A 72,089-nucleotide genomic window follows, 5' to 3' on the forward strand; every position below is an offset into this window, starting at 1 on the left:
CTGACCAAGTATGAATAGGTATGGAACAAGTAGGGGATGTACAATGGCCCCTGAATTCCCCAGCAACCAAAACCCAGAATTGTTTGCTGTTCTTAAATAAAGATGCCTTGATTAACAAGTCAAAAGTGAGGGTGATCTGGCTGCAACATCTGTCACCTCATTGATTGCCAGCTGGTCCAGAGCTAAAGATTCTGCTGCCCCAGAAAGAATCTGGCCGCCCCCCCCCCCCCAGGGGTTGAATCGCGCTCACGGAGCGTACACAGCACAATGACATCACCTAAAGTACTCTCACAGAAGTTATTTATACTATATCTATCCTTATTCTTCTTGATCTCTTCATCTGCCTTTCATTTTTTCATGAAGTATTCCTCAGTTCCATTCTGTAGTGTTTTTTTTAGCAGGAACTCCTTTGCATATTAGGCCACACACCCCTGACGTAGTCAATCCTCCTAGAGTTTACAGTCGACCCTGTACTAAGAACCCTGTAGACTCCAGGAGGATTGGCTACATCAGGGGTGTGTGGCCTAATATGCAAAGGAGTTCCTGCTACAAAAAAAGCCCTACGTGCTATCTATCATCCACATCCATATCCAAGATGCTAATGTGAAAGCTTCTCCTTTTCCCTACTGGAATACTGGCTTACTGTGGAGGACTACTGTAGAGATGATGAAAACAGTCTTCATGATGAAGTGATCTTTTGTGGGTATTTCATTTCACATAGGTACATGGAGTACCTTCACTTTGCTTGAGGTATCAGCATGACATGTATGAAGACATGTATGCAGGTATATTAAACAAAACAGGTTAATATCTTAAACTCTAATTCAATAGTTCTAACCACAAAACACTGTATTCTTGAAGGACACTAGGTTTATTTCTAGGTTGTTCTATCATTCTGTAGTGTAGTCAACGGTTTTTTTATGTTCTCTGGGAAGACATAAAGGTCTCCTTTTTCAGCTCTGTGATTGCCGTCATGTTGTTAGAAGAAAGAAATTGTATTAAAAAGGTACAGTATGTGGAATAAAAGCAAAAACTTACCAAGTGGTGCTGAAAATAGAAGATATTATCAGCTTCACTTTGTCCTTGAAACTTGTCCTCTGATATAAACAAAACAATAGTTTATTTCCAGAATTCCCCGCCCCCCCCCCCAAAAAAATGTACAGGTTGGGAAGGCGGGGGGGGGGGGTGGCACATTGAACTCTGACTTCCTTGAGGCAAATTCTGATGGTTTCTGCCAAAGGATAATACATTGTCAATAAACAATTTTATTGGTAACATATGGTAGCAAATCTATATCTATATCTTACAACTTAAAAAAGGAAAGATTTATCTAACCCATATCTTACTTTTTCCCCCACCCCTCCCCCCATTACTCGACCCCCGCCAGTGTTATTTACTTAAGGAAAAACAAATATTAAAGGTACCCTTAACTATTAAAAAAACAAAAGTTATATTCTTGTTTTAAAAAACTTAATCATTATCAAAGATTGTCCAATGTCCTTTTATTTTCCACTCTTTTTCTACGTATCTTCTGAACTTCTTCCACTCCATCTTAAAAACTTCTAAATCACAATATCTTAATATTCTTGTTAATTTGTCCATTTCACTCCATGACATAACTTTTATAATCCAATCCCATTTCTCTGGTATTTTTTCTTGCTTCCACAACTGCGCATACAATGTCCTAGCAGCTGAGAGCAAGTACCAGATTAAAGTTCTATCTTCTTTTGGAAATTTTTCCATTTGTAATCCCAACAGAAAAGTCTCTGCAGCTTTGTTAAACTCATATCCCAAGATATTAGACATCTCTTGCTGAATCATCTGCCAAAACATTTTAGCTCTTTCACAAGTCCACCACATATGGTAGAAAGAACCTTCATGCTTTTTACATTTCCAACACCTGTCTGGCATCTTGTTATTCATCTTTGCTAATTTTTTAGGAGTCATATACCATCTATACATCATCTTAAAACAATTTTCTTTAATACTTTGACATGTTGCGAGTTTCATAGAGTTCTTCCACAAATATTCCCAAGATTCCATCTTTATTTCTTTAAGCCCGCTTGAAAGCTACAAGGGACAGGGCCTTCTCCGTAATGGCCCCATCCTGGTGGAACCAGCTGCCGGAAGAGGTAAGGGCCCTGCGGGACCTTACCCAATTCCGCAGGGCCTGTAAGACAGCCCTCTTCCGGCTGGCCCACAACTAACCGGCACTGAGTACTGAACACGGAACATCGAATTTGAATTGAGTGTAGCTTGAGACCACTGAATGATTTTAATGTTTTATGTATATAACAAATGTTTAGATTTTTAATTATAAATTATGTAATGTTAATTTTAATGCTTAATTTTATACTTTATACTTTATGTTAGTTTTACATGCTGTAAGCCGCCCTGAGCCACCTAGTGGGAAGGGTGGGATATAAATCCTAGATAGATAAATAAATAAATAAATAAATAAATAAATAAATAAATAAATATTTACATTAATTACCCATTTTATCACTTGATATTTCACTACTTCATCTTCTGTAGACCATTGCAAAAGTAATTTGTATACTTTTGAAATTAGTTTCTCATTGGCTCCAAGCAGAACTTTTCCCGTTTCTGTTTGTTCTTTCCTTATTCCTTCAGTTTTGATATTCTCCACCAAGCTTTTTATTTGTTGCATTTGAAACCAATCATATTTATGACTCAATTCTTCAGCAGTTTTCAGTTCTATTTTCCCACGTTGTATTTTTAATAATTGATTATATGACAGCCACTTTTCTTCGCCTTTCTTAGCCGTTATCTTTATCACTTCAGCTGGCACTATCCATAAAGGTCTTCTCTCATCTCCATATTTCTTATATTTTATTCATGTATTTAATAGGTTGCTTCTTATATAATGGTGAGAGAAAAGACCATCCATCCTCTTTTTTCCATAATATAAATATGCATGCCAGCCAAATTTATTTCCGTGACCTTCCAACACTAAAAGTTTTTTGTTTAACAATGTTATCCATTCTTTCATCCATACTAAACAAACTGCTTCATGATACAATTTTAAATCTGGTAGTTGAAATCCACCTCTCTCTTTTGCATCTGACAGGATTTTCATTTTAATCCTTGGCTTCTTCCCAGCCCACACAAATTCTGAAATTTTCCTACGCCATTTATCAAATTGTTTGGCATCCTTCACAATAGGAATAGTTTGAAACAAATACATTATTCTTGGTAGAATATTCATTTTTATTGCAGCTATTCTGCCCAGCAATGATAAATTAAGCTTGTTCCATTTTAGCATATCTTCATCCATTTTATGCCATAACTTCTCATAATTATTTTTAATTATGTTTTTCATTGTTATCTCCATCCCTAGGTACTTTACCTTGGAGGTAACTTCACAGCCTGTTAGTCTTTTTAATTCTTGTTGTCTGTTCATCTGCATATTCCTACACAGAATGTTAGATTTTTCTCTATTTATAGAAAGTCCCGCCACCTTCCCATATTCTTGTATTTTCATTAACAACAAAGGTGTAACTTGTATGGGGTTTTCATTTATAAACATTATATCATCAGCAAATGCTCTATATTTGTAAGTACATCCTTTTATTTGTAAGCCTTCTATATCTTTTTCTTTTTGAATCTGCATCAATAAAATTTCAAGAGTCATTATAAACAACAATGGTGAGAGCGGACAACCTTGTCTAGTACCTTTACTAATTTTCATTTCTTCTGTGAGATCTGCATTAACACACAGCCTTGCCCTTTGTTCAGAGTATATTGCTTTTATCATTCTTATAAAACTTTCTCCCAGCTCCATTTTATCCATTACCGCAAACATAAAGTTCCAGCTTAAATTGTCAAATGCTTTCTCTGCATCTGCAAAGAATAATGCTACTTCTTTTTCTGGATGTCTTTCATAATATTCTACAATATTTACAACAGTCCTAATATTGTCTCTTATTTGTCTTTTGGGAAGAAGCCCTGCTTGATCTTCCTTTATAAAGTTTATCAAATGTTGTTTAAGCCACTCTGCCAAGATTCTTGTAAATATTTTATAGTCATTATTTAATAACAAAATTGGTCTGTAATTTTTTACATTCGTGGCATCTCTATCTTCTTTAGGTATCAAGGAAATAACAGCTTCTTTCCATGTATTTGGTACATTCCCGTTTATTCTTATTATATTCATCAACTTCTGCAATTTGGGTATTAATTCGTCCTTAAAAGTTTTAAAATATTTAGCTGTATATCCATCTGGCCCGGGAGCTTTCCCATTTTTCATTGTGTTGATTGCTACTTCAATTTCTATCTTTTCAATTGGATCATTCAAAACTTTTTGCATATTTTCAGTTAGGGGCTATTTTTAACTTTTGTAAATATTCATCCATCTTCTCTTTCTTTACTTTAACACCTTTAAACAGTTCGGCATAGTACTTAAAAAATTCTCTTTTTATTCCCTCTTGAGTAACCACTTCTCTTTCATCTATCACAATTCTATTAATAATTTTATTTTCTCTCTTTTTCTTCAATTGCCAAGCCAAATACTTTCCCGCTTTATTTGCCCCTTCAAACGATTTCTGCTGAAGTCTTTTCAAATTCCATTCCACTTCTTTGAAATTTCCCTTAGAATTTTCTTTTTCCCTGGTCTTTTTCTCAGCTCGCCTTCTTTTTTCTTTATTTCATTTTGAATGTCCAACAACTGTTTTTCTTTTTTTCTTTTGTCTTTATTATTCAAAGTAATCAACACCCCTCTCATTACTGCTTTATAAGCATCCCAGACCGTCTGAAAAGCAATATCTTCTTTATCATTCACTTGGAAAAAGGCTTTAGTTTCCTTTTCTAGAAATGTCACTGTTTCTTTATTCTGTAGCAAATCTTCATTCAGTCTCCATCTTCTCAATTTCTTGGACAATTTTGTAATCCACATTATTGGGTTATGGTCGGCCCCAATTTTAGGTAAAATCTCTATCTTCCTTGTTATAAGACTTAAGTCTTTAGTTCCCCACAGCATGTCAATTCTGGAAAAAGTTTTATGTCTTGCTGAAAAAAAAGTGTAATCCCGTACTTCTGGATTAAATTTCGTCCATATAGCTTCTAAATTTTCTTGTTTAGCCAATTTCTTGTTTAGCCAAGACTTTGGCAATTTCCCTTCTTTCCCATCATTTTTTTCCCTCCAGATCTATCCAATGAGTTCTTAATTGTTCCATTAAAGTCTCCCATTAACAATACTTGATCCTAAGTCAGCTCTTCCAACTGTTGTGTAATGTCTTTAAAAAAGGCATCCTTTGCACCATTAGGCGCATACAGTCCCAATAACAACATTTTTTCTCCCATTTAATATTATCTCCGCTGCAACAAATCTTCCATCCTTATATTTAAATACTAATTTTGGATCCAATTCTTGTTTAATATATAAAACCACTCCCCTTTTCTTCTGTTCAGCTAGTGAAAAAAACTCTACTCCCAATTTTTTGTTCCATAAAAATTTATAATCCTTTTGTTTAATGTGTACTTCTTGAAAACAAATTATATTACAATTTTGTTTCTTAATCCAATGAAATGTTGCCCTTCTTTTTTGTGGTGAATTTAGTCCATTAACATTCCAAGACAATAATTTGTAGTCCATCATGGTGCAAATTCTTTATTTTCTTCAAAAAATCTATGCAACTCCTGAGCATTTGTAATTGTGACTCTTTTCCCCTAGAGTTCAAAGCTCAAACCTTCAGGTATTATCCATCTAAACCTTGTGCCATTGTCTTTCAGTTTTTCTGTCAACTTTTTGTATGTTCTCCTATCATTTATCACTTATTTATTTATTTATTTATTTATTTATTTATTTATTTATTTATTTATTTATATTAAGATTTATACCCCGCCCTTCTCACCTAGGTGTCTCAGGGCGGCTTACAACACAATAATTAAAACAATTTCAATTTAAACAATTAAACAATTAAAATACCATTAAACCATAATTTAGTAAAAACAAGATAGAGTAAAAACCGGCGGCCTATAGATACATTTTTTCATCCAGGATGTTTTGCATTGTCAGTTGATATCATAGGCCTGCCGGAAGAGGACTGTCTTACAGGCCCCGCGGAATTGCCCTAGATCCCGCAGGGCCCGCACCTCTTCCGGCAGTTGGTTCCACCAATAAGGTGCCGTTACTGAGTAGGCCCGATCCCTGGTGGATTTTAGGCGGGCCTCCTTTGGCCCGGGGACTACCAACAGGTTTTGTGAACCTGAACGTAGTACTCTCTGGGGAACGTGTGGGAAGAGACGGTCCCTAAGGTAGGCAGGTCCTAGGCCATATAGGGCTTTAAAGGTCATAACCAACACCTTATACCGGACTCGGAATATTACTGGCAGCCAGTGCAGACCCTGGAGCCCCGGTCGAATGTGCTCCCATCTTGGGAGCCCTAATAACAGCCGGGCAGCAGCGTTCTGCACCAACTGCAGTTTCCGGGTTCGGCACAGGGGTAGCCCCATGTAGAGGGCATTACAGTAGTCCAGCCTCGAGGTGACCGTAGCATGAATCACTGTTGCCAGGTCGTCACGTTCCAGGAAGGGGGCCAACTGCCTCGCCCGCCTAAGATGAAAAAAAGCGGACTTGGCAGTGGCTGCTATCTGAGCCTCCATCGTCAATGAAGGCTCCAACAGCACCCCCAGGCTCTTAACCCTGCCCGACGCTGTTAATGGAGCGCCGTCAAAAACTGGCAGGGGGAGTTCCCCTCCCGGGCCGCAGCGACCTAAGCAAAGGACCTCTGTCTTCGCCGGGTTCAGTTTCAGCCCACTCAGCCTAAGCCACCTAGCCACTGCCTGTAACGCCCGGTCCAGATTTTCTGGGGCGCAGGCGGGCCGGCCGTCCATAAGCAGATAGAGCTGGGTGTCATCAGCATACTGATGGCAACCCAGCCCATACCCTCGGGCCATCTGGGCAAGGGGGCGCATATAGATGTTAAATAACATCGGGGAAAGCACCGCCCCTTGAGGCACCCCGCACTCAAGCGTGTGTCTCCGGGACAGTTCCTCCCCAATCGCCACCCTTTGTCCCCGACCGTCAAGGAAAGAGGAAAGCCATTGCAAGGCCAACCCCTGAATCCCTGCGTCGGCAAGGCGGCACGCCAGGAGCCGATGGTCGACCATATCGAACGCTGCCGATAGGTCCAACAACATCAGCACCGCCGAGCCGCCTTGATCCAGATGTCGCCGAAGGTCATCCACCAGGGCGACCAGCACCGCCTCCGTCCCGTGGCCCGGGCGAAAACCAGACTGGTAGGGGTCGAGGACAGAAGCATCATCCAGGAAGCTCTGTAGCTGCAACGCCGCTGCCCTCTCTATAAGTTTGCCCAAAAAGGGCAAATTCGATACCGGCCGGTAGTGTGCCAATTCGGTCGGATCTAACGTTGTTTTCTTCAGGAGGGGACGGACCACCGCCTCTTTGAGCGCCGATGGAAAATGTCCCTCCAATAGGGATCTATTTATGATATCCCGTATAGGATATCTTAGCTCCCTCTGCCTTGGCAACTCTTTCATGATTCTCACTTTACTGCCTCCCACTATCAATGCCTTTTCAAAATTTTTATTCATGATCTTTCCCACCATTTCCTTTGTCATATATCTTATAACAACATCTCTTGGTAGATTATTTTTCTTGGCAAAAAGTGAATTCACTCTGTACATATAGTCATACATATTTTTAGTCTCATCAGGATCTTCTTCTAGGAATTCTGCAATTATTTTTATTATATATCCTTTCAGATCACCATCCTCCACTTCAGGTACTCCTCTCATATCTGAGTTTCCATCAATTTGCAGTCATGAATTGTCACTTTTTTTTGAATTTTCAACAAGGTGGAATCATATACTTTTATTTTTCCTTCTTAGGGGGGGAGGGGTGGGCTCCCTCTTGGGTATCTTGCCCCCCCAGGGAAAGTGTATGCGCAATACATAGCCTCTCCTTTCCCGGTGTAGTGAATGCCGCATGGTCACTGTCCGGCTATGCCTGGCAGATGGTCACTGCAATGGCCTCTCCTGCATTACTGTATCCGTGGCAACACCTTCCCGCTGGTCCCCCCCCCCCCCGTTTTTCACAGAGTTTGCCACGTCATGGTGCGACCGAATGTCCGGTGGTATAACCGGATGGGCAGGCTGGGCTCACCAACCTCGCCAGCCAAGAGAAGGAAAACTCTAACATCAAATCCAGGCAGATAGAGCTCGTTAATGTAACACCTACAACCTGGAGGACTCGCTGCCGGCGTCCCGGCTTACTGGGCCATGGAAGATGACCCCAAGGTGAAAGGGTGGAGCCAGTACTGCGCACACTGTGCTTCACCTAAAAATTCCTCTGCGCAGGCCTGAAGGGCATATCCACATCCTGCACCCTTCTTAAATCTTTGTTCGCAAAGTCAAGCAGAGAGAGAGAGTGAGAGATTTTTCCTTCTACTTCCTGCACTTTCTTAACTGTTTCCCCAGTTCCCTTTCTGAGATCTTCCATATCTTTTTAAAACTCTGCAATAATTTCTTCTTTTGATTCATCTATCATCTTCCTGACCCTCTCATCATTCTGGCTCCATTGCATCCAATTGTTCCTGTATTTTCTCCATTGAAAGAGCCCTTGTTCGGGGCTGCTTGGCTTCAGACATTTAAAAAAAAAACACCAAAAATTTTAATCTCACAAATTTCATATTCAGCTATCAGATTCAAGAGATTTGGGCTTACTTTTTATAATAAACTTTATTTCATCTTCCTCGGAGCTTCCTAGGCCAAGATGTGTATTTTTAAAACTTTTAAACCCTTCAAAAATAATGAATTTTTTAACCTCACCAATTTTTAATTTGACTATCAGGTTCAATAGATTAGGACTTGCCCTTTATGGCAAGCCCAATTTCGCCATCCTCTGAGCCCCCAAAGTTCATATATTTATTTTTAAAGTCTTTAAATTTTCCAAAATGGCAGCCGCAGCTTTTTATTATTTCTTATAATTTCTTTTTCCTTTTAAAAAATTCCAAGGAGCCCACAAATAATATGACCAATAGTACTTATCTTCTTACCCTCTTTTCAGTTGATTCCAACAATTTTTAATGTCCCAAATTCTTTTAAAAACAATGTTTTTAATTTAGCCTCCCAGCAATGGCCGCTGATGTTTCTCAATGGTATATATTCCTAGAGTAGGTTTTCTTTCTTTCTACTGCTTCCTGTTTTTGTTGCCACCAACTCACAAGGAGATCTCACAATACTTGACGTACTTCCTGTCTTGCTCAGATGTGCTGCAGGTCTGTTCCAGTATGACGATGTTGCTATTACTTCCAAACCGCAAGTAGACAAAACAATAAATTCCTTCTCACTTTTTAGCAGTTTTAACACTGTCCTTTATATTTATAAAATCCAAATTTCACCTCTTCCTTCTCTCTTCTTCCAAGCTTTCTATACTTTCTTTTCCTATCTTTTAATTTTGTCCCTTTAAGCTATAAATAGCTCCGGAATGAAAAAATAATCTTCTGTACCTTTTCTTCTGATTATCAAAGTTTCCACTGGTCTTTCAAAGCTTTAGATGTTTAGCAATGTCCAAGAAAGTTAGGATCCTGATGAGCTTATGCCAAATAAATGACTCTGGGCACTTCTGCAGACGACGACTATGCAACTTCCCCTGAGACCCTTCAAAGCCTCAAAGAAGTCCCCCTCCGGGGCTCCCTTTAAGCCAAGGTAAATCTCCTTAAAGTTTTCCGTGCGTGTCTTGGACTATTCTCTAATTGAGAAAAGTAGGCAGTAGGCATTGATTTGCCTTCCACTACCCCGAACAGAAGTTCCAGCCTGCTCCCGTTATGAGAGACAGCTCAGCTCGGCATTTTCCTCCCCCGGAAGTCCCAAAGGATAATACATTGTAGGGCATGATTTGGTTTATAGATAACACACACAAACACACACACATACATACCACTCTGCCAATATATATATATATATTTCTGAGTTGGAATTTTTTTGGGGGAATGCTTCATTATCTAAAAGATCAAGAATGAGTACTGATGAGTTCATTAAAACCATATGTATATTTAGTAGTGAAGTGTGGCCATACTGGCACAAAACAGATTTTCCTGCAAATGTGGGGAAACCCCTAGGTTTGTACTAAAATCTGAAATCTTAAAAAATGCATTAGGGTATAACACCCTCCAAGAAGGATTGTTCTGTGTGCAAATGCAGAGAATACACCTACTTCTTGTGCAGCTGTTAATGGCTGCAGCAGAGCACAGGAGCCATGCCAGCCGGTGCACGTGCACGTACTGAACCTGGAAGCTCCGTGGCCAAGCTCATCCTCACCCTCTAGAGCTGGCACTGGCTGTGTTAAGCAGCATTCACGAGCTGTGAACCTGGCTTTTAAAGGGAAGTGTAACCCCATCCAAGACAGGAGAGATGTTAAGAGCAACACTCCTCCAGAACCATCTTCTGGAACCTGCTTAAAAGCAGGACCAATGAAAGACAGTGTGCCATTACTCCCTCACTCCCAACTCATACAGCATCCCCAGAAGGATACCATAGTCAGTGGTATTAAAAGCTGCTGGGAATCTGTTCCTCTGTCATTGGCTCTTTCTACACTTGAAAAAGATCCTCTCATGGTGCGCATTTAAAAGTGTTCATCTACATTGCATACCGCTGTCACTTCTGTCTTGCTTTGCATTTTCTTAAGTTGTTTACACTCATTTCTTGAATTGGCACCAAAAGTGGTTTCACCCTGGAGTTGCTCTTCACTTTACAAGGGAACAGGAGTTTTCTGCAGGCGGATTCAATGCTCATAAAATCAGGATCAACCCTGAGTGTAGAAACAGCCATTGCCTCAGCAAAATAAGTTAGGTGAGCAGCTATAGCTGTTTCCATCCCAAACTCAGGTATTGCACTGAAATTATCTAGGTGATCATTTCCTTCATGATTTGAAGTTGCCCCCACTTTTTTGAGCACCTTGGGCAGCAAGAATAGAATGTTGGCATGAACTGTTGACACCAAGTAGTACTTCTTAAGGTCCAGAGATGTTTTCTTCAAGAAAGTCTCACACCTGTTTATTTCAAAGGATCTGGGACTACACCATCTAGCTCACAATTAGAGACAGTCAGTGGCAAAAGGAGAACATCACACTTCAGCAAGGTTCCAGGGGCCCACAAACCAGACACTGCAGCCTCTTCACTCAGACCTTCCCACCTAGCTGGCTTGTGCAGGAAGGCCACTTTAGTGTGCCATACAAAGCACCACAGCCCCTCTCAACACTGCTGGGGTGGCAGAGTGGTATCAAACGCCCCAACATACTCAGGAAATGCCAGCTGAGGCAATCTCCAAATGTTGAATGCAAATGGAGCAGCCAGGAAGACCTGACTTGACTCTCCCTCTCACACATGCCTCACTGACAAAGTTCCAGCCAAGTGCTTTGCAGCCCACCTTGTTGAGGGATTGCAGTAGAGTCGTTGTGGCTGTAGCCCAAATATAGCCCATGTAGTGTATCAGGAAATGTCATGCGACCCGACGGGGGGGGCAACTGGGCAGTCCCAGGAGCCCCAGCGCCGGGAGCCAGTCCCCGCCTATCTCCAGCTGTGGCGGGAAGTTCAACGGGGCTGGATTGGCCCGACCAACCCAGTAGGCTGTACCCGGGATTGTACATAAGCGGGACCCGGCCCGCGTGTTCGCTCTCTTGCAACGTGCTCCTAATAAACCATGTTGCCCTACTCTCGTCTCCGCTTCGAGTACGTTACACTGGCGACGAAGGTGGGATACTAGCCTCAGCGGCTACGACGGAGATCGGGGCAACAAGCGACTGCCGCCGCCATCATGGCCAACCAGGGCGGAATCACCGGCTACCTCGAGCCCTTCGACCCAACCAATCCAGAGGGATGGGAGTCCTACGCGGAGCGGGTCGAGTTCTACCTCCGGGCCAACAAGATCACTGACGCCGGAGCAAAGAGGGACGTTCTCATGAGCGTCTGCGGGCCTGCCACGTTCGAGATCGCCAAGGGTCTCTCGGCACCCGCCCGTCTGGCAGAGAAATCCTACGACGAGATCATCCGACTCCTCACGGGACACTTCTCACCACAGCCTTCGCGGGTGGCTCGCAGGTTCCTGTTCCACAAACGGGACCAGATCGCGGGCGAGTCCGCCGCGGACTACCTGGCGGCCCTCCGCAAACTCGCCGGGAACTGCAACCTCCCCCAACTGGAGGAAGCCCTGGCGGACAGATTCACGTGGGGCCTCCGCGACGAGAGGCTCCAGCAGAAGCTCTTCGCCAAAGAAGAGCTTACTCTCCAGGCCGCCTTCAGCGAAGCGGTGGCATGGGAACGAACCGCACGAACGTTTCCCCGGGCCAAGATGGAAGCTGCCCACCACGGAGAGCTGGACCACGACGGCCCCGAGGAGGAGGAAGCCCATCAGCTACGCCGCCCAGCCGGGACACCCAACAGAGCGACCCAACGCCCCCGAGCGACCGACCGACCACCAGCGTCGGAGAGAGCCCCGGCCACCAAGTGCGCCAGCTGCGGCGGCCCCCACGAGCGGAGAGACTGCCAGTACCGGACCTGGGACTGCAGGAGCTGCGGAAAGACCGGCCACATTGCCAGGGCTTGCCGAGCCAAGCCCAACCGCAGGAAGCCGACCACGTACCACGAGTCCGCGGAGTCCCACGCGGTAGACTCTACGTCCCTACAGGTACTGAACTTGCCCCACGATTCCCCCGATAAAATCAAAGTGGCGGTCCTTATAGAGGGGAACCCCTGCCAAATGGAGGTGGACTCAGGGTCCTCCATTTCCCTCATTGCGGAAGAAACCCTAAGAGAACTGTGTCCCCGCCAGCGGCTGCAACTTCGGCCGGCAGACTTCATACTCCGGGACTTCCAGAAGAACCCGGTGCAAATTGCGGGGTGGGCGCGGGTACAAGTCGAGCGGGGGTCCTTCCACGGCCCGCTGGACATCCTGGTGGTTAAGCGCCAGCTGGCCACCCTGCTAGGTCTGGCCTGGTTTAAACCCTTGGGAATCCGCATGGAGGGGGTGGGCCAGACCATAACGCCCCGGGGGTTCGGGGAGATTTGCAAGGAATTCCCCGAGGTATTCGATGGGTCCCTAGGGAGCTACCGGGGGCCGCCCATCTCCCTGCCCCTAGACCCCACGGTCAGACCGATTCGGCTCAAGGCCAGGAGGGTACCGTTCGCCTTGAAACCTAAGATTGAGGCAGAGTTAGACCGCCTCACGGCACAAGGCGTCCTCGAGCCGGTGGACTACGCCACCTGGGAAACCCCCATCGTTACCCCCATCAAGCCAAACGGGGAGGTGCGGATCTGTGCCGATTATAAATGCACCATAAACAAGGCACTACAGGACAACCCCTACCCAGTGCCGGTGGTGAGCCATGTCCTGGCCGCCCTAGCGGGGGCTAGGATATTTGGGAAGCTAGACCTGGCCCAGGCCTACCAGCAGCTCCCAGTAGACAATAAGACGGCGGAGGCCCCAACGATCGTGACCCACAGGGGGGCTTTCCGGGTAAAGAGGCTTCAGTTTGGGGTTAGCGTCGCTCCGGGGATTTTCCAGAGCCTAATGGACGCTCTCCTTAAAGGGATCCCAGGAGTCCAGCCGTTTTTCGACGACGTTTTAGTCGCCGCTCCGGACCCCGAAGAATTCGGCAACCACCTTCGAGAGGTGCTCCGCCGGTTCCAGGCAGCGGGGCTCAAGGTCAAGAGAGAGAAATGCTTGCTGGGGGTTCCACGGGTGGAGTTTCTGGGGTTCGCCGTTGACGCAGCAGGAATCCACCCCACGGAAGAAAAGACCCGAGCCATCGTGCAAGCCCCGGCTCCCACTTGTAAAGCGGAGCTCCAAAGCTTCTTGGGGGTGCTCAACTTTTACCACTCCTTCCTCCCCCACAAGGCAGCCCTGGCGGAGCCCCTCCACCGGCTGCTGGACAAAAAAGCCCCTTGGGTTTGGGGCAAACGACAGGCCGCGGCGTTTCAGGCGGTCAAGGACGTCCTGGTGTCCAATGCGGTGCTCCACCATTTTGACGAGGCCCTCCCCGTCATCCTGGCCTGCGATGCATCGCCGTATGGGGTGGGAGCAGTCCTGGGGCACCAGCTTCCGGACGGGAGGGAGGTACCGGTCGCATATTACTCCCGCACGCTCACTTCAGCCGAGCGCAACTACGCGCAGATAGATAAAGAGGCCCTGGCAATCGTGGCAGGGGTCCGGAAGTTCCATGAGTATCTATATGGGAGAGGGTTCACCATTGCCACGGACCACAAGCCCCTCTTAGGTCTACTGGCCCCAGACCGACAAACCCCCCAAATACTCTCACAGCGCGTGTTGAGGTGGAACCAATTCCTCAACTCATACACGTACACACTGGTTCATAGGGCCGGCAAGGCTATGGGACACGCGGATGCGCTTAGCCGTTTGCCGCTTCCGGAGACGGGTCCGGACCCCGCACCCGCACACCAGGTCATGATGATAGAGAGCCTCCCAGAGCCGCCCCTCCACGCAAAGGAGGTGGCCAAGGCCACCCAGAAACACAAGACACTGGCACGGGTGCTCGACTGGGTGGTGAGGGGGTGGCCAGAGGGAAACATGGGGGAAGAATTCAAGCCTTACAAGGCGAGGAGGGAGGAATTAGCCGCACACAAGGGCTGCATACTTTGGGGCAGTAGGGTAGTGATTCCACCCCCGCTCCAAAGGCGTGTTCTAGAATCCCTACACGAGACTCATCCCGGCATAGTGCGAATGAAGGCTCTGGCCAGGAGCTACGTCTGGTGGCCGGGAATGGACGGGGAGATCGAGGGCTGGGTCCGCGGGTGCCAGACCTGCCAGGAATCACGGCCCGAGCCGCCCAGCGCCCCCGTCACTAGGTGGGAGTCCACCCGGAAGCCATGGTCGAGACTCCATATCGACTTTGCGGGCCCATTCCAGGGGCAAACCTTCATCATAATGGTGGACTCCTACACTAAATGGCTGGAGGTCATCCCCGTAGGGTCCACCTCGTCCACAGCCGCGATCAGAGCTCTGCGCAGGGTCCTATGCACACATGGCATCCCGGACACCATAGTCTCTGATAACGGGGCCGCCTTCACCTCAGCAGACTTCCAGGCGTTCCTGCAAAGATATCTGATCAGGCACATAAGGTCGGCTCCCTTCCATCCGGCCACCAACGGCCAGGCGGAGCGGATGGTCCGCACAACAAAGGAGGCCCTCGGCCGAATTGTACAGGGGGACTGGGACCACAGGCTGGCCGCGTTCCTCTTCGATAATCGGATCACCCCTAACCCGGTCACAGGAGTCAGCCCGGCTGAGCTCCTCATGGGACGCAAACTCATAACCCGGCTGGACCGGCTGCATCCCGACCGAGCTTCAGACACCCGCGGGAGCCCCGAAGTCCGTGACGCCGCCCGGGGCTTCTTCGCGGGCGACCCAGTTTTCGCCCGAAACTATGCAAGGGGCCCCGATTGGGTGGCGGGGCGGGTACTGAGGGTAACCGGGTCCCGCCACTACGACATATCAACGGAGGGGGGCCAGGTACTACGGCGGCACATTGACCAGTTGAGGCGCCGCACCCTTCCAGAGGCCCCCACAGACGCGGACGAGGCTATATCCAGCGAGGAGCCTAACGGAGACCGCCTAGAGGACGCGATCCCAACATCCGTGATGCGGGCGCCGGAGGTACCGGAACCGACCGAGCCTGAGGGATCCGCTAAACCGGACGGGCCGCCCCCGTCCACTCCAGGACCTACCGAGGCACCATCCTCGGCGGCCGCGCCGCCGCCACCGGGACCCCCCAGACGGTCCACTCGGGAGCGCCGGCCCCCCGCATACTTACAGGACTTTGTACATTAACCAGGGGGGGAGGGGTGTAGTGTATCAGGAAATGTCATGCGACCCGACGGGGGGGGCAACTGGGCAGTCCCAGGAGCCCCAGCGCCGGGAGCCAGTCCCCGCCTATCTCCAGCTGTGGCGGGAAGTTCAACGGGGCTGGATTGGCCCGACCAACCCAGTAGGCTGTACCCGGGATTGTACATAAGCGGGACCCGGCCCGCGTGTTCGCTCTCTTGCAACGTGCTCCTAATAAACCATGTTGCCCTACTCTCGTCTCCGCTTCGAGTACGTTACAGCCCAGCACAGAGCTTCCAGGTCCAGAAGCAGGGAGGAGCAGAAGGTAGTCCAGAGATGAGCTGTAATTCCAGGGGATCTTCAGGTCCCACCTGGAGGCTGGCATCCCTTTTTGCAAGTGGCCCTGCTCATACCATTCAGAAATATATGGCCCAGGCAATTAGTGAATCTGCAAAAAGCATCTGACTTCACAGGCCAAGAGAATCCTTCAAGCAGCTGCTTGGTCCTGTCTCTTATGCCCTTCCTTCTCTTTCCTGTCATTCCTGCTCTCCCCATTAATGAGGGTCGATGCCAGAAAGTGATCTGAAGGTTCCACTAGATCTGCTTTTTCTTTTCTAATTTTATTATGACCAGTCTTGACTTGCCCATTAATACCACTATTATAGCCTGGCAAACAGGGGATACTGGAATTAAGTCATCTGTTTCTATTATTATTGGAAAGAGACAGTAGTGCAAAATGCAAGAGGCTGTAATCATGGAACCTGCCTTGAAGCTTCTTGGCTTTGGCACTGTGACTAGTGTTGTTGTTGTTGTTATATTGGTGATGGTGATTAGTATTGTTTGTTGTTCTTTCTCAAGGCATATCTACACAGAAGCATGTGCAATCCAGGGTTTTCAGTATAGTCCCATCTATATTATAGTAATGTACCAGATTCAGTATTTTAGGCTTTTAGTTTTAAAAGCACGTTTCTAGCCTTCATGGCTAAGAAAGGCTGACAGTGTATGGTGAAATCTCTTTCAGTATTCTTAGTATTATACAATTTAATGCCATAACCTGCAGGATGGCTCTTAAACCTGGGGGGAGGGGAGATCAGAAGGATTTCCAGAATCAGGACCAGGGGACAAGCACAACTCCTTTCTTTTTCCATGACATACACAGTGCAATTCTAAAGACAGTTACATCATTCTGAGTTCATTATAGTCAATGAGTTTAGAATTGCCCTGCATATTAATAAGTAAATAAGTAAATAGACCTATCTGGGCAATTAGAAAAAAACAGTTAGGCTACAAAATCCAGCTTTTCAGGGTGCAGAACTTAAGCCATGGACTCTGTAAAGTGTCACTCTCACATAGGGTTACCAGTCTCCAGATGGGGCCTGGAGATCTGCTTTTACAACTGATCTGCAGCTGGCAGAGATCAGCTCACCTGGAGAAAATGGTTGCTTTGAAAGGTGGGCTCTATGGCATTGAATTTTGATGAGGTCCCTCTCCTTCCCAAACCCCACCCTCTTCCAGATCCACCCTTAAAGTCTCCAAGTATTTTCCAACATAGACCTGGCAACACTACTCACAAGTGGTGGATGAGGTAGTTAACCTGTGTTAGGCCCATTGTAGACTGCAGATGAGGGTGCACTTGAATGAATCTCCTTCTGTATGAAAACAAAAACTCCATTGCAGGAAGAAAATAACATACTGAGAATTGTAATGAGAGTTCTCAACATGTCATAAAAAAAGAATGTTGAGATTTAAAGGGGCGGTTGAGATCAGTAGTTGTGGTAGTGTTCCCAGGTTTCAGTTAGCATACACCTGGAGGTTTGGGAGGCAGACTCAGAAGGCGGGCTGCTTTTAAAGAAAGCATGCTGTATAACAAAACACTTGTAAATGTGTAACTTAGCTCTCTGGACCCTAACCATGTATTAGAACTAGGATGACATCACAGGAAAAGGTGGGGTTTTGGTGTAGTGTGCTCGAAGTGATGTCATCAGAAAGGGTGGAGCTTGTGAAGTGTCATCACTTGACCTTTGACCTGGAAGTGACATTGCAGGACATGACATCACAAAAGTTTCCTGGCTCCACCCCAAGATCCTCAGATATTTCTTGAGTTGGACCTGGCAATCCTAACAGAAGTGGTGCCATACAAATCAGAGCTCAGATTGATACAACCATGGTTAGCAATGAGAAGCGTCTGTAGAACTGAGAGGCATGAAAAACTGTAAAGGATATTTCTGGTTTCTTTAGATGTTTTGCTGGATTTGCCACCATACAGAGATAGCAAATATGGGCTAAGGGGGAAAAATACCAAGTGTTAGATTGTGACATAAATTAAATTCTGTGCATAGAATTAGAAACCAGTTAACTTTCTTGGACAGCATCCCATATTTGAAAGACATTCTTCTTCGAGTTTGCTAAATGCTAAATTAAGGTCCTTCTGAAATTTCAAGCATTTTTGCAATTAGTACTACTCATTAAAATTCTTTCCTAGGCTTTATTGATATAAAGGCAAATGAGTAACAGCAGAGCAGTGTTTTATAAATACCATCAAGAGAACAGAATGAACAGAACAGAACCATGACTGGTATAGGAATTTTTAACAAATGCAATATCAATAGAAAACTTTTATCAAAAGATTGAATTGATTCTATTTAAATACGTGCACCTGCACAGACTGTGTTTTAAGTCTTTCCAGGGCTTTTTTTAGTAGAAAAAGCCCAGCAGGAACTCATTTGCATATTAGGCTGCACACCTCTGACATCACCATTGCTTTACATAGGGCTTTTTGTAGAAAAAAGCCAAGCAGGAATTGTTTGCATATTAGGCCACACCCCCTAGTGCCAAGCCAGCCAGAACTGCATTCCTGTGTGTTCCTGCTCAAAAAAAATGCCCTGACTCTTTCCCTGATGGGAGGGTTTCTCTCTGACCTATCCTGAACTGATGATTGAGTTCCCTTGCTTCCCACTATTTCCCTTACAGTCCCAATCATAATCCCAACCACTTCCTTGATGTTTATGGTTCTAATTCAGGATATCCAAATAGTGTTCTATCTTGTCTCTTCTTGGCAGGTGGTTATTGGGTTGATATCTCTTCCTAAAGGCAGGCAGCTCAGCATGTGCAAAGATCAACAAACGAAAATAAACACACCATGCCGTGGAATTCAATAAATCACAATAATTACTAAAATATAGTTCTGTATTACTTTATTGACCCATATTTACATAATAGTTGGTGCTGAAGAGTTTAGAGGTGGCTTTATTTTGAATACCCTGTTGTAACAGGAGTCTGAGACAACTCGAAGATAAAGACCATCAGATCTTGCGAAACAGCCTTTTTGAAACAGATGTTTACTAGGATTTCTGTAGATGGTGGATGAATGGATTGTGGACAAAATGAAAACTAACATCTAGCTGAAAATATTATTTATTTGGAATTTATGAAGACACTGTATTTGATCATGTTGGACTTTAACATTATGTGGATACTTATGTAAGGGAAGAATTACTGCATGCTTACAGTAATTTGTGAAAATATTTAAGTAATTGTGCATCAAAACATTACCATTTTTGATACTTCAATTGTTGGCATTTCTTTCTAGAATAATACAGGAATATATTTTGGCAATTATTGTGATTTATTGAATTTCTTGGCATGGTGGGTTTGTTTTTATTGGTTGATCTGTATCCACCGTGGTCCCTGTTTTCGTATTGCCTCAACATGCACATATTGCAAAGTCCAAATGCTGGTAGAGTTCGCAGCTTCAGATTGGGAAATTCCTGAAGATTTGGGAGTGGAACCCATGAAGGGTAGAATTTGGAGAGAGTGATGTGATGTCACAAAGTCCACCCACAGAAGTTCCATTTCCTTCAGGGGAACAGATATCTACAATCTGAAGATCACTTATAATTCCAGAAGAATTTTAGGCTCCACGTGGAGGCTAGCAGCCCTAGATGCTGGGTTTCAGTTTTTGTGGTAGCTCATACCACTAAACATGTGAACTCATTTGTTAACTACCAAATTTAAAAGCTGAATTTGTTATGAGTGTTACTGGGGTTTCAGATGAGCTGACTAGTAGTTTTGCTATATTCTTTCCCATTTTTACAAAATATTCCCATGCTTGTGTGCATGTGTATATATGTGATTTAAAATTATTGCTACTCACCTCAAAACTTTAGAATAAGAAATGCCCGAAAGTTAAGTAAGTTAATATATTTTCAATACCACTTCTGTAGCCACAGCTGTAAATACATAAATGAAATAACACTGAACTCATTTTCATTGATATTAAATTTCTAACTTGTAACAGCAGATGAAACTCTGCCATTTGCCATTTCAACATGATAAAAGTAGATTGAACTATTATGAAATATGTCTGTTTGTTCTCTAATAAATTTCACTCTAAAATCTAAGTGGAGCAGAGGAAAAGGGCATTTTATTCATGCAAGTACCTTGAAAAGAAGAACATTTGTAATACTTTCATCAGTTTAAGGCAAGGGGCTGTACTGTTTCAGTTTAATTAATGGAAGGGAACTGTCTCTCTGGTAGCAAAATGAATATATGGGTTGATTGCCAACTCTGGCTGAGAAAATGGAAGCTGAGTCTAGGCCTGGCAGAATTTGGGTATGTGAGGGACCTCAGCTGTGTATAATGCCATAGGTGGATCCAATGCAGCCATTTTCTCCAGGGGAACTGATCCCTTGACTAGGAGGGCGGGATACAAATGGAATAAAATAAATAAATAAAATAAATATAGTCTAGAGATCAATTGTAATTCTGAGAAATCTTCGGCCTCCTGAGAGAAGTTGGCAACCCTAGTTGGATCTCATGAACAGTGACCAGAATAAGTTAACAGAAATAGTGAAATCCTGTCCCTTCTCCCTCTCCCAAAAGCTGCTTTTGAGAATGAAGATCTTTGGAAACAGAATGGGACACAGAGCAGGCAAAATCGACTGTGGTTCTGCAAAGCTAGCAAGAGCTGAAAGAATTTTCTGCCACTTTCTGATCCTGCCTGCAGTTCTTCGCCTCATGGTTTTCTATTCAACTTGGACAGATCATAGATGTACTGCACTCCTTTCCCCATATGACATCCACACTGCTGGGTTTTGGACTGAATAAAGGGTTCCCCTTTTTGAAGCAACAAAATGTGTCCATGCATAACATTAATGTCTCTGAAAGAAAGAACTGATAGGAAAGATTTCAAACAGAAGGGCCGTAGCCAAGATTTGGAAGGTTGAGGGGCCTATAAATTTTTCAGGGAGCACTCAGCAGCCCCACCCCATAGCCTTCCCTCCCACTCACTTCAAATAAAACTGCCCTACATGATTTGGGTGATGGGGAAGGGAGGGCAGCAGCTACTAGAGCACTGACTGAACTTGGCAGGCGCTGCAGAGGGAAACTAATGAGTGTTTTTCCTTGGCTTTAAGGGGGGGGTCCCCCCCCATTAAAGCCAAAAAAAAAAAGGCAATTCCCCTCTCCTGCACTGGCTGAACTCGGCCGGGGCTGTAGAGGGAAACTGACAAGTGTTTTTCCTTGGCTTTAAAGGGTGGGGGGAATCCCCCCCCCCCTTAAAGCCAAGGAAAAACAGTGGTTCCTGCACTGGCTGAACTGGGCCCAGGCTACAGAGAGAAACTGATAAGTATTTTTCCTTGGCTTTAAGGGGAGGGGGGAGTCCCCCCCTTAAAGCCACGATAAAAAGGCGATTCCTCTCTCCTGCACTGGCTGAACTCGGTCCACTCTGCAGAGGGAAACTGACAAGTGCTTTTCCTTGGCTTTAAAGGGTGGCGGGGGGGACTCCCTTTCCCCTTAAAGCCAAGGAAAAACGGCAATTCCTGCACTGGCTGAACTGGGCCCGGGCTGCAGAGGGAAACTGGCAAGTATTTTTCCTTGGCTTTAAGGGGAAAGGGAGTCCCCCCCCCCCTTAAAGCCAAGGGGAAAAGGGTGATTCCCCTCTCCTGCATTGGCTGAACTCGGCCGGTGCTGCAGAGGGAAACTGACAAGTGTTTTTCCTTTGTTTTAAAGCCAAGGAAAAATGGCGATTCCTCTTTCCAGCGCTGGCAGCAAAACTCCACAGGCTGGGCCTGGTGCAAGGAAGGAAGGGACTGCCCTCCCTTCCCTGCCACTCAAATAGTGCACGCGGGCTGATGGGCAGCAGAAGCAGTCCCAGCCTTCCGTGCCAGTTAAAGGGCCCATGGATCAGCTGATTGGCGGGTGCTTTAACTGGCTGGGGAATGCTTCTGCCACTCACCCCCGCATAGGATTTGGGTGCCAGGGAAGGGAGGATGGCAGGAAGGACACCAGAGGCCCTGGGGGATGATAGGGGCCCAAAGTTAGGTGGCCTCATCCAGAAGTGGGGGGCTGCGCCCCCACAGGCCCCGTCGTATCTACGGGCCTGCCAAACAGTAACACAGACCACATCAGTCACTGAGCTTGAAAAGCAGTAGCACAAAGATGCCTTTCCCTGCAGATTCTGTGTAACTGCAAGGGAATAGATATCAGATCTGGGGAACCCCAACCCAGCTTGCAAAATAGCATGTAGTTTAGTGCTAAGACACTAACAGGATCTTCCTAAACCAGAATCTATCCAAACCTCTCTCTCTCACACACACACACAGAGAGAGAGAGAGAGAGAGAGAGAGAGAGAGAGAGAGAGAGCCTCTCAAGGTACTATTGCAATTATATTTTTGAAGACATACCTGTTTAAAAATTTAAAACCAGATTATCATGCTATAGAATCAAAAAATATTCCTTAATGTATCACATCTGAGACTTGGACATAACAATTGAGTGGATTTATTTTAATGTAATAGCTGAATAATAAATAAAGTGCTATGTGCAAGAGGGATGAGATTCTATTAAGAACAGATTGTGGAAGAATAAATGATAAGTGCTTCTGTATTTTTTTCATCAAGAGCTATTCCTTGTTGCACATTTTTTGTTTTATGCATCTATATAGAGCTCTTAATAATTAAAGCATTCCTGTCTGACAGAGTCTAGATTAGATGATATCTCATCCAATAATTCCTGTCACAGTTTAAATATTTTGCAAAAAAAAAAACAAAACCCAACAACCCTGATGTAGAGGATAGTTCTGATCAAAATGACTCCAAAGATCTTTATACATCATTGTAGATTTGCCCTGATTTGTTTTTGAGACCGTCTAAATATTCAGTATGAACAATTTCTCCTTGTACTTGTAAAGCAAATATTATATGACTGAATATGACAAAAAAGTTGGATGGAAAAAAATAGAAACCTGTGAAAACAGCTGTCTTTCAAGCAGACTAAAATGCATAGAAGTTCCTTATTTATTTCTTTTAATTGCCTTTTGTGAAGAATTTTAGTTCTCCAATTTTTGTATTACATATGTGTGTTTATTAATTAATTAAAATCATTTTATGCTGCCTTTCCACTTGATCAGGGTTCACAAGGCAGCAAACATAAAATATTTTAAATGAACAATTAAAATGCATTTAAAATTATAAAATAATTCTATTAAAACACATAAAAACAACACCAGAAGGTGTTCAGAAATGGAAAGTTTGGTGTAGTGTTTAAGTGCATGGACTCTTATTTGGGAGAGACGGGTTTGATTCCCCACTCCTCCACTTGCACCTGCTGGAATGGCCTTGGGTTAGCCATAGCTCTGGCAGAGGTTGTCCTTGAAAGGGCAGATGCTGTGAGAGTCCTCTTAGACCCACCCATTTCACAGGGTGTCTGTTGTGGGGGGAGAAGATATTGGAGATTGTAAACCGCTCTGAGTCTCTGATTCAGAGAGAAGGGTGGGGTATAAATCTGAAATTCTTCTTCTTCCCCCATTTCTTTATTCACATTTATTCTCCTTTCTCTCCCTTTATTTTCCTTTATTTCCTTTTATTCCCATTTCTTTATTTTCCTTTCTTTCCATTTCTTCTCCAATTTATTTCCCTTTCTTTCCATTTCTCCCCCTTTCTTTATTTCCATTTCTTCCCACATTTCTGTATTCCCCTTTCTTCCCCCTTTCTTTCCCCATGTCTTTATTTTCCTTTATTCCCCTTTCTTCCCCCCATTTCTTTATTTTGCTTTCATCCTCCATTTCTGTTTTATTTCTCAATCCTCCCATCATTTCTTTATTTTCCTTTATTATTCTTTCTTCCCTGCATTTCATGTGGGTGCCTTTAAAGGTCTGCTGGGAGCAGCTGCAGTTTCTACATGAAGGGAGGGAGGGATGGCAGGGGTGGGAGCCAGCTACCACCAGTTCAATTTACACTTGATTATCCCACATGGTGTGACCTAATATGCTAATATAAGGGGATGTGGTCTAATATGCTAATGATTTCCTGCTGGGCTTTTTCTACCAAAAAAAAAGCCCTGGACCAAGGCATTTGCCTAGGGCGGTGGGCCAGGTGTGTATGTGTGTGTGTGCCGAATTAGGCTCTCCTCACATTACTTCAAATAGAAATAACAATTATTTGCATTAATTTTGCTGACCTGAATTGTTCTCCCTCAGCGGAGCACTGTTTTTTAAACTGATATTTTGTATGGCCCACAAGTGATGTTATGTATATCCAAATGGCCCTTGGCAGAAGTACTGACCGAAGAAAGCAGACAAGAGAGAATGAAACAGACAACAGCCTGTTGCTGAAGGGCCTGATAGGAGTTCTCTGGGGGTCAAATCTGGCCCGCGGGCCTTATGTTTGATACCCCTGGACTGGATTGTGGGATTTTTATGAGCCTGAACCTGGTGCAAGAAAACAGTACAAATATTTTAAAGATCATTGGTCTAATCTGCACAATGGGAATGCAAAATAATTATTGGGATTTGGGCTGAAATTCTAGAGATGAGAAAATCATTCTACTTTCCCTTTAAGCCACAGAGTGGGAGTTCCTGCTGCCTACTGCAACATACAAAAACATCCAGTGATGACTAGTTATTGATTTTGAAAGCACACACAAAGAGCATCTCAACAACTCCAAGTCATCCTGTTGGAAGTTTAGCTAGCTGCTCTCACTTGCAAAAGCCAAACTTACTCAAAATAGGCATAGTTCAGCACTTCTAACTTGACATAGGATACAAAATGAAAGAAGGTGATGTACTCAAGTCTAGACCAAGGGAGTAAAATGTCTGGCCTGCAGGCCAGAACTGGCCCGTCCAGGGTTTTAATCAGGCCTGTGGTTCTTTCTCTTCCTTCCCCTCCTGTCCTCACCCTTTGAAACTCTGAAACTGCCAAAGTTCCCAGCTCTTTCTGCTTTGCTGGCTGCAGCAGGCAGCTCTTTTGGGCTTGCAAAGCTGCAAAGAAAATGCAGAATAGATTTTCCATTAAGATCTCTGCATCCAGAGAGATGGTCTATAAGGACCAGAGACCTTAATGGAAAATCCATTCCATCTTTTCCTTGCAACTTTGTCTGGGCTGCAATGGTTTCAATGGAGTGGAGCTCAGTTTCATTTTCCAGTATTCCTATAGTGAAGTGAAGCTGTTGCTTCCTGGAATTGTGTCCATGAAAATGAAGGGTTGATGCTTTGAGCCAGCTTGTTTCTGCTGAATGGATCCGGGTGCCTAGTGAGTACTCTAACCTGGGAACCCACAGCCAAAGGAGGATATTACACTGGAAAGCCATTGTCAATCTGAGTAGACTAAGATGGGGTGGGGGAAGAAGCTTACAATGCCCAGCCACTTCATGTTTCCTAGACTCAGTGCATTTTATATTTTTAGTTTCTGCTGTGATCCTTGTGTTTTTTCTTGATGTTTTATTTTACAAATTGCATTGCTAAATCCCACTCCACATATCCATTTTAAACAAAATATTGCAAGAATTTTAAGTGTGTTTGTATTTTAAGTTTTAAAAAATCTTTGTGTTTGTCTGTGTCCTTTATAATGTTTATACCTCCACCACCAGGCATTATATTTTACGACACACATGTCCCAGCCCCACAAAGTCCCATTTATGTCAGATCCCTCCCTCCTAACAAATGGTTCAACACCTGTGAAAGACCATGTATTACAAATTAAGTTATCATGTAGCAATTGAGAGGTGAATGTCTATTGAAGATATATTTGCATTTACTTTAATCTTTGAAAAAGCCTTACTTATTTAAACCTCAGATTAATTCATTCTGAGTTTAACTAATCTTTGTTCAGGCCAGATTCACAACTTTATGACTATTGTTTGTCCTTTCATCAAGCCTCGTGTACCTTTCCTTAGATGTCCACAAAATGTGACTGCTCACAAAATCATTTTACCTGCTCAGATTTATCCATGACAAAGAATTTGTTTTTTATACCTTGTTTTTCTCCATCTTATGGAGTCTCAAAGTAGCTTCTGATTCCCTTCTCTTCCACTCTCCACAACAGGCATGTTGTGAGCATTTTGAGAGAACTGTGACCGGTCCAAGGTCACCCAGCAGACTTCATGTGGAGGAGTAGGGAATCAAACCCAGTTCTCCAAATTACAGTCCACTGTTCATAATCACTATACCACACTGGCTCTCTAACAATCATTTACAGCATACAGAAGGAATCCCAAATAAGAATGACTGCAAGAATATTTTGCAGCAAATAAATGCTGACAGATAAATGAAGGTCTGTTCATTCCAGATCATGTCTTGCTGCCTTCCACTGTCTGCTACACTTACTTTAAGGATTATCAACCATTGCTCTTCTTTTCTGTATAGTCACAGCCCAGGAACATGTGCTCTGTCTCTCCCTCTGCCCTTTGTCACAGGCTGGAAAACCTATTTCTGCAGTTCAGTTCACTTGAAATTTTTGTATGATTATAGCACAAGCATGTTTTCCAGCCTTACAAGTGCTAGTAAAGTTGACAGTCATGGATCCACAGTCATGAATCTAAAAGTAAAAGACTGACTATCAAACTAAAATATGTGGTTGCAGACATAATGCCTTTTGTGGGAGGATGATTTAGATACATACGTGGGTGACAATTCAATACATGTGATTGAAGAATGGGCATGCGCACATATGAATGCCATGGAATAGAGGTTATGCATGCATGCACCTATGCAGTTCAGATGCTATATATAGTATTGGACTTCCTGTTTGGCTGGAAGACAGTCTGCAGCTCCCTAACAGAGGGGGATTTTATTGTCACTGTTCAGGGTATTAAAGACCCCTGATAAGGTCTATGCTCATTAACCCTAGGCAAGGGTTAACCCAAGACGACTTATCTTCCTTTAATGCTGTTGATATCGAACTGGAGCAGTCAGGGAGCTGACTCCTTCATTTCTTGATGTCCGGCAATGGAATGTCAACCATCGTCTGCAGTGACTCTAAAGTGACTTCGGTCACTTAAGGCTGTCGGAATCCAAGCACGCTAGAAGGACTGATTTTAATTGCAAGAAAATAGCAGCCGGGGGAGTTGAGAACATCTAAAAGGTAGACTCATCATTCTTATCTTCACTCTGAGAGACTTTGAATATAGTTTAAACACTGAGTGGATTAATAACAGACGAAGGCAAAGCATAATTGAATGGAAAAAAAACTTTTACCTTGTTAAGCTGAGCTCTGTGGCTTTGGATGTGAACAACAGCAAAAAAAAAAAAAAACCTTTCAAGATAAGAGTGAAAGTTGGCAATGGGAGGCTGGTGACGCAGAAGAAAGAAAAGAGAGTTGCCGTGTATATATGCCCATAAACTGCAGAACCTAGAATGAACTGAGCTGAGTGGGGGCACAGCAGGAAAAGAATTCAGCTTGGGAAAACTGAACGCCGTAAAAACAATTGCCTTCAAAGATATTTTGGAGAAAGGACATATTGTTGTGAATTTTTGTGGTTGCGGTTTCTTCATGCAGCTCAAAAAACTGCGAGATTAGACACGAGATCAGTCTAAGCTGTGACAGGAAGTGAAACTAAAAGGGGCTGGACAATAAATCAGAGCCTATAAGGACAACAAGAGCTGTGACATCCGACCTTTGAACTAGGAAGGAATTGAGTCCAAGACTCAGATCAAGAAAGACGAAGAGAGACCTCTCTAGGCTGGAACTGTACCATAGAGAAATAACGATTGCCATTTTAAAAGGGAGAAAAACTGTCAAAATTGTTAAAATTCAATATCTTTGCTCAGGAAGAAGGGAGAAAAACGAAACTAGTCTCATCTGAAAGAACTGGCTCTAAGCTATTGGATTGGATGCTAAATTTTATGTGGGGATTTTTTTAAGGTTTGGTGATTTTTTATATGTCAGTAGAAAGAACAACACGTGCAAGAGCCCAATCATTTGACAAGATGCAGGCTCAATTTGACGCTCTGGAGGCAAAAATGTTAAAAGCTATGGACAAATTGCATTTGGCAATAAAAAAGATATTAAAAAAGAAGTTGGAGACCTTAAGAAGGAGATAGAGAATTTTAAGGAAGAGACTCAAAATAAAGTGAAAGAGGTAGAGATGAAAGTAGATACACAGGCCTCTGCCTTGCTAAAAATTCAAGAAAAGGTCATAATACACGACTGTAAGTTGCTGGAGTCACAAGTGCGTCTAAGAGGGGTACCTGAAAAAGAAGACACAGACTTAAAAGGCTATATGGTGGATATCATCACTGAGTACATAGAAGAAGACCCTGACAGATTTAAGAGTATGTTGGAGGGTGCCTACAGAGTCAACTCAGTTTATGCGAAAAATAAAGGTCTGCCAAGAGACATCGTCATAAGATTAAGATCAAAAGAAGTGGCAGAGAAAATTTTGAGGAAAGGGTACCAAAAAGCCTGGGCAATAGAAGGGAGCAGAGTTAAAATAATGAAAGAGCTACCAAGAGAAGTGATCAGCGATAGGAAAAAGTACAAGAAGCTAACCGATCAGTTGCGTGCAGAGGGCACAAGATATAGATGGATAATACCAGAGGGTCTTGGATTTGAACAAAATGGCAAAAGGATTACAATAAGAAGCGAACAAGAGATGCATAGCTTTTTTGAAGAAAATAAAGAACCAACATCATAATGGAGTACAAATTACTATCTTGGAATATAAATGGACTAAATTCACCACAGAAAAGAAGGAGAACATTTCATTGGATTAAAAAGCAAAAATGTAATATAATTTGTTTACAGGAAGTTCATATACAACGCAAGGACAGTAAATTTTTGTGGAATAGAAATTTGGGGTTGGAATTTTTTTCACTAGCAGAGCAAAAGAAAAGAGGGGTGGTTTTTTACATTAAAGAACAACTTGACCCAAAATTAATCTTTAAAGACAAAGAAGGAAGATACATTGCTGTTGAGGTGACGATAGAGGCGAAAAAAACGTTACTACTAGGACTCTATGCACCCAATGGAGCGAAAGACAAATTCTTTAAAGACATAAATAGACAAATGGACGAAGAGACTTATGACCAGGTATTGATGATGGGTGATTTTAATGGGACAATACAAAATAACCTTGACAGATCAAGTCCAAAGAAGAATGATAAAGAAGGGAAGCTGCCCAATTCTTTCTTTGAGTTGATTAAACAGGAAAATCTAGAAGACATTTGGAGAAAGTTCAACCCTGAGGTAAGAGACTATACATTTTTCTCAGCAAGGCATAATTCTTTTTCCAGAATTGACATGTTGTGGGGTTCCCAAGGCTTGGGCCTCATAACAAAAAAAATTGAGATTCTTCCAAAGGTTTGGGCGGACCATAATCCAATATGCTGGTCAACAAAATTGCAAAGAAAATCAAGAAGATGGAGAATTAATGAGGATTTACTACAAAATAAAGACACTGTATCATTCTTAGAAAAGGAGACTGCAGCATTCTTCCAAATAAATGAAACGGATGATATGGAATATCCAACAGTATGGGACACTTATAAAGCAGTAATGAGGGGTATATTAATTACATTGAATAATAAAGACAAAAGAGCAAGAGAAGAAAGGCTGTCAGCACTGCAAAATGAAATAGATAAAAAAGAAAAGGACTTAAAAAAAAGACCAGGGAAGAAAAAATTAATAAAAGAAATTACGATATTACAATCCCAAGTTAAACATTTGCTGAATAAAGAATTAGAATGGAATTTAAAAAATTTGAAACAGAAATCGTTTGAAAGTGCAAACAAACCTGGTAAATACCTGGCCTGGCAATTAAAAAAAAGGAAAGAAAATAAGACTATAAATAAAATCATGGCAAATGGGAAAACAGTAGTGGATCAAGAAGGAATTAAAAGAGAATTCTTTAAATACTATGCAAATTTATTCAAGGGTGTGAATGTAAGTAAAGAAAAAGTGGAAGAGTATCTACGAAACATTCAGGTGGCACCTTTGACGGAACATATGAAAAAGATATTAAATGACCCAATAGAGAAAATTGAAATAGAAGCAGCAATAAAAGCAATGCAAGAGGGTAAAGCTCCAGGGCCAGATGGATTCACGTCAAAATTTTACAAATCTCTCAAGGATGAATTAACACCCAAACTGTTGAAGTTGTTAAACACGATAAGAGAAGAAGGGAAAATCCCAAAGACCTGGAGGGAAGCTGTAATCTCTCTGATTCCTAAGGAAGATAAAGATAGCACAAACGTAAAAAATTATAGACCAATCTCATTGTTGAATAATGACTATAAGATCTATACAAGAATTTTAGCAGAGCGACTGAAACAATACCTGACCAACTTTATAAACAAAGACCAAGCGGGATTTCTTCCTAAAAGACAAATAAGGGACAATGTAAGAGCTGTGATTAATGTTGTGGAATACTATGAAAAGCATCCGGAAAAAGAAGTGGCCTTATTTTTTGTTGACGCAGAGAAAGCCTTCGACAACTTAAATTGGGACTTTATGTTTGCGGTAATGGAAAAAATTAATTTAGGGGAACAATTTATAAAAATGACAAGAGCAATATATACAGATCAGCATGCAAAATTGTGTATAAATGCAGACCTTACCAAAGAATTGAAAGTGAGTAAAGGAACAAGGCAAGGATGCCCGCTATCACCATTGTTGTTTATAATGACTCTTGAAATTTTGTTACAACAAATTCAAAAAGATGAAAAAATAGAAGGTCTAAAAATTAGAAGATTCTCTTACAAATATAAAGCTTTTGCAGATGATATAGTGTTCATAATGGAGAATCCGGTTCAAGTGTCACCACTGCTGTTAGCTAAGATAAAAGAATACGGAGAACTAGCAGGATTATACATAAATAAGGAGAAATCGAAATTCCTCTGTAAAAACATGCAACCAAATAAAACAAACGAACTACAAAAGGTGACAGGTTGTGAAGTCACAACCAAAGTTAGGTACCTTGGAATAGAGATAACAATGAAGAACATTGATTTATACAAAAACAATTATGAAAAACTGTGGTGTAAGATGGACAAAGATTTGATGAAATGGAATAAACTCAACTTGTCCTTACTGGGCAGGATAGCTGCAATCAAAATGAATATTTTGCCAAGGATAATGTATTTGTTTCAAACCATCCCGATTGTAAAAGAAGCAAAACAATTCAACAAATGGCAAAGGAAAATCTCTGATTTCATTTGGGCCGGAAAGAAACCAAGGATAAAGATGAAGATCTTAACGGATGCCAAAGAGAGAGGAGGTTTTCAACTTCCCGATCTAAGACTATACCACGATGCAGTTTGTTTGACATGGATAAAAGATTGGATAATGCTGTTAGATAAAAAACCTTTGTGGTTAGAAGCTCACGGAAATAGATTCGGCTGGCATGCATACATGTACTATGGGAAGAATAAAATGGATGGTTTTTTCTCTCACCACTATGTCAGAAATACATTACTAAATACTTGGATAAAATACAAGAAATACGGGGACGAGAGAAAACCATTATGGATAGTGCCAGCAGAAGTAATAAAAATAACAGCTGATTCTGAAGAAAAAAGAGAAATGTCATATAACCAACTGCTTAAGATTCAAGGAGACAAAATTGAATTAAAAACCTCAGAAGAGCTAAATAACAATTATGATTGGTTTCAAATGCAACAAATTAAAAGTTTGATGGAAAATGACATAAAATCAGAGGGGATTAGACGAGAACAAACAGAACTGGAAAGAGTCCTGTTAGGTGACAAGGAAAAATTGATATCAAAAGTATATAAGTTATTATTGAAATGGTCTACAGAAGAAGAAGTAGTAAAGTCTCAAATGGTCAAATGGGCAATTAATGTGAATAGAGAAATACAAATGGAAACATGGGAGCACCTCTGGAAGAACTCAATGAAGATATCAACTTGTCAAAGCATTAAGGAGAACTGTTTTAAAATGATGTATAGGTGGTATATGACTCCGAAAAAATTGGCTAAGATAAGTAAGAAAATGTCGGATAGATGTTGGAAATGTAAAAAACATGAAGGTTCTTTCTTCCATATGTGGTGGACATGTGAAAGAGCGAAAGAATTCTGGAAGATGATACAACAAGAAATCACCAAAATTTTGGGCTATGATTTTAAGAAAATTGCAGAGACGTTTTTACTTGGATTACAATTAGAAAAATACCCAAAAGAAGACAGGACTTTAATTTGGTACCTGTTATCAGCTGCTAGGACTTTGTACGCGCAGCTTTGGAAGCAAGAAAAAATACCAGAGAAATGGGAATGGACCATGAAAGTTTTATTGTGGTGTGAAATGGACAAATTAACCAGAACACTAAGAGACTATGATTTAGAGATATTCAAAAGGGAGTGGAGAAAATTTAAAGGATATATGGAGAAAACTTGGAAAGTAAAGAAATATTGGACATTTTTTTAGTTGTAAGAATATATATACGGAACTTTGAGCAATCAGAAGTGCCTTTAGTATGGATTTGAACTTATAACCTCGGGGAAGTCAACATTGGAGGGAGGGGGGATGGAAATGTCATATGGGTTAATGTGAAAAAAAAGAAAAAATTAAGAAATAGATAAGCTTTGTAACCATATGCTACCAATAAATTGTTTAAAACGAAAGATGCTATATATAGTATTTTGTTATAATATATAATATTTGCATCATTGATATATCTAATTCTCAACATGCCCTCATTGGTGATATTTAAATCCTAGAACTATGGCAGATCATTCTATAAACCTGAGAGAAGTGCCAGATTTACAAAAAAATCTGAAATCTGAAGAAAAAATACACTGGTATGTTGAAAATCACAAAATGATAGAAGCAGCACCTACAGCTTTAAGAATGGATGCCCCCTGAGATCTCAGTGGCTAGTGCTAAGCAACCTCAACAACATTGCTAGCCTTCAGTACTTTGTTATTGTTATATATATGGACTCAAGTTAGAACTGAATTGGGTGTTCCCGCATGGAGCCAGACGACCAGAGCTTGGTGACTTGTGAACAATAGGCAGCAGGATCAAAATCTTTGCTGCCCTGCTCCAATCATGAGCCCCTGCTGGTTTGAATGGACCAATTGAACACTAGTGCAGAAACCCTGACATGTATATAAGGTTGGCCCCGTTGGCCCTTTCCCCAGTCTTATACTTAGGCCTTACTATGCTGAAATCAATAAAGAGCTTATGATTCACTACCCCCTTGCCTCTTCCATTCATGGAACCCACTATATTATAGTGGCGATGAAGGTGCGATCCTGGTGAGCGGCCCAAATCAGCACCGCAATGCACATCACTGCCTCCGTCCCAGCACCGTGCTCCGCACTGCCGTGGAAGAGATGGCTGCTACGCCAGGACCGATTCTGGCCTTCAGCTTGGCCAGGCCTGAGAGATGAGAAACATGGTTAGAGCAGCTGGAGAACCACATCAAATACAACAAGGTCATGGACCGCAGGAAGGAGGCGCTGCTCCTCAGCTCCTGCGGAATGGACGTCCTGGAGCTGGCACAAGGCCTCATTGCGCCCATGACCCTCAAGTTGGCCACTTTCGATGAGATCACCACAGCCCTCACTAAGCATTTCGCTCCACAGCCTAGTAGTAACCACCAGGTGACTCACTATCACATGACTTGCTTGATTCACCCAGGCCTAGCAGTAACCACATGCTGTATTACTACTATTCAACAGCTGCCACTACATGAAAGATGAAGAAAGGAAAATAATATAAGCTGCTTCGGGTCCCCATTCAGCAAGGTAGAAATGAATGAATTAAATAAATAATAAATATAGGAGGAAGGAAAGATTGGTAGGTGGGAAGAGGAGAAATAAGCAGGGAAAGGGGAGAGGATGGGGAACTGCCAGGAGGAGGGAAAGAGGACCCAATGTGGGGAGGGGGATATCAGAGGAGGAGGAGAAGAAGATATTGAATTTACACCACGCCCTTCACTCTGAATCTCAGAGAATCAGAGCAGCTCAAAATGTCTTTTACCTTCCTCCCCCACAACAAAACCCTGTGAAGAAGATGGGGCCAGGGCCAGTGCGTGTGAGTCGGCGAACTAGGCGATGGCCTAGGATGCCGGCTCCCACGGGGGTGCCTCCTTCCCTTCTGGCATGATCGACAGCCCTTCTGATCCCACCTCCCCCCCCACTCGGCGCAATCGGCTGTGCCTCAGCCTTTCTGCTCTTGCCTCACTCCCTCCCGGCACGATCAGCTGCACCTGGGCCCTTCTGCTCCCACCTCACCCCCACCTGGTGCAATCACAGCACACCATGCCCCGCACTTACCAGCTGCGACGCAGCATGCTTTTTATCCTTTTTCTTCTAAGAATGTGCTGCAGAAGGCTTGACTCCACCTCCCTTCTGGTTCTGAAAAAGGGGGGGGGGGAGAAGCATCTTCCAGCACATTCTTAGAAGAAAAAGGATAAGAAGCACGTCACGGCTGGTGGGGGCACGGCGTGCTATGATCACGCCAGGGGGGTGCAGCATGCTGTGATCACACCACCGGCTCCTCGCCCCCCACCTCACCGTAGCTCCCTGCCCCCCAGTCCCCAACCTCACCGCTGCCACGCCCCCTCCCCAGCAAAGTCAGGGGAGGCGGTATGGCAGCGAATGAGTTCAGAGTCAGCAGCTCTGAGTGCACTTGCCATCTTCGCCCTTTGGCAAGGGCTGGGCGTGCTGGGAGCAAGCGCACTCAGAAACAGCAGCTTGCCCGCTGTCTCCCTGCCCTTGCTGAGGCTTTGCAAGCCTCGCAAGGTGGGGGAGGGGCCCTGGCCCTCTCCTGTTTTAAAGTGGGAGACAGCTGTGAATAGGGAGGGCTGCACTTCTGGTGATGTCACCAGGCACACAAAAAATTAAAAACAAAGTGGGTGGGGGGCTGAGTTCGGCCTGGGGTGTTGGTAAGGCCAGTGCTGGGCCTGAATGGGGCTGAGAGCTCTCTCACAGAAGCTGCCCTTTCAAGGACAGATCTGCAAGAGCTATGACTAACCCAGGGCCATTCCAGCAGCTGCAAGTGAGTGGGGAATCAAACCAGGCTCTTCCAAATAGACCCTGCACTTAACCACTACACTAAACTGGTAACAAATGGAGAACTCCCCTGCAAACAGTTGTAGGGTTCTGCACGTTACTTGTCTAATATCAATATTATTGCTTGCCAACTTAAGTCATTTGTTTCTATAGATTCCTGTCTAGCAAATGATTGGTAAAAAATAGCAACATAAAGCATACAGATATGCTTACTATATACTACAGCTGCATTAGATAAAAGTAGCTCCCCCAGCTATTGCTTCAATAATGACATCTTTATATGCAAAGAGAGACACTTTCACTTGCTGGTGGATGGAAATATAATATGTTTTTGATTAAATCCCTGGACAAGTTTTTCCATAAAGAAGCACCAGAACAGGTCCAAACCAATGTCCCCAATAAATCTCAGTTCAGTAAGCAGAGGAGCAATAAGAAGAGCAATGTCTCCATAGGATTTGGAAGGAGAAGGCAGGAAATTTGTGCTCCATGGGCAGAAATCCTTGCCATTACTGTGGGAAGACATGAGGGAAGCATTATGTCTGTTCATTATTCAGACATATTAATATCCCAGCTGAATGACTACATGAACTGCCTAACTCATGTTCTTCTGCTATATGATAAGGTCAATGTGGTTGTAGCTCCTCAATCTAGCCACATTGTGATGCTCTATAACAGTAACATTGCAGAGGTTATCTTCATCAGTGTTCCCTCTAAGCTGAATTAGCATGAGCTAACTCACAAATTTTTAGCCTCCAGCTCACACATTTTTGCCTTAGCTCAGGAAGGATGACCCCAGAGCACAATAATTTATGCAGTAGCTCACAACTTTAATACCAGTAGCTCACAAAGTAGAATTTTTACTCACAAGACTCTGCAGTTTAGAGGGAACATTGAACTTCATCACAATTTATCATTCTTGTTTACCTGCAAAGGGGTAACCTACTGAATGCTAAGAGATTTCTCAAATAGCGTAAGTCATACAACCAATTCAAGATGTCATTTGTACATTTTGATGTTTCTGAGTTTCTATAGCAGATCAAGACTGAGCTTGCTTAGTTCGGAACAGTGAGATCTAGAGTGCACATTAACTAGTCTCCTGAAATATCACTGTGACAAATCAGGCTGAGCTGAGAGTAGTTTGCTGCTCCATGTGTTTATTTCAAGACTTCATAGGTACATAAACCCTTTGGCATACTCCCAGACTGAGCCCCACAGAACAATATCCTGGCCTCTGAAAGTCTTACTAGCACCAGTCCTAGTCAGGGCATTGGGAAGTGCCTTGTTCGTAAGGAAAATTTGGTTGCCGTCCTCATGGTATTTGGTCCCAACATGATTCTGTGGGGCAGCCTCTCAGCCAGGCTCCAATGATGCTTTTTGCTCCCCTAACTCACCTCCCCACCCACAGCCTTCAGTTGATCCCTGTTTAAATCCCCTACACTTCGACCTGGCCATCCAGTTTGCAGCTGCAGCAGCTTTTCCCTTGGAGACAGCTGCGCCACTCCTGAGATTCTGCCCTTCAAGGGGTGGTGTTCTCTCACAATCACCTTAATCAGTAAAGTATTAGCTTACAGCATAAGAACAAATTCATGTCAATAACAAATTGTCAAGAAATATAGTCAATTCTCAACAGAGAGCAATAGGTCTATCTCAAGTCTCTATCTAGATCTGTATCAAAACTATATCTAGATCTAACCTATCTCTAGAATATAAAAATGTCCTTGCTGGATTATCAGAACAATGAGACATTGAGTTTAACATTCTGATGTCAATAGATATATATTCCAGGAAGTTTTAGTTAGAGACATCCCTCTTTTATTTCTCCCAAGAGAGCAAGTACTCCGAGATATGTCAGATTAGATCCAGCAGCTTGGAGTCTTCTATCAGAGCAAGAGGGCTTCTCTCCAAGATTAAAACACTTCCAATTAAGGTACCTCACTTAGTGGGAGGAAACCACTGGATCCTACCCAGTGCCTGTTAGTTTATGCTAGTGGTTTATCCTCACAAACCACTGAATAGCTTTATAGCTATGCAAAATAAATAAGACAACTAGAAGTTTTAACAATGGCCCTATAACAGGATAAGTTAAAAATACTACCTTAATAGCTACTCTAAATAGCACCATCATTTTCCAGCTGAAAGCTGAATGTTTTCGGGCACTTATTCCTTACGTTCAGATAAACACAGAATATGAATTTACAAGTGTCAGCTTCTCCCAGGTCACTTCTGCATCAATATTTTCATTTTAACTTCTAAGTAATTGCAACTTTCTTTGCAGTGTTCTTTTAGTGAATATTTTTGTCTGCTGAAAACATGTGATCATATCACAAAAGACCCTTAGAAAGTAGAAAGTGTTATATGTCCACTTAAGAAAAAGTACATGGTTATTATTAAAATAGTCATCAAATGTATGTCAAACAAAGCAAGGGCATTTCATTCTATACTGTGTCATATAGTCTTAATATTATCTTTTGATCATCTTAAAGGACATCCATCATCATTCTGCCTATTTTTAAAACCTACATAAAAATCATATTAATTTTTAAAAGGGGTAGATAAAATATGTCAGATAGATAGACAGATACATAGATGGATAGATAAAGTGACTGACAGAGACAGGCTGAAAATTATTTAGCTCAACCTTTCAGCTTCTGTCTTCATCAGTAACACACATAGATTTCCAACTAGGCACTGGAAACCAAGGTGACACTTCTTACAATGCTAAAGATGGAGAGAATTTTCAGGAAGATGACATTTGCCATATCAGGGCAAGACAGATACATAAAAGAATTAAAAGCATGTGGTAAAAGTTTAAGTTTTATTTAAACTATGTTATGGCCATGAAATATTAGAGTATCCAACATGAATATCCAGATGGTCTCTCTTGCTTCTGCCATCCCAGTATTGGATTTTTTTTCTTATTGGGAATGTTTCCAAGTCTGAAAGATTTGAGTCATCTATAATGAAATGTCCAGCAACAAGCTGCTCAAGCTTTTTTGCGCTGGTTGTTCTTCTGACCTCTGAAATAAAACATGGGCTGTAATTATTTTTGCCATATAACTGTTTCTTCAAATAAGCTTCCAGTTGTCTTGGATGATACAAGTTATCTAGCACCAGTTCAGTCTGGATTCAGGTCTGGTTTTGGGACAGAAATGGCTTTGGTCTCTTCGGTTGATGATCTTCGCTAGGACAGAGACAGGAGGAATATATCCATGTTGGTTCTCCTGGGCCTTTCTGTGGGGTTCAAAACCATTAACCCTGGTATTCTTCTGGAGTAATGTTATAAGATCTTACTTGGCTGCTGCTGGCGGGGGGGGGGGGGGGGAGACTATTCTTCATGTGTGCAATGCAATGACATTACCCAGAAGTGACATCATTGTACCAGGCACATCGCACAGGAATGCTCTTGCATTTGGTTTAAAAGCTCTATGGTGCCATAGAGCTTTTTGCCCAAATGTTAGAGCATCCCCGTGTGATGTCATCCCAGCATGATTATGTCACTTCCAGGTGACATCATTGCACCAGCCACATCAGGTGCCAATGGAGCTCTTTGGGGTGGGGTTCCCTCACTGGCTAATCCTGTGCCAGTGGGTTAGAGGCCCAGAAATCAGGGGCAGCCCAGCCCCAGCAGGAGGCTGGGAACCCTATTTTGGAGAGGCTGACTGAGTTGGCAGTGGTATTGAGTAGTACCATGCTTTGGTAATTCCATTCTAACTTGACTGGCAGATTTCAGAAGGTGGTGCTGGTGGATTGCTGCTCATTCCCATGGCAATTGTGCTATGGGGTCCTGCAGGGTTTTTTAAATTATTATTACCTCCCTCTACTGTTTAACATCTACATGAAACTGCTGGGTGATTTAGAGTAAGGTGTTACCAAAATACTGATGACAGTTCTGCTTCTTCTTAACAGATGAGTCAGGTGGGCCTGTGTAAGTCCTGAACAGGTTCCTGAAGATGCTAATAGAATGGATGACAAGAATAAATAGAAGGTCAGTCTAGACAAGACTGAGGGACTGTTGGTTAATGACAAAGCTGCTCAAGGACTGAGGAGACAGCCAGTCCTCCATCATAAGGGAATGCCTGTCTTGGAATCTCCAAATATTTTGTGTGTAAGGGCAGATCTTGTCTCACTAGCCTTTTAGAGTTCCTTGAGGGGTGAACAAGCATGTGGACAAGGGTGACCCAATAGATGCTGTTTACATAGACTTCCAGAAAGCTTTTGATAAAGTTCCTCATCCATGGCTCCTAAGTAAACTCAGAAGTCATGGGATAAGAGGATAAGCTGTTTAATTAACTGGGAACAGAAAGTAAGTATAAATGGGCAGTTTTCACAGTGGAAGGTGGAAAGCAATGGGATACTGCAGGGCTCAGTGCTAGGTTCAGTGCTGTTTAACTTGTTTGTTAATTATTTGACTTTGGAAATAAGCAGTGAAGTGGCTAAGTTTGCAAATGACACTAAGTTGTTCAGGGAGGTGAAAACGAAGGAGGACTGTGAGGTGCTCTGGAAGGCTCTATTGAGGCTGAATGAGGTTAGGGCTCTTTTGCTTGGAGAAATTATGATTGAAGCATAACATGATAGAGGTTACAAAATTATGCATGGGATAGAGAAGGTAGAGAAAGAAGTACTTCTTTATCCAAATAGTAATTAACACGTGGAATTCACTGCTACAGGAATACAAGCATGGACAGCCTCAAGAAGGGATTGGATAAACATATGGAGCAGAGGTCCATCACTGGCTATTAGCTGCAAGGTATAGCTGAACATTATGACTGGGACAGTGACATTCTGTATTCTTGGTGCTTGGGGGGCCACAGTGGAGTTCTGGCCCCAGTGGTGGACCTCCTGATGACACCTGGGTTTTGGTCACTATGTGGCACAGAGTGTTGGACTGGATGGGCCATTGTCCTGATCCAACATGACTTGTCTTAATTGTTTATGTTCTTAAATCATAGGACCTTAGTATGAAATATGACTAAAAGTTATCAACCTTTCTAACAATTAGAAGATAAGAATCAACTATTCCATTTTTGTGGGTGGTTCTATAGTGAGAAGAAGTACAGTGGCATTGAGTGGCAGAGTTTGAAGAACAGCAGCCTTCATCATGGTTGTGGTTAGGAGCACTGCTGCCTTAATCTCCTCTGTATCTCTTCCCTGCACCCAACAATCCCCACCTAGTAACTAGAGCAGCCAACACTGTGCTTAATGGGTAATGAGGGAAAAACAGTTGAGTGTTGTGGCTCAAGGACAGGGCAGTGAGGAGGGAGAGTCAGGTGGTGGTGGCTGGAAGTGGTGGCCTTAAGTGGTGGTCCTTGTTGAATCACCACTAATCATGTCTGTTGAAAATATGAGCTCTTATTAATCATGCAGAAAACCCATGCTAAGGCAGTATATAAACAACATTTCTATTATTTGAGCAACATCTGTGGACTCTGTTACTTTTAACAACTGGCTTGCATTTCACTAATAATACAGTAAACTCATTTTTCCATCCATCTGCCTATAAGTCTACAATTAGATGCAGCGGAGATAGAGCAGATGTTCATGTGGAAGATCCAATAGAAAATGCAGAGGTTTCCTTCATGCATTATGAATCTTCTAACTTATTCATCATCATTATTATTTATATAGTACTATCAGTTTGCCTGGTGTTTTACAGAGTAGCATAAGTAAAAACAAATAAATCATTTCTGAAACCTTATACTATTAATAGAATGCTTTCATTCTATTGAACATTGCTCCTGTTTGGTGTCAGGATCTATCTCATTAGTAGCATTGCCCTACCCAGCCTCAGAATTAAGACATTGATACTAGGATAAAACTAGGTCATAAGTTCAGCAAATGATCTTCCACAAAAAATTCCTATGTAATGTCCTCCTTCCCAATTCTTCACTGAGAAACATCTTGGGTTTCTTAGGGCCTTGGAGCCTGTCTCCTGCATATTCAGGACCCCATCCTGGCTCAAATCCTAGTACAAAAGAACTGTTGTACTTAACTTTTTATTGCCTGCACACTTCAGGTTATGCAGATAAGGGCCTAGCTGCACTGGCATGCTCCCAGCCCTGCAGGCCTGGAGATTCAATTATATGAGTAAGCCTTCATAACAGAAAGCTCTGAGAGGTTCCATGAATAACTCCTCTTCACTATTATGATGCCCCATGCACCATTATGAAACCTATATATGTTAGGCTTTCACACCCAAAGTAACACTGTTCCTGTACACTGTGACATAGGGTTAGCAAGTCTCCTGCTGGTGGGGGACTTCTTTTTGTGTGCACGCAACACAATGATGTCACCCAGAAGTGACATATCATGCCAGGGGATGCTCTAGGATTTCACAGGAAACTATGGTTTTGCATGGGGACACTCTAGCAATTTTTGGGAAAACAATATGGTATCATAGAGTTTTTCCCCAAAATTACTAGAGTGTCCCTGTGTGGAACCATAGAATTTCTCATGAATTCCTTGAGCACCCCTGCATGATGTGCCAAGTGCAATATGTCACTTCTGGGTGCCACACACGCCATGTGGCAATGGGACTGTTCAGGGATCCCCCTGGTGGCCTCATCCCTTCCAGTGAGTTGGGGCCCATCAAACTGGGGTTTCCCCCGCCCCCGGTGGGAACTTGGCAGCCTTACTGTGACACTTAATTAGGGCCAAAGTAGCTCAGATGTTCAATTGGTCTGTCTGTGGCTTTTTGTCTGAAGAAATGGGCTGTAGTCCAAAGTAGCTTACATCATTCTCTCATTCATTTTATCTTCGCAATAATCCTGTAAAGTAGACTAGACTGAGAGAAAGTGGCTCTGTCCCCCTTGGATCCTTAGAGCTGCAATGATTTGGCTTGAACCTGACTGGAAGTGGCGCAGGTAGGGTTGCCAAGTCCAATTCAAGAAATATCTGGGGACTTTGGGGTGGAGCCAGGAGACTTTGGGGGTGGAGCCAGGAGCAAGGGTGTGACAAGCATAATTGAACTTCAAGGGGGTTCTGACCATCACATTTAAAGGGACAGCACATCTTTTTTAAATGCAGGATATGGCAATGTGGTTGAAGGGGAGCGGGCTGAAACTGAATCCAGCGAAGACAGAAGTCCTTTGTCTGGGTCGGGGTGCCCAGGAAGGGGAAATACCTCTCCCGGTCTTCGATGGGGCGCCGCTGAAAGCGGCGCACCAGGTTAGGAGTCTGGGAGTTTTACTGGAGCCTTCATTATCAATGGAGGCCCAGATTGCAGCCACTGCCAAGTCAGCCTTTTTCCATCTGAGGCGGGCAAGGCAGTTGGCTCCCTTCCTAGAGCGCCAAGATCTGGCAACGGTACTTCACGCAACGGTCACCTTGAGACTGGATTACTGTAATGCCCTCTACATGGGGCTGCCTCTGTACCGAACCCAGAAGCTGCAGCTGGTGCAGAACGCAGCGGCCAGACTGTTGCTGGGGCTCCCTAAATGGGAGCACATACAGCCTGGACTGCGCGAGCTGCACTGGCTGCCAGTTATATACCGGGTTCGTTACAAAGTGCTGGCCATTACCTTTAAAGCCCTATATGGTCGAGGACCTGTCTACCTTAGGGACCGTCTCTCCCCATATGAACCCCAGAGAGCACTGAGGTCAGCTGGAAAAAACTTGTTGACCACCCCCGGACCAAGAGAGGTGAAGCTGCAATGCACCCGTAATCGAGCCTTCTCCTCTGTAGCCCCGAACCTATGGAACCAACTTCCAGAGGAAATGCGGGCCCTGCGGGACCTTGAACAATTCCACAGGGCCTGCAAGACCTTCCTCTTCCGACTGGCTTTCGCTGACGTAGAAAGAAATTGCTAATGATTACTGCCATCATAAAGAACAAATAGCATTAGCACTTTTATCAATTTAATTAATTAATTTTAAACTTATCAGAATTTTAATGTTAATGTTTAATGTAACTTTGTCTTTTGTATAATGGAAATTTGAATGATGTTGTTAGCCGCCCTGAGCCTGCTCCGGCGGGGAGGGCGGGATATAAATAAAATTATCTATCTATCTATCTATCTATCTATCTATCTATCTATCTATCTATCTATCTATCTATCTATCTATCTATCTATCTATCTATCTAACTAACTGCATCATTTAAAAAAAATCTATATGGAAAGCTGTAGAAACTGTTGTGTTCCTTCAACACTTCCTGGCTTTGTTTAGTAAAGTGTATTTATTATCATTGCTTCTTTTATCTAATTCTACAGGGTTAACTATATCTGCATAGTGCAATAGCTGGCAAGGACAAATAATAATTGACTATCTAATAGTTAAGAGATAAACAAAATCAACTTAAACATGCATAACACTCTAGCATTTATGCCAGTTTCCAATGCCAAATTCCTGCAGTGCTTAACCACATCTTTTAACCCAGGATACAAGATTGACTGCAGGAGCTGTGGGGCTTTTAGCCCTGTCGATTATTATCCACCAGGCAGAGTTGGTGTCTAAAGTCATTACGCTTTCAATGAAATTAATTACCAGTCTTCCATTTATCTGTAGCCAAAGGGGAGATCAAGTGACTATAACTCCTCCATGAGGATTATGAAAATCACCTGTTACTGTAGAGAACTAACATTTTAAATCACTTGACCTGCTGGAAACAAAGAAGTGGCTATACCTTTAAAAATAGCGAGTACCCTGTTTTGCAGCCTTTGATGTGTGACCACAGCATATGTTCCTTGTTCGGAGAGATAAGAAAGTGATGTTCTGCACGGAAGGAATATGCATGGCTTTAGACAGGACTTGAAATCAAGAGCATGTTGGGCCTGAAAAGTTACAGACTGGATTGAAAATGAGAAATTGAAGTGGCTTGTCCTCAGGTGTGAAATAGCAGCGCTTGTGTAAAGCCCAGTAAGTGGAACATGAATAAAATATACTCGACAGAGTATTCCTTTCCAACAGTTTTCCAGATTTCTTTTTTGCAGGCTTGACATACAACATGTTTCTCTCCATAGTATTTCTTTTAATAAAAAAATATAAAAAATATTATCATAGAGAGATGTCATTAAAATAATGCACCACTGTATTGCACAGTGATTTTTTCTGCTTTTGCTTTAACTCTACATGACTTGTGCATCTGGATGCCAAGAAAGATCAGATGACATAAACTCAGCCTTTAAGTGCCTTTGCCATATTCATCTTTCTGTCAAACTTATGCCACTTCATATGTCAGGTTTCCAGTCCTAGAATCCAGCAGCACTTCTTGAAGGTAGTTCTTTTAGTCCAGTATTTTTGTTTGTCTACTTGGAAAATCCCCTTCAGTTGTATGGGACTCATGTTTGAGACTGCAACCTCACTGGGGGCAAAAGGTCTAGACAAAGGAACCATATAAATTCAGAGTGGAACCATATAAATTCAGAACCATATAAATTCAGAATTATAAATTCAATATAATGTGCATTGCCTGCCTCCTAGGGCTGCCAGCCAGGTAATGGCTGGAGATCTCCTGCTATTACAAGTGATCTCCAGGTGACCGATCACCTAGAGAAAATGGCTGTTTTGGAAGGTGGACTCTATCGCATTAGACCCATTGAAGTCCTTCCCCTCCCCAAACTCCACCATCCTCAGGCTCCACCACCAAAATCTCCAAGTATTTCCCAACCTGGATCAGGCAGCCCTAATCAAGTTATATGCGAAGATAATAAACATCTATCCCTTTAGTCCATAAAAACATGGGGAAAGTGCTTGAAAATCAGGCAATGGTGATTATGAGTCATGATAAACCCTTAGCTTCTATCCCATGAGGTCTCACAAAGTTCATTCTTGTCCCCTATACTTTTCAACAATGTGTGGATGATATCTGTATCTCACACTTTGCTGGACAAACACTTGTCAGAGATGCTCTAGCTGATCCTGCATTGAGTAGGGGATTGGACTAGATGACCTATATGGCCCCTTCCTGCTCTTTGCGTCTATGATTCTACGTCCAGCAGATTTCAAGGAGGCTATAGAAACCATTAACACCTGGAGGCAGTTTTGGGATGGATGGGAGCCAAAAAACTGAAACTTAATCCTGACAAAATGAATGAAGAATAAGAATTGCAGATTTATACCTTGCCCTTCTCTCTGAATCAGAGACTCAGAGCAGCTTACAGTCTCCTATATCTTCTCCCCCCACAATAGACACCCATGTGAGGTGGGTGGGGCTGAGAGGGCTCTCACAGCAGCTGCCCTTTCAAGGACAACCTCTGCCAGAGCTATGACTAACACAAGGCCATTCCAGCAGGTGGAAGTGGAGGAGTGGGGAATCAAACCTGGTTCTCCCAGATAAGAGTCCATGAACTTAACCACTACACCAAACTGGCTCTCCTACTAGTAGGAGGAAGGCTTGATCCAGGAATGGAGTTGTCTCCTGTTCTGTATGAGGTTGCATTCCCCCTAAGGTGTAGGCTTGTAGCTCAAGGGTGCTGCTGGACCCAGGCTTTCTTCTAGAAAAGCAGGCGACAGTGGTGGCCAGGAGTGCCATTTATCAGTTTTTCCTAGGTGAAAATCATCTTGCCACAATAGTGTGTGCCCTGGTAACATCTAGATTAGACTACTGCAATGTGTCATGCTCCAAAATGCACACACACATACACACCAGTGTTCCCTCTAAGCTGGTTCCCTCTAAGCTGAGTTAGTGTGAGCTAGCTCACAATTTTTTAGCCTTTGGGTCACATATTTTTGTCTTAGCTCAGGTAAAATGACCCCAGAGCAAGCTAATTTATGCCCTAGCTCACAACTTTAATGGCAGTGGCTCACAAAGTGGATTTTTGCTCACAAGACTCCATAGCCAGAAGCACATCCCTGTACCACAGCAAAATGTTTTCTTAACAAGTGACAGAAACAGAATGAAAGTTGGATCTTTCAACTTCTTTCATCAGCAAAAGTCAGGCTGCTCATAGAAGAGGAAAGTAATACACTGCAAAGCTCTGCATTCACTGCCTGTAAGCTACCTTGAGCCAAAAGAGAAGGTAAGGCAGATATATTTTAATAGACAAATAAAACTTTGACAACTGTCCCAAGCATTTGTTGTGAAGCTCCAATGCACACATCGCCCTCATGCATATAGAATACTCCACATCTTCAAAAGAGGAATAATAAGGGGTTGTATGCCTCAGAAGCATCTCAGATGGTCATCCATCCTATGCAAAAATTGAAGGGCAGCACTATATGACTTTTTCCAATTTTCTTTTTATACGTTATCCTGTATTTCCTGACTAAAAACTCTTCACTTGGTTCAAAATTTTGGACATAGTTCAGAAAATTATCATTTATATCTTTGATTCTGAAAAGCCTACAGATGTTCTCAAAAGTGACAAACTTGTAACTGGAACAAAGCTAGCCCACTAGAGAAATTTCTCTTCAGAGAGTTGTCAGTTTTCTTCTCTGCCCTCCATTTTAATGTAACCCAAAGTCTTGTTCTGCAGTGGAAACATGATTGGCTTTTCAGTTCTCTAAGCAGTCATGATCTAACCTCTAGCTTTCCCTGACAATCACCAATTAAGATTTGTATGCTTGCAAGCCTGGAGAATTATATCATAAGATAGCTTGGGCACATCTGATCAACACTCCTTTGGTGTTTTATAGTGAAGTGTGATATCTATGGGGGAAACAGGTTTTCATCATTTAACTTGCTTTCCCTACATTATTAGCACTAGCATTGGAAATGCAGCAAAATTAATATGGTTAGATTTGCTGTCAACATTCATTACCCAACAACGTTGTCATTGATATTTTCTTCCTTGGGTTAAAAAAATAATAAATAAAACTTGTTAGATATTATTCATGACCTTCCAGACATATTGTTAGTAATGCAAATGTCATGTTGACAACAAGATGGAGGGCTATTATTTGATTATTGGAATAAACAATACCTGAAAAATTAAGGGTGTAGTCCTAAGGCTATTCAGGAATAGTTAAGGATAAGTCTGTCTTGGAGACAGACTGGCATAGCTGGAGATACACTGGCTCATCATGATAACACTGATGCCAGCACAACTATATTGGTGTAGGCCAGAGATAGATGCCAAGGGCAGGTCTGAGAATGAGCAAGACTTACAGTACAATCCTAAACAGAGTTGCAACTTTCTATAGCAACTGAAATCTGTAGGATTTGAAGGATATAATGCTGTTTACAGCTGTCAGCATTCTAATGCAAGAGTACAGTCACACTGGCAAAAGAAGTAAGTGGAACTACCCCCATTTACAAGATAAGATTTTTTTTTTTAAAAAAAAGCTGTCTTCCATTGAGTCGTGCCACACCCAGGGCTGGTGTATGGAAGTAGGCAAAGTAGGCAGTCACCTAGGGTGCCACCTGGCCTAGGGAGAAACATTGGGTGCCTCCTCCCTGCCACATGACTCTGGCTCCTGACCACTGTTCACCTTGTCCTCTCCCATCACCAGTCTGCCCTCAACAAAGCCAAGCCACCCCCCTCTCCCTGATGTGTGACCAGGGGTCGTATTGTAGAAAAATAGATGGTGGAGCTCATCCAGGGATTGTTATGCAGCTGCACCTACTATTCAATGGACAAGGAGGTAGAACTCTCAGAAGGAGCAGGTGGAACTCTCAGAAAGGTTCAGGAGCTGAATCCGAGGCCTGTGTGCGACTTGGCCTCCTACCTCATCCTATCCCACCACCCTCCATTCTGGCATACCCAGCAAACACTTATTTTCACAATTTTTTTTATAATTTATCACATTTTTTTGGAAAATTAAGATTAAAAATCAGTAAATTAAAAATGTGAAAAGTTTCAATTTTGGTGCTTTCCATTTTGCCTATATTTTTAATAATGGGGGGGGCGCTAGTGGGTGATTTGCCTAGGGCACCAGAAAGCCTAGCACCGGCCTGGCCACACCTCAATAGTCAAAATGCTCACTGCAACTAACACTGCAGCCATTCACAATACACCTAAGTAGTACATAATATAGTATAACCCAATCTTGTCAGATCTCAGAACCTAAGCATGGTTAGTACTTGGAAGGGAGACTGCCAAGAAAGACTCTGCAAAGGAAGACAATAGCAAACTGTCAAGAGTCACTCCAATTTGTTCCTCTTGTCATATGTACTCAATTATACAATGTTATGCTTGTGCTTGCTATGCCTTTGATATAACTGTTACTTGCTGCTTATCTGGAGGGAGGATGGCATGTCTGGGAACTGGCTAGTTGCTATGCAACCAAGGTCAAAGAGCTGGAGGAAATACGAACCATGAACTGATAGGAGGCACCTGTGGTGATGAGAGCTTAGTAGAAACCCTGCACAAAACCCCCGCTTTTGCTTGGCACGCTTTGGCTGAAATTATAATGGTCAGTGCAAAGGTTTATAAGTCGGATGGACTGACAGAGGTCAGTTCTGACAATGCGTGTGTATGCCCATGAAGCTGGAATAAAGATCTTGAATTCTACTTGTCTTTTCCTTGACTCTGGGTCTGACTCTGGGGCTTGAGAGTGGGAAGTGAAAAGGAGCACAGACAGAGGCAAAAGCAAAGAGAAAGGGGGGGAATACTCCTTCTTCTCTTTTTCGAGGCTTCAAAAAGTTTGTGCCTAATCTGGTGACTTTCTTAGTGATGTCCTAGAAAAATATGTTTGACTCACACCAGTTTTTTAAGATTAAAAAAAGATTTGATGTCTGAATTGAACTGATTTATCTCAAATCTTTTTGGGGAGGAAGATCTTGCTGTTGGAAAGCTAGTTGCAAGCATATGTGGATGAGAAGAACAGTTGCTGTAAAAACTCTGAACTAAGACTGTTAAAGGCTGTTAAGCTAATGAATATCCTACAGAATTGACTTTTAATGGATAGAATACAGTTATGAATAAAACTTTGTGATTCTTAAAGATATGAGAAAAGGAAAGAACCTGATGACTGCGCTGAAGGGAAATAGCCTGAATAAGCCTGTGTTGGTTTCAAACATACATTCAGGGTTGTACTCGGCTTGTGCAGTGGATTATAAAATGCAGCTGTATTGTTGACTATTGGAAGAATAGTTGTGAAGTTTTTGAATGGATTATAAATTTTTGATGGTTGATATGATCAGTATTTTCTTTTATTTAAACTCGTTAATGGATTATAAAAAGCTGGTTGGCTGAAGGTGATTTTTGTATTTTTTCTTCAATCTTGGTTTATTTTTCTTCCTGTGTTTATTACTTGTGGCTTTATTTGGCGGATTTATCCATAAGTATATGGTTGGAATACTTATATATATATATATACTTATATATATATATTCATTTTTCTCCATTTTTTATCTCTCTGTGGATTTTTATTTTATGATAGATAGATAGATAGATAGATAGATAGATAGATAGATAGATAGATAGATAGATAGATAGATAGATAGATAGATAGATAGATAGATAGATAGATAGATAGATAGATATAGATATGGATATGGATATAGTTCCATTGAGAGCATTCTATCTTATTGCCTCTGCGTGTGGTTTGGGAGCTGCACGGAAGCAGAGAGAAGGGTGCTCCAAAGAGTGATGGTAAGAGCACAGAAGATTTGTGGATGCTCTCTCCCCTCATTGGTGGATCTGTATAATATGGGATGTAAAAGGAAGATACAAATGATCTTAAAGGACCCTTCACATCCGGGCCACTTGCTATTTGAGATGATATAGAGTGTTGAAGGCTAAGACAAATAGATTTAAGGGCAGCTTCTATCCAAGTGCTGTGGTTAGGCTAAATGCAGGGCTATGAATGGTTATTTGTTTTAGATGTAGGCTAAATGTAGGGTCATGAAAAGTTATTTGTTTTAGATGTATTTTAAATGGTTTATGCATATGTTTTTTTTCTTTAGTGTTGATGTGTTCTTTAGTGTTTTTTTCTTTAGTGTTGATGTGTAATCCACGGGAAAGAACAAAAATTAAAAATAACAAAAAAAAATGATGATGCAATCCAGATGAACCCAACAACAAATATATATATATTTGTTGTTGGGTTCATCTGGATTGCATCATCATTTTTTTTGTTATTTTTAATTTTTGTTCTTTCCCGTGGATTACACAAACTGGGCACCCAGCCCTGGATTACAATTTACTCCTTGAAATAGCTGGATGAATTTGTTAAGATCTGGACTCCACTGAATCATTTATTCTGAGAAAGCACTACAGTGAACTGTTTCTCGGAGTTGAATTGTTTAGGCTGGGTGATACCAAAGATTGTTGTGGTAAAAAGATTTTGTTTAATATAAGACTTATCGCTGTCTGGGGCAGGTTAAATTGTTGACAGAAGCAAGAAGGTTCTACTTCCAAACATATTATCTTTACATAATATTGACACTATTTGTTAAATACTGGCTTAACTGACATAAACAGGAACATTGTGTTCCAAAACAGGCCAAAGGGAAATACACAAAACTGGTGGCTGTGAGTGCAAATATACCAATAAGGATGGAAAATAAAGCTGCTATTGGCTTTAAAGAGGCTCCAAGGAAAAAAGAGAACCGAGAAGGTAGACCACCAACTCCTTCACCCAGTTCTTCATTTGGTTTAGGGAAGTTTACACCTGCAGCTATGCAGGGGGACATGAAAGAAATGCAAAATACTCTATTAACTGCCATAGCACAATTGAGTGGTAAAGTTGACAGTATCGGAGAACAAATGGCAGAAATTAAACAAGAACTTCAAGAGAACAGAAAACAAACAGCAGAGACCAATAAAACTCTAAAGGCTCTAGATACACAGGTGTCAGACAACCGGCAAAAGGTGGAGCAATTAGAAAAAGATCAGAAAGCGTATGACAGTAGACTTCTACAGTTAGAGATGGACAGAGCATGCTATATCCTGAGGTTCCAAAATGTACCAGAAGAAAAAACTGAAGATTTTCAGAAAATACTAACTCAAGCTCTGGCAGAAATTTTATAGGTGACACCCGACAAGATGGAGGAGGAGTTTGACCAAGTTAAGCGGGTTCCATCAAGCTTCACAAGACAAAACAAATTACCTAGCAAAATCCACTTGAAGCTCACAAGGAAGAAGACTAGAGATAATATTCTGAAGCAAGCGAGAGATAAACCAGTGACAATAGCAGGAAATATGGTGAAAATTCTGAGAGGTACCATGGCCAATTAGACAAAAGAGAAGAGAATACCAAACTTTGACAAAATTTTTGAGAGAAAGAGAAATACCTTACACATGGCTATGGTGGCTCAGTGGTAGAGCATCTGCTTGGGAAGCAGAAGGTCCCAGGTTCAATCCCCGGCATCTCCAAAAAAGGGTCCAGGCAAATAGGTGTGAAAAACCTCAGCTTGAGACCCTGGAGAGCTGCTGTGAGTCTGAGAAGACAATACTGACTTTGATGGACCAAGAGTCTGATTCAGTATAAGGCGGCTTCATATGTTCATAAATGCTGGAAGGCCTACTTTTTATATATGAAGAGAACAGATACAGGATAAATTCTATTTTTAAAGCCCAATTTTTTTTTTTGAGAAAGTAGAGAAAAAAGAGGGGAAGAAAAAAAAAAAGGAGGACCAAGAGGAAGAAGAAGAAATCTCAGATGAAGAGGATCCAAGTGGAATAAGAAAATACCCAACAAGACTACAGACTAAAAAAGATTAAAAAGACAGTGATAAGAAAAACCCAGAATGGCATCAATAATCTCTATTAATGTGAATGGACTTAATTCTCCCATAAAAAGGAGAAAGACCTTTAAATACTTAGCAAAACTGGAAATGGATATATTTTGCTTACAAGAAACCCATATTTTGACACAAGATCAACACTTTTTGAAAAATAAGAAACTTGGCAACTTGTTACAGCAAAAGACATGAATAAAAAGAAAAGGGGACTGGCAATATATATAAAGGACAAATTTAATATACAGTTACAGTATGCTTCAGAAGATGGAAGAATTCTATTAGTGGAAGTTATGGTGGATAATAAAAAGATTTTAATGGCAAATATGTTCCAAATGAACATCAAGAATTTTTTTTTAAAGATCTACACCTTAGGTTAGCAAATCTGGATTATGCAGAATACTCTATAGTAGGAGACTTCAATGAAATTTCTGCTAGACAATTGGACAAAAAACCACACAAGCACACCAAAGCTAACCGGAGAGCCAGTTTGGTGTAGTGGCTTGCCATCAGATTAGTGCCAAGAAAAAGAAAGAACTGAAAATTTCCAAAAACTAATGCTGCAAGCAGGAGAAGCTGAAAAGAACTTAAAAATACAACCTACAAAACAGGAGTTTCAAAATAAAGTAAAAAAAAATACAACATCAACTTAATCTACTGCTTGTAGAGGAAATGGAGAAAAAATTAAGATTTGCTAGACAGAATTTCTTTGAACATGCTAACAAACCTGGAAGGTGGTTGGCCTACAGACTGAAAAAAGAGAATGCCAAAAAAATAATGCCACTACTGAGAGATGAAAATAATAAAGAGAAATTTCAAAGACAGGAGATACGTCAAATTGTGGAACAATTTTACAGGAGATTATATGAAGACAAACAATTCAAAAGGATGATTTAGAAGACTATATTAAACAAAATAATCTTAATAAATCCACAGAAGAACAACAGAAAATTTTAAATGAACCAATAACGATAAGGGAAGTAGGAGACACAATGTAATGTAATGTAATGTAATGTAAAATTTTATTTATATCCCGCCCTCCCCCACCGGAGCAGGCTCAGGGCGGCATCTCAAAAGAATGGTAAACCACCGCGTCCATATGGCTTACCTGCAGAGTTCTATAAAGCCTATGAAGATTGTTTGCTGTTGCCATTTAAACGTCTTATTGAAAGGATTCAAGTGGAAGCCCAAATACCAGCTTCCTGGCCAGAAGCTACAATAGCCCTAATTCCAAAAGAGGGTGCAGACTTGAAAGACGTAAAAAAATTTCGGCCAATTTCTCTTTTAAACGTGGATTATAAATTTTTTGCCGCAATATTGGCAGAACACTTAAAGAAGGTCTTACAAATCACAATACATCAAGGTCAGGCAGGATTTCTACCTAGAAGACATTTGAAAGACAATGTCAGAACAGTATGCAATATAATGGAATACTATGAAAACCACCCAGAGAAACAATTGGCATTAATTTGTTTGGATTCAGAGAAGGCGTTTGACAATGTTCGTTGGCAGTTCATGTTGCAGCAACTGAAGGATATGGAATGTGGTGAAAATTTTCTGAGAACGATACAATCAAAATACTCTTCGCAAAGGACAAAGGTGATGGTGAATGGTGAATTAACAGAAGCAATTGCTATTCAAAAAGGTACAAGACAAGGTTGCCCACTGTCACTTCTTTTTATCTTGTGCTCAGAAATACTGAATAATCAAATAAGAGAAGATCCAAGTATTAAGGGAGCGGTGATCAAGGGTGAACAATACAAACTAAGAGCCTTTGCAGATGATCTGTTTTTTATATTAGAACAACCAATAGACTCAATTGACTGTTTGATAAATAAGATTAACCAATTTGGCCATTGGGCAGGACTGAAGATCAACTATCACAAAACAAAATTCCTGACAAAGAACATGATGACAGAACAAATTCAACTTCTCCAACATAAATCAGGGTTCTCTTATAAGAAAATAATTAAATATTTAGGTGTATACACTACAAATAAATGCAGTAGTTTAAAAATGGATAACTACGATAAACTGCTCAAAGAAATTTAAAAAGATCTGGGAAAATGGCAAGATCTGAATTTATCCTTAATGGGAAGAATAGCTTCAGTAAAAATGAACATTTTGCCAAGACTGCTATTTCTATTTCAAACTATACCAGTACTTCTAACCAGTGGCTTCTTTTCAGGAACTGAATAAGATGGTCTCTGACTATATTTGGCAGAGGAAAAAACCAAGAATCAAGCTAAAGACATTACAAGATTCTAAATTGAGAGCAGGCTTGGGCCTCCCAGATTGGTAACTGTATTACAGAGCTTCAGTGCTGTCCTGGGTAAGAGACTGGGCGCTATTGAATAACAGGAGACAATTGTTGATAGAGGGTCACGATCTCAATCTAGGTTGGCATGCGTATTTATGGTATCAAAGATTAGAAGGGCACTCTTATTTTAAGAATCATTGGTTCCGGAAATCTCTGTATCACACATGGTCATGGCCAAAACCGAGGATTTACCAGAAAATCCCAAGATGGGTGTCTCCAGCGGAAGCATTTATACCTCCAAATCTTATGAAACCTAACCAGAGTTACAGATATGAAGAATTGTTGAAAAATGATAACCAACTGAAAACCAAGGAAGAGTTAGAAGACATGGACATTAAAATGACTTGGTGGTTGAGGACACAAGTTGAATCCAGATATGCTAAAGATAAGTTAACAAATTTCAATATAGAACAATATCCATTTGATAAAAAAAAATTGGGTCCTCAAGAAAAACTAATTTCTAAACTATACTCATATTTATTACTGATGAAGATGCAAGATGAGATTGTAAAAAATTGTATGGTCCAATGGACTAAGAATCTGGAGCATAATATTTTGTTGGAAGAATGGGAGACGTTATGGAAATTTAATATTAAACTAACTAAGTCAGTAACCTTTAAAGAAAATTTGTACAAGATGTTTTATAGATGGTATATAACTCCACAGAAATTGTGTAAGATGTATACTAACATGTCTAACAATGTTGGAAATGTACTAAACATGTCGGGTCCTTCTATCATATGTGGTGGACCTGTGAGGTGGTGAAAGACTATTGGAAGATGGTTCATGAACTATTACAGAAAATTCTGAAGACACAGATTCAATTTAAACCAGAACTATTTTTATTGAATATATATCCTAGTGACTATTCCAAAGAGATGAGACATTTGTTAGTGCATATCAATACAGCAGCTAGAATTCTTCTGGCACAGAAATGGAAATCCCCATGAGATTGGATTTGGTGGGGAAAATACTGGAAATAGCTGAGATGGGCTATCTTTCCCAGTTGATGGCTGAGAAATCTAAGGAAGAAGCAAGAAAACACTGGGTGAAGTCATATGTTTGGTTAGACACTCAAGACTCTTAAAATTCTTTGGTGTGAATTTCTATCTCATATAATGTGTATTATAATAACATTTATATTGGAAATGTAAGCTTAAATAGATATCTTAAAAGAAGACTTACAATCACTAAAACATATTATCTAGATGTCAATGATTTTTTTGTGTTAACCTAATTTATTAAATTTTTGCAATATATTGAAATGTATTTCAAATAATAAAAAAAGAAAAAAGAAAGAAAAAAAAGCAATATTTCAATCCTTATCAATACATTACACATTTTTTCTCACTTCCCCCACCTCTTTTCTTTGACCTCCGTCTGTGCTTCAAGCTATTGAGAAAAAACAATTAAGGTACCATCTTTTAGAATCTTGCACTATAAAACTTACATAAAATCTAATAACATCTCTATATCTCTATTTATAATTCAGTCTTCTAGCTTTCCTTCAGGACATTGTTAGCACATCCTGAACTTATTTATCTCAATATACTAAATCATATCACCTTAACCTTTTAGTTCACCCATAGTATTACACTTATCTTTCATCTATTAGCACACCAGTTATAGCTATTTAATTCTTTTTTAAGTATTACACTTATCTTTCATCAATCTATTATCACATCAATTATAACTTTGTTGTAAATATCACTATATTTTCTAACTGCTAATAAAAGGAGCTATCGTATATTGATTCAAAAAATTCTTTCTAATCACCTGTCTCCCCCATTTTCCCCAATTTCAGGTTCTCTCGGCTTGACTTCGCGAACGAAGATTTAAGAAGGGTGCAGTAGTCCACGTCTGCTGCAGGCTCGCTGGTGGCTGACAAGAACAATGCGGGACAGGCAGATCCGGCCACAGTGGCTGCAGGGAAAAGTCTGATTTGGGGTTGGTGCTGTAGCAGTGCGATTCTTCCTTAATCTCCTTTTGTCCTCAGGTTATACTTTCAAAAACCACCAAATGTCTCTTAACTCTCCATTGCTTCTGAAACATTCCTGAAACTTCTTCCATTCATCTTTAAATTTTTCTGCATCACTGTCTTTCAAGTTTCTAGTAAGTTTATCCATTTCACTCCAATGTAAAGTTTTTAAAATCCAGTCCCATTTATCTGGTATTTCAGCTTACTTCCACCTTTGCGCAAACAATTTTCTTGCAGCTGACAACATATACCACACCAAAGTCCTGTCTTGCTTCGGAAAACTTTCCATTTGTAATCCTACCAGAAAGGTATCTGGCACCCTTTTAACTGCATATCCCAAAATCTTCGACATCTCTTGTTGAATCATTTGCCAAAATTGTCTTGCTTTTTCACATGTCCACCACATATGGCAAAAAGAGCCTTCATACATTTTACATTTCCAACACCAATCAGATGCCTGCTTGTTCATTTTTGCTAACTTCTTAAGTGTCATATACCACCTGTATTGCATTTTCAAACAGTTTTCTTTTATATTATTACATGTTGATATTTTCATAGAGTTCTTCCATAGGTGTTCCCATGTCTCCATTGAAATTTCTTTATTCATATTTATTGCCCATTTAATAATTTGAGTTTTTACTACTTCGTCTTCTGTAGACCATTTCAATAACAATTTATACATCTTTGCAATCAACTTTTATAATAATAATATAATAATAAATTTTTATATATATCCCGCCCTCCCCACCGAGGCAGGCTCAGGGCGGCTAACAGCATTCATAGAATAATTATACAATACAGTAGTTATACAAAAACTTTAAAATCAACATTGTCTTAAAACCATTCTGATTCACATTTAACATAATTTGACAGTAACGGTGATGTTCCTGGCGCTATTCTGTCAGTTTACATGATAGCGGAGATCACTGAGGCCAAATCATTTTGGCGGATCCATTATTCAGCGATCCTTTTCATCTTCCCCTAATAGCACTTTTTCCATTTCTGTCTGATCTTGCCTTAAACCTGTAGTTCCTGATATCTTTATCCACTAAACTTTTAATTTGTAGCATCTGGAACGAATTAAATTTGTTTTGCAGTTCTTCCTCTGCTTTTAATTCTACTTTGCCACCCTTAATTTTTAGCAATTGTATGTATGTAATCCATTTGTCTTCCTGTGAGTCAGAAATCCATTTTATAACTTCTATTGGTACAATCCATAGTGGTTTCCTCTCATCACCATATTTAAAATATCTTTTCCAAGTATTCAACAAACTTCTTATAAAATGATCCCGGAAGAGACCATCCATCTTCTTCCCATAATACAAATATGCATGCCAATCAAATAGATTTCCATGACAGTCTTCCCATAGCATATAATAGACCCCAAGATGAACTCACCAAACTACAAACCAATAACAGGGTTCAATAGATTAGAGCATGCCTTCTTCAGCAAGCCCCAAATCGCCGTCCTCAGAGCTTCCTGGGTCAAGATATTAATATTTAAAGTTTTGTAAACATTCAAAATGGCGGCTGCAACTTTTTCAGGCCCCAACTCTATGATTTTTGGGCTAGAGTAGGCCTGGAGGTCTAGGATGTGTCCCTCTTCTCCCAGCGCTGTTTCCTGACTATCTGGAAATGAAGTCCCGTTCTCAATGGTTTCCACTCTCAAGACATTTCGGTCATCGCTTCCTGTTTCCCAATTGCAAGCTGAGGCTTTGTTATGACAGGGGATTTTTTTGCAGAAGCCACAAAGGTAAACAAATCTCTTTTTTTTTTAGTTTTACAGTGCCTATTAAAGTCCCAAAGCCACGATTTCACCCCCAGCCTCTGTAACATAGCTTTACTTCTTTAAATGGTTCCAAATCTTTGTTTCTTTAGTTTAAAAACGTTCTTTTAGACCTGGAATGAAAGATAAGAATTGTACCTTATCAAGTGTCCAAAACTTCCTTACACCAATCGTTCCAATCTTCAGTTGTCTATAGTCCATAGAAAGTTGGGGTTGGGTGAACTTATGTCAACTTAATGACTCCAAAAAGCCTTTGTAGATGTTGTTATGCAGTTTTTCATGGGAGATTCTTCAAAGCTGAAAAGGAGCCCCAGCGGGACTCCTCCCCAGCCAAAGTTAAACTCCTCAAAATCTTGAAAGCATGTCTTGGACTCTTCCCATAACTGGGAGGGTAGACAGCAGGTGATAAAAACACCTTTTATGTTCAGAACAAAGGCGTTGGATCACTCCACGAAAGGGAGATGCGTCAGTTCCCCATCTTTCCAACTCCAGAAGTCCATAAATGTCAATGATTTAACATAAAGAGATAACAATATGTGATTATATGTGTAACTTAAGAAAGTACATTGTATGCAGATTAGAGTATTACAGTATTGATATTTGTAATTCTATTTTTCTATTCCCCTCTTACCCATCCCCCCAACTTTCTGGAAAACCAATAAAAATTTTTCATAGAGAATCGAAGACCATCTACAGGAGACTAATGCAAAAGCGGCCCTACAAGACCTGAAGCAGGGCGCTAGGTCAGTCCGAGAGTACCTCAGCGAATTCAGGGCACTGAATTCCAAGGTCCAACGATGGGATGACGGGGCCAGAATCGAGCAATTCAAAAGGGGCCTCAACTCCCACATATATGGAGAGGCTCTGAAGCTGGGGGAACCGGAAGATCTGGTCAGGTGAACCCAGTTGGCTTGTGAGATAGAGGATCACAACAAGATGATTGCCCTTCATAAGAAGCAGCAAGGGGGCCCCCAAAAAGAAGCTTGGGAGAAGATGCCCTGACCCAGTCTACCCAAGCGCACCCCTGAGCAGCTTTCACATGAGGAGCACAACCAAAGACCCAAAGCAAAATTGTGCTTCAAGTGTGTGGGGAGGGAAATCACATTGCCAGAGAGTGCCCCAGCAAGCCAAAGGAGCCGCAGACCTCCACACCCCTGAAGCCAGAGGCGAAGAAGAAAACCAGCGGCACCAGAGCCCCAACAGCCAAGGTCAAGTCAGCAGTGCTGCAGTTCCAGAAACTGATCCCCGAGGAATCCAAGGAGGATGGAGGGGCCCAACTGCCGGGAAATGACCCAGACCTGCTGTGAGGAGCACGCAACAGCAGGTCAGAGCCAGGGCCGCACCACTATGGGTGAGATTATCCGGGACTTTGTATTATGTCCCCATAACACTAGTGAACCCTGTTACAAAATGATTTTCCTGCATCAGGGATGCTCCAAAGACTTATTATCCCTGAGTTTGGTGGAAGCGTTAGGATTAAAAACCGTGCCTCTTCAAGAATCCTGTGTTTGAGCAGATGGACAGGAGCCCAATGAAGGGGAAGCCATGTAGGACAGGGACTGAAGTGTGCGCCTTGGGGGTGGGGGAACATTGGAAACCTCGCATGTTCATTATCACCCCAGCCACCAAGTTCCAAGCCATCCTCATCCTGGAGTGGCTGGCTGACCACAACCCGCTTGTCCAGTGGAGTGCGAGCGCCATTTACTTCTTGGATCTGGTGTGTGAGAGTCACCAGTGGAATAAAAAATGGGGCCCACACACCCCTCCCCAACTTGAAAAACTTTGCATCACCAAGATTGAAGTGCCCAGTCTGCCCCCCAAGTATCAAGATTTGCAAAAGGTGCTTGATGCCCAGGTGGCGGATGAGCTCCCCCCCCCCACAGATCCACTGACTGTGCCATTAAACTGGTGGAGGGGGATCCACTACCAAAGCCAAGCTATATTCAGTGAGTCAGGGGGGAAGGGAGGAGTTGCAGAGATTCCTGGAACTCAATCTACGTAGGGGGTTCATACGACCTGCCAAATCCCCACATGCCACACTGGTACTATTCAGAAAGAAAAAGGATGGCAGTTTACGGCTTTGCACTGACTTTTGCAGCTTGAACACGATTTCCATGAGTAATGCATACCCCCTCCCCCTTATATGGGACCTCTTAGGGGAGGTGTCCCAAGGGAAAATCTTCACTAAACTTGACCTCAGAGATGCTTACTTTCAGGTGCTCATCAAAGAAGGGGATGAGTGGAAAACTGCCTTCAACACACCACTGGGTCAATATGAATATTTGGTCATGCCATTCGACCTTAAGGAGGCTCCAGGGGTATTCATGAACTTAATCAATGAAGTATTGCACAAATACCTATATAAGGGCATGAGCGGTTACCGAGATGACGTTTTGATATACTCACAAGACCTGCCCTCACACATCCAGTTGGTGAGGGAGGTGCTGCAAACACTGTACGAGCACAAGTTATTTGCCAAACGGTCCAAGTGCGAGTTCCCCAAGACAGAGCTCGATTTTTTGGGATACCGCATTTCCACAGGAGGCCTGGAAATGGATCCAACCAAAGTACAAGCAGTGGTGGAATGGGAGCCCCCTTGAACCCATAAACAGCTCCAGAGTTTCCTCGGGTTTGCAAATTTTTATAGGGGGTTCATCAATAACTTTGCCAAGGTTACCTTACCCCTCACAGAACTGCTGAAAACCAAGGGGAAGGGGCCACAAGCCACAAAAGGTAGCTCCAGTCTCCTGTGGATGGGGGAGTGCCAAAAAGTGTTTGATGAACTTAAGGCCCAGTTTACATCCGAGCCCTACCTGATACACCCCGATGAAAAGAAGAGGTCTGTGGTGCAATGTGACGTGAGTGACATCGCCTTTGCAGCCGTATTACTCCAGGAGGGGCCAGAAGGCCAGTTGCACCCCTGCATACTTGTCTCAAAAATTCATCCTGACTGAATGCAACTGGTCAGTGTGGGACAAGGAAGCCTCCGCCATCAAACTGGCCCTAGAAAAGTGGAGGCACTACCAAGAAGGGGTGCGAGAGCCATTTGAACTCTGGACAGATCATAAAAACTTAGCCACCCTCATTGCCTCTCACAATCTCAACAATAAACAAGTACGGTGGGTGAGGCTATTCCAGTGGTTCAATTTCAAGCTAGGGCACATTCCCGGAAAACTAAACTTTTTAGCGGACGCATTGTCCTGCCTCCCTCAACACAACAGCAAGAGAGAGGAAGTCATTGACTCACTGTTCACGCCCTCGCAGCTAAGTGCATTGGTTACCACACAAAGCCAGAAGGAAAGGGACCCCCCTGATGGGTTCCTAGCAGAACTGAAACAAGCTTTTCTCAACAGTCCCCCAGAGGAGGATTTACAGTGGACAAAGGCGGAGGATGGGCTTTGGCGCCGAGGGGAGAAACTCTACGTGCCCCCCTCTTTACGTAAACAAGTGATTCAGAGGGCGCATGACTCCAAGCTGAGGGAGCATTTGGGGTTTGTAAAGACAGTGCATTTGATTCAAAGACAATTCTGGTGGCCAGGACTGCGTAAGGATGTGGGGGAATATACAACAGGGTGCCCCACCTGTATCATGGCGGAAAAAAGGGGAGGGTTACCGCTGGGGCACTTACAACCTCTTCCCTCTGCCTCACATCCCTGGGAATGCATATCCATGGATTTTATAACTGACTTGCCTCCCTCAATGGGAAAAACAGTGATCTGGGTTGTTGTGGACACTTTTTCTAAGCAGGCTCACTTTGTGCCTTGTGAGCAACTCCCCACAGCCAAGCAGCTGGCTCAGTTGTTTATCCAGCACACCTTTCGGCTACATGCTTTCCCCGCTAAGGTGGTCTCGAACCGCGGCCCACAATTCGTTGCCAAATTTTGGTCGCATCTCTGTGAACTAGAAGAAATGGAGCTGTCTAGTGGAAAGGCTGGTCCTGTGTGCATATAGTATATCTATCCCCTTTAAGAAAATGCTAGGAAGATCAATTTATACATTTAGCTTGCCCTAGGGTAGAATGACCAGCAATTAAATCCTCAGGGAAGCCACATCTTCCTAGCTCTTCAAAGATGTACATTTGCAGGGTCCTGTGGATCTAGGAAGTGAAGACTCCCCAAAGCATAACAGGGTGTGTGAGAGAGCTACAAGCAGGACTGGCTCTGGACTGTCTGGCATCATAGACAAGGCGAACTTCTGGCACCCACCTCTGTACTGATAACATCACCAAGTCACATGGGGGGGCACCCAATTTGGTGCCCCCAGAAGTGTGGCACCCTAGGCAATTGCCTAGTTTGCCTAGTGGAAGGGTCAGCCCTGGCTACAAGAGCACAGTGGCTGTGAGACTGGATGCACCTCACCAAATCTAGAGTAACTGGGGAGGTCCACTGTTACTAAGGTGTAGCAAGGCGTCCTGAGGGTCTATCACAGATATACCAAAAGCTATAGTCTAAACAGACCATGTGAAAAGCTGCCCCTCTCCCCTTTATATTTTCCCTCCTTGGGTGATTCACTACTGGACACCTTGCAACTACTTCTCTGTAAAACTTTCCAGATAATGATCAGAAGTGTTTTTAACAATATGAAAATGTTGTCCTTTCTCAAGCTGCTCTATTTTTTTCTTCTATTTAAATTAGTCTGACCCAGTTTCTCATCTTTCAGCAGCCTGATATATTGATGAAAAAGTTACATGGATACATTTTTTACAAAATGGTCCAAAATTTTGGTTTTGTCTCTAGTATGACTCATACTGGCCTTTTCTATTTTAATGACAATTGAGTCAAAAGTGAGTAACTGAGTAATACCATATTCTGTTTTTAACCTTTCTTTCCCTTCTCAGTGTCTTCTAGATGGGCATCACCTGTGGTGAAAAACTGTCAGTGTCTGACAGTGAATTTTGCCCTGAAAAGAGCCAACTCACACACAACAGGATCTGTGATGCACAGCAGTTTAAATATTTTCCACATGATCTGAGAAGAATTGGTGCATGAGCATGGAATGAGGGTAGGGAAGCATGAGAAACTGTGTGGACTAGAGCAGTTAGAAGAAGGCAATTAGCAGGGATGTAGGAATGTTATCCAGTTGTATATCTCAATCCCAAATATATTTATTTGGAAATAAACTACATGGGTGTCAGTTAAATTAAACAGACTCATGTGATGTCTCCATTATTGTGCTATACCACTGCAGACTACACTTGGAGAATCAAGTAGATGCATACTTGTACTGCAAACATACCCAGCTTTCCAGTCAAATTGGTTCCCAAATAAACTTACAATTCTTATCCATACCAGTTCAAATAATGACAAACCCTTGCCTTTGAAGCACCTCACAGAACTCTTCCCTGATTAAGGGAATTGCAGAGTTTTACTTCTGGAGAGAAGAGTATGAATGCTTATGCTGGACAGATATCATTCTTCAGTAGCTGCTTTCTCAGAAATGGAGATGCATGGTACTGTCTTCCACACCTCAAGTTTTCAGGTCTCTCTGTGGCTGTTGGCTTCTCCACTCTTCCCTTCCAAATATTGTCAGTTTGCAGTGGGCCCATCGCACTCAGGCCTAGATCCAAATAGATTAGGGTTCCCAGGTCCAATTCAAGAAATAGCTGGAGACTTTGGGGGTGGAGCCAGGAGACATGGGGATGGAGCCAGGAGCAAGGTTGTGACAAGCACCATTGAACTCCAAAGGGAGTTCTGGCCATCACAGTTAAAGGGACCACACACCTTTAAAACACCTTGAAAGGGCAGCTGCTGTGAGAGTCCTCTCAGCCCCACCCACCTCACAGGGTGTCTGTTGTGGGGAGGAAGATAAAGGAGATTGTGAGCCACTCTGGGACTCTTGAGTGCAGGGCGGAATATAAATCCAATGTCTTCTTTTTTCTCTCCATTGGAAATAATGAAGGGTATGGGCACTTTTTTGGGGGCTCATAAAATTGGACCTCCTTGTCCAATATTTTTGAAACATGGAGGGTGTTTTGAAGAGAGGCACCAAATGCTACGCTGAAAATTTGGTGCCTCTACCTAAAAATAAACCAGCCCCTTCCAGAGCCCCAGATATCCACAGATCAATTCTCCATTATACCCTATGGGAATCGGTCTCCATAGGGAATAATTGAGTGTCCAGCAGACATTCCCCCCCACTTTTTGATGACCCTGAAGCGGCGAGGAGGGCCTCCAAACCAGGGGATCCCCTGCCCCCACCTGGGTATTGGCAACCCTATAATGTATAGCTCTGACTCTTAACTTCTTCTGGCCCTTCTTCTTTCCAGACAGCAGCAAGGAGGCTGGAAGGGCATGGGACCATGATAACTAAAGTACTTTCTTCCAAACCACTTGCAGATCCAACAACTGCAGCTGCTGCACCCAAAACAAAACCCAAATTCCCTTCCCCCACAATCAAAACTAGTATTCCATAAAGAAGAATGTTGAAATTTGCCAGGGTTTGTTTTATGTGAGGAGCTATCAACGAGCCAGAAAATGAAACACTGTAATACATATCACAGGAGATTATGTATATCTGTCCTAATTTTTACTTTTGAGAAACAATGTAGATAAAGGATGGGTATACAATTGCCTTATCAAGGTACCAATGGATTTCACCTTAATGTGTTGTCTGTTCCCAGATTGGTATTAGACATGGCATAGAAGATATTCCAGGTAAACTCAGTTTTGAGCAGAGACTTTTATAATTCCTGTACTCCCAGATATGAAGGGAGGTATAATGAGCATACTACATGCCATTTGGCATTTCTAACTAGGTAAAAATTCTCAATAAGTGGGGGGGCGGGGAGAAGTCAATTGACCTGATACTTTAAATATTGCTAAGTAACTGGCCAAGCATTTTTTAAAAATCAATATGGATTGGTTATTTATAGCTTTCCTTTGTTGTTATATTGTTTGATCATATAAACTGGGAATTCTCTTTCCCACAGCAATCTTCCCCATGGCACATGAAAAGACCCTGTTGACAGAAACCCACATAGCACAAGGGCCACAGTGAAGAGGGTGAAGGAATTCCTACTCCCTCTTCTACCAGGGCAGCTTCTGCAGTTTGTAGGATTCAGCCCATTGCTAATAATGGTCAAACATTTAAAGAAAATAATTCTTAGCTATTGCAAAGAACAACATTTATGCACATTAAAAAAAAAATAACTCCTGTTATGTCTCTTTCTCGCTCTCTCTCGGCTTGACTTCGCGAACGAAGATTTAAGAAGGGTGCAGTAGTCCACGTCTGCTGCAGGCTCGCTGGTGGCTGACAAGACCAATGCGGGACAGGCAGGTCTGGCCACAGTGGCTGCAGGGAAAAGTCTGATTTGGGGTTGGTGCTGTAGCAGTGCAATTCTTCCTCAATCTCCTTTTGTCCTCAAGACCAGCTATGCGTGCGTTCTCAAAGGAAGAGACAGCCTGGTGGATGGTGTGCCTCCATGCTTTGCGATCTGAGGCTAGGTCAGACCACTGGTGATGGTTGATGCGACAGGGGCCAAGGGATTTCTTCAAGGAGTCCTTGTACCTCTTCTTTGGTGCCCCTCTATTTCAATGGCCGGTGGAAAGTTCGCCGTACAGAGCAATCTTGGAAAGGCGGTGGTTTTCCATCCTAGAAATATGCCCTGCCCAGCGCAGCTGCGTCTTCAACAGCAGTGCCTCGATGCTTGTAACCTCTGCCCTCTTGAGGACTTCAGTGTTGGTCACAAAGTCACTCCATTGGATGTTGAGGATGGTGCGAAGGCAGCGCTGATGAAAGCGCTCAAGGAGTCGCAGGTGATGACAGTATAAAACCCACGATTCGGAGCCGTAGATGAGGGTTGTCATCACAACTGCTTTGTAAACATTGATCTTTGTGCCTTTTTTCAGATGCTTGTTGCTCCACACTCTTTTGTGCAGTCGGCCAAATGCACGGTTTGCCTTTGCCAGCCTGTTGTCAATCTCCTTGTCGATCTTGGCATCTGAGGAGATGATGCACCCCAGGTAGCTGAACTGCTGGACTGTCTTCAGAACTGATTCACCCACAGTGATGCAGGGAGGGTGATAATCTTCCTGGGGTGCAGGCTGGTGGAGAACTTCTGTCTTCTTCAGACTAACTTCTAGGCCGAATAGCTTGGCAGCCTCTGCAAAGCAGGACGTCATATGCTGCAGAGCTGATACCGAGTGGGAGACGAGTGCAGCATCATCAGCAAACAGTAGCTCTCGGATAAGTTTTTCCATTGTCTTGGAGTGAGCCTTTAGTCGCCTCAGGTTGAACAGGCTGCCATCGGTGCGATAGCGGATGTAGACACCATCGTCATCATCTAGATCTACTGCGGCTCTTTGAAGCATCATGCTAAAGAAGATCGTAAAGAGAGTTGGCGCGAGAACGCAGCCTTGCTTTACACCTGTGCCTATTGGGAAGGGCTCTGAGAGGTCGTTGCAGTGTCTGACTTGGCCTCACTGGTCTTCATGTAGCTGGATGATCATGCTGAGGAACCTTGGGGGACATCCTAAACGTTCCAAGATTTGCCACAGGCCTTTCCTGCTAACGGTATCGAAAGCTTTGGTAAGGTCGACAAAAGTCACATATAGACCCTTGTTCTGTTCCCTGCATTTCTCTTGGAGCTGCCTGAGAACAAATACCATGTCGGTGGTGCTCCTGTTAGCTCTGAAGCCGCACTGGCTCTCTGGGAGGAGTTCTTCTGCAATGGTGGGCACCAGTCTGTTCAGGAGTATTCTGGCAAGGATTTTGCCTGCGATGGAGAGCAGGGTTATCCCCCGGTAGTTGGAGCAGTTTGACTTTTCCCCTTTGTTCTTGTGTAGAGTGATGATGATTGCATCGTGAAAGTCCTGTGGTAGTTTGCCTTGTTCCCAGCAGGTGAAAAGTACTTTGTGAAGTGTGCTATGTAGTACTGTGCCCCCATGCTTCCAGATCTCTGGTGGGATTCCATCAACTCCCGCTGCCTTGCCACTTTTCAGTTGCTTGATGGCTTTAACAGTCTCTTCTAGGGTGGGGATCTCATCCAACTCTGTTTTCATTGGTTGAAGTGGGGTGAGGTGGATTGCTGAATCTTGAACTACGTGGTTGGCACTGAAGAGAACCTGAAAATACTCCGACCACCGGTTCAGTATGGATGCCTTGTCTGTGAGGAGCACTTGGCCATCTGCACTACGCAAGGGACTCTGAGCCTGATATGATGGGCCATATACTGCCTTCAGGGCTTCGTAGAACCCTCTTAAATCACCAGTGTCTGCACACAGCTGGGTTCTCTCTGCAAGCTTGGTCCACCACTCGTTCTGAATGTCTCGAAGCTTGCACTGGAGGTTGCTACATGCAGTGCGAAAGATTACTTTTTTCCCGGGACAGGAGGGCTGAGCAAGATGTGCTTGGTAGGCAGATCTCTTTTTCGCTAGTAATTCTTGGATCTCTTGATTGTTCTCGTCAAACCAGTCCTTGTTCTTCCTTGTGGAGAACCCGAGGACTTCTTCAGAAATCGACAGGATGGTAGTTTTTAGGTGTTCCCAGAGTGCTTCTGGAGAAGGGTCTGTGGGGCAACTGGGGTCCTCAATTCTTGACTGGAGTTTTGCCTGGAAGGCAGCTTTAACTTTGGCTGACTGAAGGCTGCCAACCTGAAGCTTCCTCCGAGGGATACCTCCTCTCCTGGGTGTGGGTTTAAAGTGAAGACGGAGATTGCAGTGTACAAGACGATGATCCGTATGACATTCCACACTGGGCATTACTCGGGTTTGTAAGACATCTCGAAGGTCTCTCTGGTGCACCAGAATGTAGTCGATAAGGTGCCAGTGCTTGGACCGTGGGTGCATCCAGGGTGTCTTCAGGTTGTTCTTCTGCTGAAAGATAGTGTTGGTGATGGTGAGCTGGTGCTTCGTGCAGAATTCTAGCAGGAGGCACTCGTTATCATTGCAGTTGCCAATGCCGTGTTTGCCAAGTACTCCTTTCCAGGCTTCCGAGTCTTTACCTACTCTGGCATTGAAGTCGTCAAGGATGATCACCTTGTCCTCTGTAGGGGTCTTCCGTACGAGGTTGCGTAGATCAGCATAGAACTTGTTCTTTTCTGCAGGATCTGCTTGAAGGGTTGGGGCATACACACTGAAGAGTGTTGCATGCTGCTTGTTTTGAAGTGGGAGGCGCATGGACATGATGCGATCTGAGTGACCTGTTGGCAGGTTTTCGAGTTTGGAGGCAATGGAGTTCCTGACCATGAAGCCAACACCAGAAAGGCGACTCTCAGCCTTTGACTTACCCGACCAGTAGAGGGTATAGCCAGCACCGTGTCCTTGAAGACTACCTTCCTCAGGAAAACGGACCTCACTGAGAGCTGCTCTGTCAATATTCAACCTGAGAAGTTCGTGGGCAACTAGAGCAGAGTGCCATTCAGGGCGACCACTGTCTACTGTGTCAAGCATGGTTCTGATGTTCCAACACGCAAGCTTAAGTCTTTGCACACTTTGTGAGGCAGGTGCATGCCTTTTCTTTGTTGTTATTTTTTGAAAAGTAAGGATGCCCATTGACCGCGGCTAGCCAACTGGGGGGGGAGACGTGCTTTGTTTAGGCCACCTTTTCTAGGCCCCTTTCCATGTGGAGCAAGCAGTGCTGTCCCTAGATAAGGCTGCTTGGTCGTTCAGGGTGCTGCCAAAAAATGCTTTCGTCTCCGGGTCAGCATCAGGCGACCAATACCCTGAACCGCCTACATGCAGGATCGGGACTGCGGCTTCCAGTGGCATCTTCCACCTGCCGTTTCGCCCCATGCCCATCGCTGCAGGACTCGGTGTGTTGTGGGTTGTGGATGTGGATATGCCCTTCAGGCCTGTGCAGAGGAATTTTTAGGTGAAGCACAGTGTGCGCGGTACTGGCACCACCCTTTCACCTTGGGGTCATCTGCCATGGCCCAGTAAGCCGGGACGCCGGCAGCGAGTCCTCCAGGTGGTAGGTGTTACATTAATGAGCTCTATCTGCCCGGGTTTGATGTTAGAGTAACAGTGGGATTAAATTCATAGCTATTGTAATAAATTAATATAGATTCCTAATATGCATAGATGGAATCCTGGAGATATATGCAGTTGTAAATTTTATTTAAAATTAAACATACAACTATAAAGGACATATGTTTGTTTTAAAATATAGTAAACCATCTTTTTTCTTCTTTCTAAAGTCCATTCTGATGTTACCCATTCCAAGGCAGCCTGCTGTACTGCTGCAAGGTCTGAGGGAGGATATTCTTTCATATTCCAGAATGTGGCCTGAACAGTCTTGTAGTCTAATAAATAGTCCACAGCTGATAGTGAAATAGTGTTTACACATATTGATAGCACACAGGCAGTTTAGGATGGCAGACACCCCCCTCCTCCCCATAGCATAGCACCATGCACTTCATAAAAAGCATCTCTCCCAGCAAACATGACAGTTAGAGAATATCATTAGATATCCAACATAGATAATTGGTACAAGGCACTAATCTGCCTTGATCTTGTACAGACTTAGAAGATGTCAGGTTCCTGTCAGTGTATTGTGGGAGAATCCTTATTAGTTAACTGTGGTTGACAGCATCACAGACATGCTGTTCTTGAAATCTGGGAAGTATGAACAGCTTGACATGTCAAAGGTTATCTCTTTCTTTTCCAGGATAATTACTGTCACTGTTGATAAACACATGTTTTCTTACAGGTTGTCTATTAACTGATGGAAGTAAGTTTTTAAGTATCTTCATTTTTTTTCATTTTATGCTCTTTGCCATTTTATAGAATATGTTAGAACAATATAACTATTGTCATTCCAAAAGGTTATACACTTTTTATCCATTTAATGATCTTCTATCTTTTCTCTTTTCTTCAGCAGTACTTGTTAACGTGGAACAATCTAAAATGAGGAGGAAAGTTACTAGGAACAGAATTTTAAAGTTGAACACTAGAGAATCTGAAAAGATAATGCAGACTTACAAAATAACAAATGATGTGGGAAAAAACCTCCAAACTTTCCCACCTCTATAATACTAGCATTCTGCATCGCACAATAAAGCTGTTAGGGAAACTGCTCTCAAAATAAAGTTGGGGAATTAGAGTGAGAGACAGCTAGCCCCTAAACGGAATCTTTTATCTATGTATACGAGGCTCAACCGATCAGAGAGTCAATGCTCAATAAAGAACTCTAATTTGATAAAATCAATTGTGGTTTATTTGAAACAATAGTTCGTTCACACAAGGTACAAAATCAATCACACATTCATACAGGTCTAGGAAAAAATAGAGAGATCGATAGGGGAACATAAAGGAATGGACATACAGGGCAATACTACCTCTCGCAGACTCCAATGGAAGGCTCCGATGGCGACGAATGAGGAAATGGGGGAAAGGTCCCGAAACTGATCAGGAATCGGGGGTGTTACTACCCAGCGGGAATGGGGGTTTACTGAGTAGAAGGCACACCTGTGGGTAGCTAGTCCACAGGTTATATAGAGTCACCTTCGTCCTGAGGGGATGGGAGGTGACTGGGAGTGGCAATGGGAGGTTCTGCTGATGACCAAGAAGGCTGGACTTCGGCTGGACCAATGGTGGGTCAATGGCGACACCTGATTGGGTGTGTACTTCAACCAATGAACATCACCTTCATCCTGGGCATCCTGGAAACTTCCAGGTTGCGACAGGGCCTGGGGCGGCTCCGTAGGTATCAATGTGGGAATGACTGGGTGATTGGGAGGAGATGGGATTAACTGGGAAAGGGACAATAGAGAATCAGATATGCACCTAGGTATTCCGGTGTAGACAAAAAGGCTTGATGGTATCAGGAGAGATTCTTCCTCTTTCTCAACTCTCCGGGGTGAAGACAGTTGTTTAGGAAACCACTGGGCAATCAAGATTAATAGTGGAGCCATTAATCCATTCATAAACTAAGTGGGTTGCTTGCGGGCTAGGAATGACTCAAGGTGTGTACGTGAGGTTCCCACATAGAAGGAATGAAGCCCAACCAGGCAGGAAGATGGCTACATGTGGTGTAAGCAAAACACAGTGGTTTCCATGCTTAACGCTTCACACCGTTCGCCTGGACAGCTCCGTGGCGGCGTAGCCTCCTCCTTGCCATGGCGGGTTCCACGTGATGGCGGGGACAAGTTAGAGCGCGGCTGCAGACACTCTGTGCCTGACTCAAGCGCTCATAAACTTGTTAATAGGTACACTGGAGTCTTATGTAGTTCCTGGGTAGCATCACTCGCATTCACTGGCCAGGCGGATGCAAGCTTACTTCTCCAGGCGCCCTGGCAACCATGTTGGTGATCATGATGTGCACATATTAGGAAAAGTAGGGGGTTTTTCCTCACAGTTCCCCCCCTCGAGACTGACGTCACCGCCTAGTGGCGAAGTCTCGCATATGCAACGGATAAAAATAAAGAAAAACGGGGCTTCGTTAAGAGGGCGTTAAACCCTTGAAGCATGGGAAATCTACTATGGAATACCGGCTACCTGCAAAAAGGTTGGAGCCACTATCTAAAACTACTCAAAAACATAATTTAAAAATGCCAATGGGCCATCAGATCCTTCCTTGGCGTTCGTGCTTACAGGGAGGCCTTCTGGGATACATTGTACATATTCAATATTTCATATAGCATTATTAAAACACATAGTAAAGTTTCACAATACACAGTATCTGAACCAAGGGTTCATATAACAGTATTAAAATTCATAAAGGCACATAACAAAATCTCATAATACAAAGTATTTAAATTTAAAAGGTTACTTAAAAGCAAAATATAGCATTATTAAAATCCATAAAAAAAAAACATGGTGAATCTCCAGATACAAGGTATCCGAATCAAAGGTCACTTAAAAGCAGAAATCATGTGTGCAGTCTAGACCGGCTAGGCTGCCATAATTGATTAGACAGGCAATAAGCATTTTATATTATACGCAGATTCCCAAGGCAAGTCATTTAAAATCACTGGGTTACATTTCATACATATAATAAAACACAAATCCTATCACTATGCTAATACATAATTCATCTGTCTGACCTTTTTGGTCTTCGGTCTTCTTCTCCCCCCCTCGATAACTTCCACGCTGGGGAACGGGGAGGTTTCTCTTCTCATTTGGCTTGTCTGTAGTCTCCTTCTGGAGGGGAGGAGGCTGGCGGCGCCGAGGAGTCTGCAGCGGATATCCCACCCCCCCCCCCCCCCCCCTTGTATTCAGGCTGCCCATAGTGAGGTCAAGTCACCCATGGAGCATGCCCAACACGGAGGCCTCCGATCCTGCTCGGATCCGGTCGGGGGCCCGTTCACATGGTCTGGGGAGACCCTGTCAGAAGGAGTTTCCTGTATATTTATGTAAATGTCATGGACAAAGGGTTCTGGGAGAGGTTTTTACAGACTTTTGTCCAAGTTTATACAGTTCTAGCACAATAATAAACTTT

General features: G+C 42.7%; 1 protein-coding gene across 1 annotated transcript; it reads left to right on the forward strand.

Moving 5' to 3' along the window:
• Positions 1-11,820: 11,820 nt before the first annotated feature.
• LOC132575517 (uncharacterized protein K02A2.6-like) lies at positions 11,821-50,919 on the forward strand (the record flags this gene model as incomplete). Its single annotated transcript, XM_060244332.1, has 5 exons — positions 11,821-12,150; positions 12,703-13,815; positions 13,945-14,384; positions 14,544-15,156; positions 50,392-50,919. Coding segments are annotated over 5 exons (3,024 nt in total), but the record flags the coding sequence as incomplete, so codon positions are not given.
• Positions 50,920-72,089: the final 21,170 nt, after the last annotated feature.

This window comes from Heteronotia binoei, chromosome 7 (genome assembly GCF_032191835.1).
Source record: "Heteronotia binoei isolate CCM8104 ecotype False Entrance Well chromosome 7, APGP_CSIRO_Hbin_v1, whole genome shotgun sequence".
Taxonomy (NCBI): domain Eukaryota; kingdom Metazoa; phylum Chordata; class Lepidosauria; order Squamata; family Gekkonidae; genus Heteronotia; species Heteronotia binoei.